Source organism: Hyperolius riggenbachi, chromosome 4, assembly GCF_040937935.1.
Source record: "Hyperolius riggenbachi isolate aHypRig1 chromosome 4, aHypRig1.pri, whole genome shotgun sequence".
NCBI classification, from domain to species: domain Eukaryota; kingdom Metazoa; phylum Chordata; class Amphibia; order Anura; family Hyperoliidae; genus Hyperolius; species Hyperolius riggenbachi.
In genome coordinates this window covers 486,141,197-486,213,285 of record NC_090649.1, presented here as the reverse complement: position 1 = coordinate 486,213,285, position 72,089 = coordinate 486,141,197, and the positions used below count along the sequence as shown (strand labels likewise).

General features: G+C 45.4%; 1 protein-coding gene across 1 annotated transcript; it reads left to right on the top strand.

Moving 5' to 3' along the window:
* The first annotated feature begins 56,342 nt into the window (after positions 1-56,342).
* Positions 56,343-62,241, top strand: ZFP36L2 (ZFP36 ring finger protein like 2). The gene is made up of 2 exons (XM_068233007.1): positions 56,343-56,552; positions 58,739-62,241. The coding sequence occupies exons 1-2, from the start codon at positions 56,502-56,504 to the stop codon at positions 59,807-59,809; spliced, it is 1,122 nt and encodes a 373-aa protein (XP_068089108.1). The 5' UTR covers positions 56,343-56,501; the 3' UTR covers positions 59,810-62,241.
* Positions 62,242-72,089: the final 9,848 nt, after the last annotated feature.

The window sequence follows — 72,089 nt, the reverse complement described above, 5'->3', positions numbered from 1 at the left end:
CTAAAGGCACCTATACCTGGCTAGCTATACTGGGGGCACCTATACCTGGCTAGCTATACTGGGGGCACCTATACCTGGCTACCTATACTGGAGGGGGGGGGGGGGGAGAGAATAAAGCACATCTAGCTACCATACTGGGGGGGGGAGCATATGTGAATGGAAGGGGGTGGGGGAGCCCCGGTCCAAATTCCACCACATCAGGGTCCCGGGGTTTGTAGCTACATCACTGGATTCATTTATGTTGGAGAAGGATCTGAGTGCCCTGGTAGATTGTGGACAGAGGTGCTTCTACGGTTTTTGTTGGCCAAAGTGGTTCCCCTAAACCAATGCCAACATGAGGAGATCATATAAACCTAACGTCGCCCTACTTATACGGTTTCAAAAAGCACAGGTGAAGCTCAAAAAATTAAAATATCATGGTAAAGTCCATTTATTTCAGTAATTCAACTTAACTATTTCACAACAAGATGGCCACAGTCATTTTTTGTGAATGCGTCCTGTAAGCGTAGGAAGGACGCTTACAGGAAGTATAATGAGGCTGGGAAACTTTTTTTTCACAATGATCGAGCAGCTTCTCACGGAAGCATGCCAATCATTGCTGCGGGGAGTTAGATCAACGAACGGGAACAGTTTTCCCGTTCATTAATCTCCAGGCGAGCGGCCGGCGGTGTGCAGGAGTGCGCGCACGAGCGAGTAGGAGCGCGGTCAGCGGCGGGGGTGCGTATATCTACACCACGGGTGGGGAAATTAACCTCCCCAGCGTTCAATTTCCCTAGGATTTCTGTGCAAACAGTGATAAAATTTATTTTTAAAACTTTTTTTTTCCTGTAACTTGCCAAAATGTGTCAAGCAAGGGTCTAGTATACAGTGCAGGAGAGTATTGATGTGTATGCATGTTTATACTGTTCACAGCATGTTTTTTTGAACGGACATTTCTGTCCATACCGCTAGGAAGGTTAAAGAGAATCTGTACTCTAATATTCTTACACTAAAAAGCATACCATTCTATTCAGTGGCATAGCTAAGGAGCTGTGGGCCCCGATGCAAGTTTTACATTGGGGCCCCTCATGCACTCTATACATAACAATTGTTACGGTGCACCAAAATCTGCCAATGGCAACTACAGTGTCAGAGATGCAAGAAGGGGATGGGGAACAGTCTGTTAATGATTACCACTATTCAAAGTATCCATAGAAGTGATTATTATGAGCACAGGACAAATAGAGAGCTAATACTGTAGTTGAGGGAGGGCCCTTTGGGGCCCCTCTGGCCCAAGGGCCCCGATGCGGTCGCAACCTCTGCAACCCCTATTGCTACGCCCCTGATTCTATTCCTTATTTTCTCCTGGGCCCCTCTGTGCTGTTTCTGCCACTCCCTGCTGCAATCCTGGCTTGTAATTAACAGTTTTAGGCAGTGTTTACAAACAAACTAACCAGCTTGTGATAGGCTCACATAAACAGAGTGTGTGAGTCATACAGAGTGTGCAGGGGGCCTGCATAGGGTGTGTATCGCTTCTATCCAATCACAAGCAGCCCTGCACATTCCACACATTCAAGCCTCAGCCCGACAGACACCACAGAGGAAAGGAGATTTATTACAGAGACAGTGCAATTAGGAAAGGCTGCAGTAAGCCAGAGCACATTAGAACAGGCATAGGAACTTATAGGATAGAAGAACAAAGGCTGAAAAATGTGTTACAGAGTCTCTTTAAGTTACAAGGGGCGTAGATATACAGTACCTTGGTGGCAAAGTGGTTAAAGGGGGAAACTAATACATGGAATAGACTCATCACATGCAGAGCGAGATATTCCAAGCCTTTATTTGTTATGTTGGTGATTATGGCTTCCAGCTTATAAGAACCCCAAAATCTCAGCCCATTACTGTGAAAATGTTCAATATTCTCGGCTGAAAGTGTTAGACTCTAATCAGCTCATTCATCCAAAACACCTGCAAAGGGTTCCTATTACATATATTCGTTTGACCTTTTAGATGAATTACTGAAATAAGGACTTTTGCACAGAACAGCAAAGTCCCTGTTATCTGGAAATCAGGCAACTGGAAGTCTCAACTAACCGGCATGCCTGATGGATAATGGGGACCTCCCTTGGGGGCTTTCTGTGGGTGCGGTCAGGCTGTAATATACTCACGGAGGCTCCAGCGATGTCTGGCAGTCTCCCCTCCCTGATGCAGGTCAGCTGACTCTCCGACTTCCCGCATACCTCACAACTTTTTGAGATGAGAAAAAGGGACACTTAAGCCACACTCCTGGCCACACCCCCACCATACCAGTAAAATTTCATAAGAAAAATATGTTGTTTTATAATTTAAACCACACTGGTCCTTTCTATCCTGGTTCATTTTCCTTCATAGTAAAATTTTAAAATTATAATTATATCAATTTAAAGGATGGGAATAAAGTTTAGAGTCAAACACATTTTTACTATATAAATATAAATATTTACATAGAAAGAGCGACAAAGTCCTGAAAGAGGGACAAATGAGGAGGAAAGAGGGACAGGGCTCCCAAAGAGGGACTGTCCCTCCGAAAAAGGGACAGTTGGGGGCTATGTTCCCGTGCACTGGGGAAGCCACTAGGAGCCTGCAGGGGAGATTGAGGGAGACTGCCAGTCATCGCTGGAGCCTCGGTTAGTATTCAGGGGAGAGGTTTGTCCCATTTCGGCTGGTTGCTGAAGCAACTGGCAAGAACATGTATTTGGCATCAGGTGATCCCCGCCGGTGCCAGATACTGGGGACTTTGAAGAACTCAGATTTACAGGTGAAACTTGAAAATTAGAATACAGCAAAGATTCTTCATGACAACTGGAAACGCTTTTTTTTAATTTTTTTCAATCCTTGATGTCTGATATGACCCAGGTGAAGATTGCAAACTATTAGAGAATTTTTGGTAAATTCCCGCCAGGTTTAGTGGATCACTTTAGGCTCCTCAGATATCTCCCAGCACTCAGCATGTCCGGCACAAGTACTCAGCCTTCTCCCTGCTAAGCACCGTCTGACACTTCTGCGTAGAAAATGCAGTTCCACTTTAAGAAGGGACGGCCTCACCTCCATTTCTGTACATGTCTTCCGAGTAAAGAGACATTGACGTGGAGGTGACATTTCTCAAAAAAGTACGGCTAATCCTCCGGCTTTTAGCAAAACCACTCCCAGGTTCTGTTATTCTTATTCGTTTGCACTGAAGACTGTATCGCTAGACAGCGATGATTGATTCCTGCAGCAAAGCCTGAAGCAACGTCAGCCAGAGACTCGCAGACTGCCACAGTCAGGGGACATGCATGGGGGGAGGGGGCACGGTAGCACCCTGTCATGCACATACTAAGGCCCAGTGCACTCCAAAAACCTCTAGCACATCTGCAAAATGCTAGCGCGTTTTAAAAGCGCTAGTGTAATGAAACCCTATGGGCCTGTTCTTACTTGGGCGAGTTGCACAAATCCCCCCAAAAACGACCAAACACGCGAAACGCAAATGCGTCACCTGCACCATTTTCAGGCTATTTCCCGGCGATCGCGTTTCAGTGCTATAGAAGCGCTAAAGGCAATCGCGGCAAAATCGCTGCAGTGTTCAGTGATTTTTGACGCGTGAAATCGCAGAAAAATCACTTCTGCAAAACGCCTGCATTTTGTGTTTCTAAGTGTAAAAGGGGCCTTAGAGAGGTTTTCTAAACATGCCTAGCCTATTTTTGGAGCATTTTTGTGCAGCAGATTACAAATGTTACAGTAAAGCTGTTACTGAACAGCCTCTGTAACAAAAACGCCTGGAAAACCTCTGATCTAGCGTTTTTCCACTTTCCTATACTTTAACATTGAGGCAGAAACGCCTCACAAATCTAAAAAATGCTGCAGCCCCCGAGTTTGCGTTTGTGGAAAAAACGACCCTCTCTGGTGTGCACCATCCCATTCACTTTCATTAGCCAAGCGGTTTTCCCCCTGCAAGCGTTTTAAAAAACACTCCAGAACCGCTCCGGTGTGTACCAGCCCTAAGACATAACTAGGGGTGATCATGAACTTTCACCAAAAGTCATTTTCATGATTAAAATCTAGTTTCCAATAGTGGATGTACATAGTACAGACACAGAACATTTATATCGCGCTTTTCTCCTGGTGGACTCAAAGCACAAGAGCTGCAGCCACTAGGGGGCGCTCCATAGGCAATGCAGTGTAAAAGAGTCTTGCCCAAGTTCTCCTACTGAATAAGTGCTAGCTTACTGAACAGGTAGAGCCGAGATTTGAACCCTGGTCCCTTAACCAGTACAGGTGCGGAAAAAATGCTGTAAAGAATGCTTTCAAAGTGTTAATTATTTATTTTCATCAATCAGCAAAATGCAGTGAACAAACATAAGAAAAATGTAAATCAAATCAATATTTGGTGTGACCACCCTTTGCCTTAAAAACAGCAAAAACAAATTCTTCTAGGTACATGCACACAGTTTTTGAAGGAACTCGGCTGGCAGGTTGTTCCAAACATCTTGGAGAATTAACCAGAGATCTTCTGTGGCTGTAGGCTTCCTGACATCCTTCTGTCTGTCCATGTATGTGATCACAGACACACTCGATGTTGAGATCAGAGCTCTGTGGGGGCCATACCATCACTTCCAGGACTTCTGTACACTGAAGATAGTTCTTAACAACTTTGGCTGTATGTTTGGGGTTGTTGTCCCGCTGCAGAATAATTGTGGGGCCAGTCATAGGCCTCCCTGATGGTATTGCATGATGGATAAGTATCTGCCTATGTTTCTCAGCATTGAGAACACCATTAATCCTGACCAAATTTCCCACTCCATTTGCAAAAATGCAGTCCCAAATGTTCGAGGAACCGCCACCATGCTTCACAGTTGTCTCATTATTGTACCACTCTTCAGCCCTTCAAGGCACAAACTGCCTTTTGCTACAGCCAAATATATCATATTTTGACTTATCAGTCCAGAGCACCTGCTGCCACTTTTCTGCTCCCGAGTTCCTATGTTTTTGCGCATACTTTGAATTGTTTGGCCTTTTCACGTCAGAGGTGTGGCTTATTGGCTGCAATTCTTCCATGAAGACCACTTCTGGCTAGACATCTCCAGACAATAGATAGGTACACCTGGGTCCCCCATTTAAGATAATGACACTGCTGGACATCTTCCAGTTTCGAAGGGTAATAAGCTTGATGTGTCTTTCATCTGCTGCACTAAGTTTCCTTGACCGGCCACTAAGTCTACGATCCTCAACCCGTTTAAAAGAGCTTGAAAATCACATCTTGAAAGTCCAGACTGCTTTGAAATCTTTCTAAGAGACCTTGCTGATGTAGTAGAACTACCTTGTGTCTTGTTACCGTGCTCAGTTTTGCCATGGCATAAAACGGTCCTCCACAACCTCACCCTGGTAGCAGAATTTGGCTGTTCTTCACCCAGTTTAAACCTCCTACGCAGCCGTTTCTGTTAATGAATTTGTTTCAACGTACCTGTAACATTGATGATCATTAGCACCTGTTTGGTATAATTGAAGATTTGTCATACACCTGACTATAATCCTACAAAATCCCTGGCTGTGAAAGTGTACCTATAAGGTCTCGTCCACATAGTGTTCCGATCACATTGGCGTTCAATGTTTTTGGAAGCTTTTTTTTTTCCCTTCCCGGCGATTTTGGTGCGTTGGGTGTTTTTGGTAAGCGTTTTTTGTAGGCGTGAGATTCCTTTTTTTCACTTCCTGCCATCAGTCAGGAAGTAAACTCTGGTTCGGAAAAGACTAAATACAATGTATTTATTCTTCAAAAAACGCAATCGCTGCACAAAGCGATTTTGTGAGCATTTTGCATTTCTCCTATACTTTCCATTATAGCAAAATCGCCCCAAAAATGGTCCATGCAGTGCTTCTCATAGCGGAAAGCGAACGGAATGCTCCGATCTGAACTAGCGCAGAGGATAGCATAGTGTAAGCGCTTTCAGGGCGATTTTGAAAAATGCCTCCAGTGTGAACAAACTCTAAGAGTTGCTGGTTTGAAGGCAAAAAGTAGTAACAGGAAAAAAAAATGTGTAAAAGAGGAAATGACATCAAGATTGGCTCCAGTCAGAGGCAATTAAAGGGAACCAGAGGCCCCAGAAAAAAGATTTTATACATACCTGGGGCTTCCTCCAGCCCCATACGCACGGATCGCTCCCATGCCACCGTCCTCTGCTGCCTGGATCCGCCGGTACCGGGTCCCATCATGGCCGCCAGTCGGCCGGCTGACGCGGCCAATAGTCCGCATCACACCGAGCTCCCTCCATGTATGTACGCGTGAGGCTGCCTACTGCGCAGCCGCATGCGTACGGGTAAGGAAGGAGCCGCTGTGATGCGGACAATTGGCCGCGTCCGCCGGAAGTGACGGGACCCGGTACCGCCGATCCAGGAAGCGGAGGATGGCGGCCTGGGAGCGATGCAGGCTTATGGGGCTGGAAGAAGCCCCAGGTATGTATAAAAGCTTCTTTTTTTTTTTTTATCACGTTCCTCTCTGGTTCCCTTTAAGATGGAAAATGATGCCTAGAACAGTTTTCTCTTTATTTACTATATAAAATTCACTGAGATCAAACTGTGGACAGTACAATATATGTGTTATATAAGTAGACAATTACTTGTTCTACTTAACATGTGTTTTTTTTCCTGGGATAGTATGGCTGACCCTGCTGCTTTAACTACTTCTTTCACCACTACAGTATATCTACATCCTCCGTAACTTCATGTAAGCCACAAGGACATAGATATAGGACTTGTAGCAGAAGCACAGATGTGCACAATTGGACTTACTCCTGTGCAAAACCTCTGGCACTATCTGCTGCAGCACTAATTGGTGAACGGGAATATATGTTCCTCGAGCCAATAAGATTGATTTTTACCAAAAACACTTATTTTCTCAGTTCATAGTAAAAAAAAAAATACACACTGTAGCATTATTAGAATTGAATCAAATATCTTCACCAAAAATTGTGACAGGAACGTAATTTAAGTTTTGTGATAAAAGGAGAATATAGCCAAACAAAATGTGTTTTTTTTATTTTTATCTAAAATAGCACTTTTTATTTTTAAACTGGAATTGGTAAAACTGAGAAATGTGTTTTTTTCTATTTTTTTTCTTATTAAAATGCATAGAAAACAAAATGGCTCAAGGGGAAAAAATGCCATACAATGAAAGCCAAGTTAGTCTTGAAAAAAATGATATATAATTTATTTAGGTGTCATAAGTAAGGATAATGTTATTGCTGATTAAATCGGAACATAGCTAAACCGTCAGAAGTGCTCTGGTCCATAAGGGGGAAACAAGGTCTGGAGGCGGAGTGGTTAAGCAGCTGGTCACTTTTCTCTCCCCTGTGTGATAATAATAATAATGTTCTCCAGTCGTCGTCCTCATTGTGCGGACCTTGCCTGGCCTCTCATCTAGAGTCACCCTCATTACCCGTCAGCGCTGCATCCTCAGAGAGGCGCCGTCCTGCTACCCCGGAACCTCCTGAAGGCCTCACATCACTGCAGTCATTAGGGAAGGTGGAAAACACAAGTGACGCTTCTATTAGGGATCCCATTTGTCTTCAGTAATGTGTTTCCTGGTCAGAGAACACCTTTTATTAGAGGCTCTGTGTTTGTGACAGAGGACAGCCCCGCCCCTAACACAGGGCACCGGGTCAAAGGTCACTTAGGGTTTACTGACGGATATTACTCAGCCTCCTCCGTACAAGCTGTGCGAACAGAGAAAGGATAAGAAAACTACTAAAATATACCAGTGCATCCATACAGATGGTTCTTCCGTGTATTTTATATTAAACGGAATATAAAGTGGAAGGGAGGCTGCCACATTCATTTCCTTTTAAACAATACCAGTTGCCTGGCAGCCCTGCTGATCTATTTGGCTGTTATTAGTTATTGGATTTATTTAGCACCGACATATTACGCAGCGCTAGACAATAAATAAGGTTACAGACAAGGATTATGGGGGTGACAGACGGGATCCGTTGAAAAGGGCTCCTGAGCTGCCTGTATGAAAAGGGCACCTCCATAGACATCAATGTTATTTCTGAAAATATGGGCTACAAGGTGGTAAAAAGAGCTCCAGAGTTTTGATATAGGCTACAAGCGGGCGCCCTTTTGTAGCCCATATTTTTATTCAGCTACAAGGTTTTTGGCTACAAGGTTTTTAATTCTGCTACAAAAGGGAACCCTTTTATAGCCGATATTTTTGATTCGAGGGTGCAGGGGAGGTTAGGATTAGGCATCACAAGGGGGGGGGGGGGGGGTCTTAGGGTTAGGCACCTCCTAGGGGATTAGGCGCCATCGGGGGAGGGTTCTGTGTGAGAGTAGGGAGAAGTTATGTCATAATAATCACTTTTCTTAGCTATATCTAGAGCCCTTTTATAACCCAACAAATTTTGCCTAATAAACTAAAACTAGCTTTTTCGGCTACACCAGGTGCCCTTTGTAGCCGAATTAGGCATATATGGGCTACATCAGGCGCCCTTTGTAGCCAAAGTTGGCATATATGGGCTACACCATGTGCCCTTTGTAGCCGAATTTGGCATGTATGGGCTACACCAGGCGCCCTTTGTAGCCGAAGTTGGCATATATGGGCTACACTAGGCGCCCTTTGTAGCCGAATAAGGCATATATGGGCTACATCAGGTGCCCTATTTGTAGCCGAATTTGGTATATATGGGCTACACCAGGAGCCCTTTTTTACAGGAGCCCTTTTCAAGTAGACCCTGACAGACAACACAATACAGGTAACAAGCAATAAGGTCATACCTCCCAACATTTTGAGATAAGAAAGAGAGGCACTTAGGCCACACCCCTGACACACCCCTAGCCACGCAAACCATAAATTTTTCATTGGAAAAATGTGTTGTATATTTCAAACCACACTGGTCCTTTCTACCATGTTTCATTTTCCTTCATATTAACATTTGAAAATAAGAAATATATCAATTTAAAGTGAACCAGAGATGAAGCACCCTCATGTATTTTACCCTATATATCAGTGGGAACATTAGAGAAAACACCTACCCTGCTCTCTGTTTCATTCTTCTTTGCTCAGCCTGCTTCTTTTTAGCCCTGATAAAATCCCGACTGAGCATTCAGTCTGGCTTTGCTCAGGAATCTTTATAGCCGAGTCATTATAGCAGAGCCAGAAGGGGGCAGGCTTGGGCTTGAAAAGACATCAGAGAAGACACTCAGCTGTAATGATTCCTGAGCAAAGCCAGACTGAATGCTCAGTTGGGGATTTTATCAGGGCTGATAACAAGCAGGCTGAGCAGTGAAGAATGAAACAGAGAGCAGGGTAGGTGTTTTCTCTAATGTTCCCACTGATATATATGGTAAATACATGAGGGTGCTTCGTCTCTGGTTCCCTTTAAAGAGACTATGAAGTCTCTAAAAAAAAAAAAAAATTTTATTTAATAAATATGTTTAATACTTTATCCCTAACTAAACCGCAGCATCCCCGCCGCAGTACGCTATCTAAATCCACCCAAACTCCCTGGGCAGCGCTTCCGTGTGAGGCAGGGCTAATGGCTGCAGCTCTGCCTCACAAGCGTCTCAGTTGCGGATCTCCGCCTCTCCCCTGCCCCTCTCAGTCTTCCTTCGCTGAGAGGGGCGGGGGAGAGGCGGAGATCTACCGCTGACAGACGCGTGTGAGGCAGGGCTGCAGTCCATAGCCCCGCCTCACACAGAAGCGCTGCCCGGATTGCCCCCTGGGGAGTTTGGGGGGATTTAGATAGCGTACTGCGGCGGGGATGCGGCGGTTTAGTTATGGATAAAGTATTAAACATATTTATTAAATTTAAAAAAAAATTTTTTTAGAGACTTCAGAGTCTCTTTAAAAAGATATAAATAACAGTAAGAGTATATTAAACACATTTTTTTTCAGTAGAAAATACATATATTTACACTGATCTGTACATCAGTCATGAAAGAAGGACAAATGAGGAGGAAAGAGGGACAGTTGGGAACTATGAATAAGGTACAGAATGCCAGTACACTGGAGTAGTAGTCCCAATAACACACGTTCACATTATTCTTTGGGCAGAGTGCAAGATCAGGTAGGATACACAATGAAGGAAGGCACTGCCAAAGGCTTAAGCTCAATACCCGCCTCCTATTGTTGGGTATAAGCAACAGCACACGACGGGTGCGAGCTCAATACCCGCCTCCTATCGTTGGGTATAAGCAACAGCACACGACGGGTGCAAGCTCAATACCCACCTCCTATCGTTGGGTATAAGCAACAGCACACGATGGGTGCGAACGAGAGTTTAAGTGATCACGGTACTTTGCGCAGTAGTCATCAGGGTTCTTAAAGATCCGATCTGCCGTCACAGTCATTGTCGCCACACATTGCCAAATGTCGTTCGTGTAATTGTGCTCCTGCACTCACGTTGCGATATCGCAGAAACAATCGCTCAAAAACAAGTTACCGGTCGATGGAAAAATGGGTGAGTATGGGTCTTTACAATTTAAAGCTGCAGTAGTGTAAAACGCACACCTGAAACAAGCATGCAACTAGGGATGATCACAGATATGCATGTTTTTCCGAGTTGATGCAATTTTATGCAAATTCTTATGCAAATATATGCAGCTTGAAAACAAACCAATCAATTTAAACCTGTGCAGCAGAAAGCTAAGCGGAGGCTGGACCACCTACTGTGAAACAGAAAGTTAAGCGGAGACTGGACCGCCTACTGTGAAGCAGAAAGCTAAGCAAAGGCTGGAACGCCTACTGTGCAGCAGAAAGCTAAGCGGAGGCTGGACCGCCTACTGTGCATCAGAAAGCTAAGCGGAGGCTGGACCGCCTACTGTGCATCAGAAAGCTAAGCGGAGACTGGACCGCCCACTGTGAAGCAGAAAGCTAAGCAAAGGCTGGAACGCCTACTGTGCAGCAGAAAGATAAGCGGAGGCTGGACCGCCTACTGTGCATCAGAAAGCTAAGCGGAGACTGGACCGCCTACTGTGAAGCAGAAAGCTAAGCGGAGGCTGGACCGCCTACTGTGCATCAGAAAGCTAAGCGGAGACTGGACCGCCTACTGTGCAGCAGAAAGCTAAGCGGAGGCTGGACCGCCTACTGTGCATCAGAAAGCTAAGCGGAGGCTGGACCGCCTACTGTGCATCAGAAAGCTAAGCAAAGGCTGGACTGCCTACTGTGCATCAGAAAGCTAAGCGGAGACTGGACCGCCTACTGTGAAGCAGAAAGTTAAGCGGAGACTGGAGCGCCTACTGTGAAGCAGAAAGCTAAGCAAAGGCTGGACCGCCTACTGTGAAGCAGAAAGCTAAGCGTAGGCTGGACCGCCTACTGTGAAGCAGAAAGCTAAGCGGAGACTGGACCGCCTACTGTGCAGCAGAAAGCTAAGCGGAGGCTGGACCGCCTACTGTGCAGCAGAAAGCTAAGCGGAGGCTGGACCGCCTACTGTGCATCAGAAAGCTAAGCGGAGACTGGACCGCCTACTGTGCAGCAGAAAGCTAAGCGGAGGCTGGACCGCCTACTGTGCATCAGAAAGCTAAGCGGAGGCTGGACCGCCTACTGTGCATCAGAAAGCTAAGCGGAGACTGGACCGCCTACTGTGCAGCAGAAAGCTAAGTGGAGGCTGGACCGCCTACTGCTACCACTGCCTGTGGCCACACCATATAGCACCTCTCATACAGGCACCACCAAATCTTACATGTACAGCTGCAACCCTCCATATATAAATCCCTCCCTCCTTTCCCCTTATGTTCAACACCTCCCACATCTGATGTAGACCATAACTTCCATGTACATTGGTCCACAACTATGGGAGAAATTAGATTGCGAGCTGCATTGATGGACAGATAGTGACATGACTATGTACTCTATACAGCACTAGCATCTTCTGCAGCACTTTACAAATACATAATAATAATATGGTAGGACATGAGACTATGACTATGGTAGGATTAGATTGTAAGCTCCTCTGAGGACAGTCAGTGACATGACTATGTACTCTATAAAGTGCTGTAGAAGACATCAGTGCTATATGTATACATAATAATTATATTAATATGGAAGGACATTAGACTGAGTATGGTAGGGATTAGATTGTGAGCTCTGAGGACAGTCAGTGACATGACTATGTACTCTGTACAGTGCTGCAGAAGGTATCAGCGCTAGATAAATACATAATAATAATAATAATAATATGGTAGGACATGAGACTATGACAATGGTAGGATTCGTTTTTGAGCTCCTCTGAGGACAGTCAGTGACATGACTATGTACTCTGTAATGTGCTGCAGAAGATGTCACTGCTAGATATATAATAATAATAATATGGTAGGACATGAGACTGATTATGGTAGGATTAGAGTGTGAGCTCCTCTGAGGACAGTCAGTGACATGACTATGTACTCTGTAATGTGCTGCAGGAGATGTCAGTGCTATATAAATACATAATAATAATAATATGGTAGGACATTAGACTATGACTATGGGAGGATTAGAGTGTGAGCTCCTCTGAGGACAGTCAGTGACATGACTATGTACTCTGTAATGTGCTGCAGGAGATGTCAGTGCTATATAAATACATAATAATAATATGGTAGGACATTAGACTATGACTATGGTAGGATTAGAGTGTGAGCTCCTCTGAGGACAGTCAGTGACATGACTATGTACTCTGTAAAGTGCAGCAGAAGATGTCAGTGCTATATAAATACATAATAATATGGTAGGCCATTACACTATGACTATGGTTGGATTAGATTGTGAGCTCCTATGAGGACAGTCAGTGACATGACTATGTACTCTGTAAAGTGTTACAGAAGATGTCAGTGCTATATAAATACATAATAATATGGTAGGACATTAGACTATGATAGGATTCGTTTTTGAGCTCCTCTGAGGACAGTAAGTGACATGACTATGTACTCTGTAAAGTGTTGCGGAAGTGAAAAAAAGATATTGATAATCACTGTATGCCTGTGTGTCCATCTACCCCACACACCCCCCTCCTGCTGGTCGTGCCATCCAAACTTTCCACACTTCATCGGCCCATAGTGGTGTAGGTTGCTTGCAATAAGAAAATGATTAGACTTCACTCCCCCCCTCTTACATTTACAACATGGCAACAGATTCCCACTTTCATATACAATCTTCTCTACATCTGCAGCACGCCAATCATTTGCACCTCAGCCCCTCCCCCTTCAGCAATGTATACACACAGACTTTTCTAGACCAAAGCCTATATGGCCGGCACAGAACAAAGTGTCCCAGTGGTCAGCAAACAGCTGCTGGGGGTGCATTTATCACACAGGTCCGGAGATCTATGCATATTATGGAGCAGCAGCAGTACGGAGGTGTACTGTATCAGTTATCAGTATAAAAGCAGGAAGTTTCCAATCAGGCTGATCCTATTTATTGCCCAACTTGCTACGGCCTCCAGAAATAGAGTCTGAGGAAGGCATATTACCCAAAAGCCAAAAACTCCCTCTATATAATTTTAAACAAACCTGGGGCAAAAATAAACTTGTGAGATAAATGTATGTGTAGTACAGCTGAGAAATAGAACATTAGTAGCAAAGAAAAGAGTCTCAATGTTTTTTTCCAGTACAGGAAAAGTTAAAAAACTTCAGTTATCTATGCAAAAGAGCTTCTCTGAGCTATTCCACACACTGGGTGGAATACAGTCCTGTTTTCTGAAGCACTTAAATAGCCACAAAAACAGCGAGAGACAGCTTGAGATAAGGTTTTACTGCAGGAAAGTTCAAAGGGTCATTAGCTCTGCTTTGCTTTATAGGTTAAAATATAAAACAGAATGTTGTTCTAAAACTGCCACTGTGACAGAATGATCCAATGTTATAAAAAAAAAAAAAGCTAAACAACAACGAGACCTTTCTTTGGTACTAATGTGCTATTCATTATCCGTACTACACATACAATTCATTATGTAAGTATTTTTTCTACTTCAGGTTTGTTTTAAGTTGGGCAATAAATGTCATCCTGATTCAGAACTTCTGAACGTGCCGCTGCCGGCTGCAAAGCAAATACCAGCCCTACAGCTTCGCCGGGCAGCGTAAGCGTCAGACACGTCTTCAGCTTCTCTTGGGTTTCAACAACATCAGCAATTTCCCCGAGAGCCAGACAAGAGGAATACCGACTAACAGCTTGTACAATTAGCTAGCTGACTTGGGGGTTGATTCACTTTGTAGGACGAGATCCCCGCACTTTGGCCCAATAGGCTGCCTGACAAGTGACAGACAGCCTATTGGGCCAATCAGAGTGCAGAGTTCTCGTCCTACAAGGTCACTGGACCTGACAGGATCCAGAGTGGGACAATTGGAGCAGCCATTAGTTTTGGGGGCAGTGTGAGTAAGTTAGTAGTGCATGCTACAGCAGAAGTGTGCCTACTTTGAAAATTATACTTGCGCTGCCACATTAAGCTGCGCTGCTTGAGCAGTGTAACTTAGTGAATCAACCCCTAAGGGCTCTTTCACATTAGGGCAGATTTTCTGCGTTTCAACGCAAAGGATAAAGTTTGCGTTACCCAAGGTGAAATGAAAGTCCATAGACTTTCATTTTAGCTTTCACATATAACGCAGCCTTTTTGTGCGTTGCGTTACACTGCACCCAGGCGCAGTTTTTCAGCCAACGCTAGCTTTATGCGTTACAATGTTAGTCAATGTAAAACGCACACTATGCGCGTTTTCAATCCGTTAACGCAGGCAATCAGTCCCAGAATGCAACAGAGGAACAATGTAGAAAGTTGAACACTAAAAGAAAAAAAAATTACCTGCGTTTTTCTATGTGCAGTAACGGATTGAAAACGGATTAAAAACGCACACTCACTGCAGTGCAACGCATATCAAAACGCATTAAAAGGCATACAACAAAACGCATGCTTTGAGCGTTCTCCAACGCAAGCTCTGATGTGAAAGAGCCCTAACTGAGCCAGATGTAGTTATCAAAAGAGCCACATCTGGCTCCCGTGCCATAGGTTCCCTACCCCTGCTATAGGGGGTGCAGTGGTTCACTTCTATAGATACTTTGAATAGTGGTAACCATTAACAAGCTGTTCCCCATCCCCTTCTTGTACCTCTGACACTGTAGTTGCCACTGGTAGGTTTTGGTGCGCCGTATCAATTGTTATGTATAGAGAGAGTGTTTAGGGGCTCCCAATGTAAAACTTGCATCAGGGCCCACTGCTCCTTAGCTACGCCACTGATGGACAGCATGTCTGCGGAATTGCCCTAACGAACAAACCCTAGACGTGGCCATACATCAGGCGACTTGTCAGCCGATCGACCATCCAATTCAGATCATCATAAAATGAAAATGCAGTGCTGCCTAATGGGTCGCATTAATCGGATACATGTGCTGCAAGATGTCGTGCTATCGTGGTCGGTCAGGTGCGCGGCAGTTATGGCAAGCAATATTGGGACAAACGATGAAACTTCCGGCGCAGTTCCCCTAATGTATAAATATGTGCATATATACATTACCTGTCTATACTTCATATACAATCAGTATGTATTACTATTTAAATGCTATTGCAAGCTTAGCTACAACTTCCCAGCTTTGCTTGATGAAGATATATCTACTTAAAAGGGAAGGTCCAAGCAAAATAAAAAAATGAGTTTCACTTACCTGGGGCTTCTACCAGCCATCCTGTGCCCTCGTAGTCACTCACTGCTGCTCCAGTCCCCCTCCGCCAGCTAGTTCTGCTTCTACCAGCCCCATGCAGCCATCCTGTGCCCTCGTAGTCACTCACTGCTGCTCCAGTCCCCCGCCACCAGCTAGTTCTGCTTCTACCAGCCCCATGCAGCCATCCTGTGCCCTCGTAGTCACTCACTGCTGCTCCAGTCCCCCGCTGGCAGCTAGTTCTGCTTCTACCAGCCTCATGCAGCCATCCTGTGCCCTCGTAGTCACTCACTGCTGCTCTAGTCCCCCGCCGCCAGCTAGTTCTGCTTCTACCAGCCCCATGCAGCCATCCTGTGCCCTCGTAGTCACTCACTGCTGCTCCAGTCCCCCGCTGGCAGTTTGCCGACCTCAGAGGTCGGCGGGTCGCATTGCGTACATTCTTACGCATTCATGCTAGTGCAGGAACATTAACGCATACATTTTTACGCATTACTGGTTCAATGCATAAAAATGTACGCATTGAACCAGTAACGCGTAAAATGTATGTGTTAATGTTCCTGCACTAGCGGGAATGCGTAAAAATGTATGCAATGCGGCCGCCGCCCCCGAGGTCTGCAAAAACAAAACTAGCTGGCAGAGGGGGACTGGAGCAGCAGTGAGTGACTACGAGGGCACAGGATGGCTGCATGGGGCTGGTAGAAGCAGAACTAGCTGGCGGTGGGGGACTGGAGCAGCAGTGAGTGACTACGAGGGCACAGGATGGCTGCATGGGGCTGGTAGAAGCAGAACTAGCTGGCGGCGGGGGACTGGAGCAGCAGTGAGTGACTACGAGGGCACAGGATGGCTGCATGGGGCTGGTAGAAGCAGAACTAGCTGGCGGCGGGGGACTGGAGCAGCAGTGAGTGACTACGAGGGCACAGGATGGCTGCATGGGGCTGGTAGAGGCAGAACTAGCTGGCAGCAGGGGACTGGAGCTGCAGTGAGTGACTGCGAGGGCACAGGATGGCTGCATGGGGCTGGTAGAGGCAGAACTAGCTGGTGGCGGGGGACTGGAGCAGCAGTGAGTGACTACGAGGGCACAGGATGGCTGCATGGGGCTGGTAGAAGCAGAACTAGCTGCCAGCGGGGGACTGGAGCAGCAGTGAGTGACTACGAGGGCACAGGATGGCTGCATGGGGCTGGTAGAAGCAGAACTAGCTGGTGGCGGGGGACTGGAGCAGCAGTGAGTGACTACGAGAGCACAGGATGGCTGCATGGGGCTGGTAGAAGCAGAACTAGCTGGCGGCGGGGGACTGGAGCAGCAGTGAGTGACTACGACGGCACAGGATGGCTGCATGGGGTTGGTAGAAGCCCCAGGTAAGTGAAACTCTTTATTTTGCTTGAACCTTCCCTTTAAAGTTCTTTATACAACAACAGAACTCTATAAATCATTTTTAAGGATAAAACTATATTTGTGTGCACCATACACTGTCCAATCTCGAGACAATTATCGATGGAAGATAAAATCTACAGCAGAAGAGTTGCTATATCGATATGGACTTGTTTCACTAAAGGAACTTTGAAAATGTATTTTGGATGATGGACAACAACTGGAGAGATGTATATTCCTGTATATATGCGTTATATATATATATAAACATATACAGTATATATCATTTTATAAAATTCAACAGATGAGTGTTGCGTATTTTTTCCAGAGGTAAACCTGTTAACCTATAAATATTCTGTTTATAGTGAGCTACGCGCCCACTACTGGCAAATCTTGATTATGGCGACTTTTAGGCTGGCCCTTTAAGTAGTTGATAATCATTTAAAGAGACTCTGTAACAAAATTTTCAGCCTTAGTTCTTCTATCCTATAAGTTCCTATACCTGTCCGAATGTGCTCTGGCTTACTGCAGCCTTTCCTAGTTATTATTATTATTTATTGTATTTATAAAGCACCAACATATTACGCAGCGCTGTTTAGCACGGGGTTACCGCTTAGGAGGTTAAAGAGAACCCGAGGTGGGTTTTAAGACTCTTATAAGCACACAGAGGCTGGTTGTGCATATAATCACAAGCCTCTGTTACTATACCGTCCCCCCCTCCCCAAAAAATAACGCTAGCAATCCGTTTATATATATACACTATCACTCTTCGCCGCTCCCCCGCCTCCTCTATATCGCCGCTCTCCGCCTGCGTCCCTTCCCTCACCGCCTCTGTAAGCTGAGTGGAGGGAAGGCAGGGAGTAGCGATATAGAGGAGGCGGGGGAGCGGTGGAGAGTGACAGTGTACATGTAAACAGCTTGCTAGTGACACACTGCATGTCGCTAGCACAGCGGTTTTATTTTGGGGGGGGGGGGAACAGCAGAGCGCAGGGGGGTCCTGGGGGGGGGGGGCACGGTATAGTAACAGAGGCTGGTGATTATATGCACAACCAGCCTCTGTATGCTTATAGGAGTCTTAAAAGCCACCTCGGGTTCTCTTTAATGACTAACTGTACAAGATTTCTTTACAAGCTTTCAAAACGAAAAGTTTTGGAAGCAGAGGATCAGCAGGACAGACAGGCAATTTGCATTGTTTAAAAGGATTAAACTATGGCAGCCTCCATATCCCTCTCACTTCAGGGGTTCTTAAAAGTGGACCTGAACTCAGAACCTCCTCTCTGCTGTAAAATATAAGCAGCAGCATAATAACCTTTAAAGAAAAACATTTCTGTTACAGTGGATACAAATCATACAAGAACGCTCGCCTTGCAGCCCTCGGTCTCCGGTTCAAATCCCAGCCAGGTCAACATCTGCAAGGAGTTTGTATGTTCTCCCCGTGTCTGTGTGGGTTTCCTCCGGGCACTCCGGTTTCCGCCCACATCCCCCAAAACATACATACAGATAAGTTAATTGGCTTCCCCCTAAAATTAGCCGTAGACTAGGATACATACACTACATGATGCATATATAGACGGATGACTATGGTAAGGACTAGATTGTGAGCCCCTCTGAGGGACAGTTCGTGACAAGACCATATACTCTGTGCAGCGCTGCGTAATACGTCGGCGCTATATAAATACTTAAAATAAATAAACTCTGCAGTGTGTCTTCTTCCTGCTTTTTGTTAACACAGGATAACATCCTGTGTTTACAAATTAGCTGCTCTGCCAAGGCAGCCCGCTGACACAGCTGAGGGATCAAATTACACTTGTGCTTAGTCATAGATGAGAGGGAATCTAGACAGGCTAAACTCTCTAAATACACACAGGGTGAATTTCTCTCTAGGTTTTCCTTCTGTCCTGTGCAAGAGTTCAGGTCCCCTGTAAGGTGCGTACACACATCCAGTCTTGGCCGGTTTGACCACTTCCGTATAGTATGGGAGCTAACCTACAAAATCTGTTCACAATATGCACAATCTGTACGCCCTCTTACTACATGGGAGTGGTAAAACGGGACAATTAAGATTGAACATGTGTACGTACCTTTAATATTGTCCATTGCAAAATAAAATCACAATTGTGCTGTGTCATCGCATTATTTCCGCTTTACACCATGCGTTTTTTGGTGCGAGTGGCTGTTTTGACGGTGCAATTGTGCTTTCATTTTTCTGACTATTTGCAGCAAAAAATATGGAACCCAAGAAATTGAAAGACAATTAGTATGTGGAGTTTTTTTTTGTTTTTTTTTTGCACATCCATTGACATGAACCCAAATGAAGGTTCAAATACAGCGTGCACTACATTTGTGGCAATATCTTATTGCGTAAGTTGGACAAAATGCCCGAGTTCCGACAGTCGGATCAGAACACTTGCAGTGGGAAAGGACTTTGCGTCTGCCTTTTTAACCACTTGAGGACCGCAGTGTTAAACCCCCCTAAAGACCAGGCCATTTTTTGCTAAATTGGCCACTACAGCTTTAAGGGCTCGCTGCAGGGCCGCACAATGTAGCACACAAGTGATTTCCCCCACCCCTTTTCTCCCCACCAACAGAGCTCTCTGTTGGTGGGGTCTGATCGCTCTCCCAGTGTTTGTTTTTTAATAAATATTTACGTTATTTTGTTAATAAGTTTCACTTAAAAAAAAAAAAAAAAAAACTCCCCCCAGCCAGCCAATCACGGCGATCGGCTGTCATAGGCTTCAGCCTATCACAGCGGATCGCTTCCCTGTGTCCCAGGGGGGCAGCCGTGTCGCAGATCGCAGCGCTGTACTAGGTTAATAGACAGCGGTCTCACCGTCTAACAGTGTCCTAGCAGTATTGAAGCAGGGATGCGCGCACAATCTCCTGCAAAACAAGCCAACAGGACCTTATGCCGATCGGCGTTAGGTGGTCCTGGGGCTGCGGCCACACCCATCAGCATGACGCGGTCGGCAAGTAGTTAAAGGGGAACTGAAGAGGGAAGTATTGGAGGCTGCCATGTTTATTTCCTTTTAAGCAATACCAGTTGCCCGGCTGCCCTGCTGACCCTCTGCCTCTAATACTTTTAGCCACAGCCCCGGAACAAGCATGCAGCAGATTAGTTTCTGACATTGTCAGATCTGACAGATTAGCTGTATGCTTATTTCTGATGTTATTTAGACACTTCTGCAGCCAAACAAACCAGCAGGGCTGCCAGGCAACTGGTATTGCTTAAGGAAATAAACATGGCAGCCTCCATAGTCTTCTCACTTCAGTTGCCCTTTAAAGCAAGCCTGAACTGAAAATTAATAAAGTCAAAACAAACATACGTGGGTCATACTTACCTCCCGTGTAGTCTTCTCCTCAATTCCTTTTGCCTCTCCTGCGTCCTGTTTGTCCTCTGTGATCAATGGAATTCTCCATCCTTCATTCTGAAAATGGCCGTTACCCCATAACAGCTTCCTGGTCAGCACACTGTTAAACTGTAATATCGTCCACTTGAGTCATAGAGAAACATGGACATTACCTTGCACATCAGTTGTCCTTTCAGTTAAAACTGACATCAACTGATATATAACTGAGAGCAGCTGATATATTTCAGTTCAGACAAAATCTTGTCAGAACTGGAAGGAATCGTAAGAAGAACATGGTAAACTTCTGAGAGGAACTGACGGTGAGGTTAGTATGTAATATTAATTTCCAGGTACGTCATGTGATTATTTTAAACAATTTTACTCGGTTCGAGTTCACCTTAAGATCAGCACACATGAGTTGTGCAAAATCGTGAGCGGTTTGCCAAAATTGCATCTCACTGCCTTTGCATTTTCTTCATGTGCGATTTTACATTTCGGAAATGCGTTTGCATGCGTTTCAACAAACTGCATCGAAATACATTGCAATTTGAAATATTTGCGGCTTACGGACAAAACATGGAAACTCGAACAAACGCAAAATAATTCCGGAATGGCAGATGGTCCACAGGAATCCATTGCTTGTGTATCTCATAGCGTTCGACAAAATGCGGCAAAATGGCCGCACTTTGCCCTAACGTGCGCCCACCCTTATCGGCCTTCCCAGTGTGGGGTCGTGAAATCAGCATTTTTCAAAAGCTCTCTACAATGCGATCACTGGTGGTGTCTATATTGCAGGAGTCATGGCTGAGGTGCTGACAGAATCACAGCTACAGCTTCATCTGACAGCAGCTATAGTGACACACATAGGCTGAAAAGTGTTACTACACCCAACCAAGAACAAGGAACTAAACTAACTTCATAAAGCTAAACTTTGCTTGATAAAGTGGCCATACACTTATAGATTTGCAGCAGATTCGACCACCAGATAGATTCCTGTTAGATCGAATCTGACAGGAATCTGATGTGTGCCACACATATTTCCAATAGATTTCAGAATGAAATCATCGAAAATTGATCGAAATGCATTATTGCACCATTCGATCCAATGCGACTCTATGGTCCATCGATCTGCTCCCAGCAGCCGAACGACCTAGATTTTCCATTCGGACCGATCGAGCAAATTGATTGAAATCGGCCGGAAAAATTTATCATGCATCGATTTATAGCCGACTTAAAGGGAACCTTAACTGAAAGTGATATGGATGTTTCCTGTTAAACAATACCAGTTGCCTGGCAGTCCAGCTGATCTCTGTGACTGCAATAGTGGCTGAATCACACCCTGAAACAAACATGCAGCTAATCCAGTCTGACTTCAGTCAGAGCACCTGATCTCAGAGCCGGATTAAGGCTAAATGGGGCCCTAAGCAAAGTAACTGATTTGGGCCCCCCCATCATGTCGTAATAGAATCAGAACATGCAGCTGCACAGCAATATGTCACACACACCGGGCAGCCGAGCTACTGGTTGCTATGGGCAACAGCATGCTTTCCTCTGTGGGTGCACAATGCAGGGAATAGCAGCGGCAAAATGCAGAGTGAGAGATGAATGGCTGGGACATTTGCACTCAGGGGCTGGGGCACCCCTGTGAAGAGGGCGCCAGATATCACAGCAGCAGCACTTTCCCCCTGCATCTCCAGCCTAGGCAATAGCAGAAAGCTCTGGACACCGCCAAACCGGAAGCCGTTCCCCAGACAGAATTACATAACCACTCCCACCAACGAACAACCAATTTCCTCCAAAAATAGACAGCCACCATGCAGCCTCCATCCCAGTGAATACGATAGTCCAGCAGAGAAGGCAGCCGCAGTGGGGGAGAATGACAGCACCAGATGAATCACATTCACCTATTGCGATCCAAGCAATAGAGGTCCCGTCATCCGGAGCCCATCTGTCTCCTCTAGAGTGCTGCCGCTCTGTTACTACTACTATTACTACTTCCTACTTCCTGTCTGATCTGAGAATCAGGAAGTTCAGAGCGAGCGGCTGCACTGTAGAAGAGACAGATGGGTTTCAGATGACGGGATCTCTATTGCTTGGATCATGGATAGGTGAGTGAGCGTTTGCCATCTGCTGCTATCATTCTTGCTGCAGCTGTGGTTCTCTGTGGGAAGGGAGGGTGGAGTGGGCAGCGGCAGAGCGCACAGTAGCAGGAGGGGGACCTAGGAGGAGAGCCTGGCTCTGAAGACAATCAGCAGCGCACGGCATCATTTGACAAGACAAGACAAATAACATTTATATCGCGCTTTTCTCCTGGTGGACTCAAAGCGCCAGAGCTGCAGCCACTAGGACGCGCCCTATAGGCAGTAGCAGTGTTAGAGAGACTTGCCTACGGTCTCCTACTGAATAGGTGCTGGCTTACTGAACAGGCAGAGCTGAGATTCGAACCCTGGTCTCCTGTGTCAGCGGCAGAGCCCTTAAAGGGACTCCAAGCAGTGCCTGTGGATATGCCTTTAAGCATACCCACAACTAATTCATTACATCCTCACACCTACCAGCATGATGTTTGTAATTATATCCCCCTGGGTTCCTTATATTTCATTGCATTGTGCTGAATCGAGCTGCCAACTTTGAAGAAAAGTCGTCCTGTGGCCGTGATTTCGATCGTGAAAATATCAAAAACTAAAAGGCATAGAGCAGCCGTTTGTATATCATTGGAAAGAGGAGAAAAAGAGCTTTAAAATGATATGCATCTTTCCATAGTTACTGCACTGCTCAGAGTCCCTTTAATCATTATACCTTCCAGCCACCGCTGACTTTGGAGAAAAGTCGTCCTGTGGCCGCGAATTCAATCGCGAAAATATCGAAAACTAAAAGGCATAGAGCAGCTGTTTATATATCATTGGAAAGAGGATAAAGAGAGCTTTAAAATGATATGAATCTTTCCATAGTTACTGCACTGCTCAGAGTCTCTTTAACCATTATACCTTCCAGCCACCGCTGACAGGATGGCAAGGGCTGGTTTATGTGCTAATGGGGCCCCTTTGACTCTGAATGGGGCCCCAAGCGACTGCTTTTGTTGCCTGGTCGGTAATCCGGCCCTGCCTGATCTGCATGCTTGTTGAGGGGCTGTGGCTAAAAGTATTAGAGACACAGGATCAGCAGGAGAGTCGGGCAACTGGTATTATTTTAAAAGGAAAAATCTATATCCTTCTCAGTTTAGGTTCCCTTTAATCATAGTAGTCGATTCTGCCGTCAATCGATGGCTGAAATCGACCAGTGTATGGGCCCCTTTAATGTGTCGGGCCCATTGCCATGCTTTGCTGTACTCTACAGTAAAGGGAATTCTAGTTTATTTAAAGATGAATATAAATTGCCATAAACAGGAGCTGCTTCTGCAGAACTGATTTTTTTTATAATGACAAAAAGTCTTTACATTTCAACTTGCAGCCAGATACAAATTTCTAAAACTGACATTTATTGCACGCTGCTTTTCTTTGCAACCATGGCAACAGTCCTCTGCTGTGCCTTCCTTAGAGGAATGGAAATAAGCCAAATCCAAAACAGCATCAGTCTGGCACATTTGCACATTGCTTGTACTTCTACGGAGAAACAACTGGGAGGTTGGCACCTCATGTATCATCATCATTAGTATGCCTGGTACACACCATGGTCCGACATGATTCCTGATCAATTTTGTACAGAGAGGATCAGAAAATCGCACAGGATAGATGGAAAACAAAGAGAAATGCAGCCTGTATGTATTTAGATTCCCCCTCAACTGTGACTAATCACAAGTTGTAATTTCATCTCTCAGCTGCATCAGCTCAGGAATCTCCTCGGCAGAGCTGCTAATTTTTAAACACGGGATGTTAACCCTTTGTCTGCTTCCATGAAAGCAGGAAGTAGATACCCCGCAGATTTGTATCGGCTAAGAAATGTTTTTCTGTAAAGCGTATTATGCTGTTGCTTATCTTTTATGCTATGTACTCACATCAAGATTTTCCAGACGAACGGCGATTTTTTTTTTTCGAGCGCTGAATGGTTGTTTCCACGATATCGCAATGTGGGTACAGGCGCATGACCATGCAAAAAATGAGCCACAATAACGGCTGTCGAATCAGATCGCTAAGATCTGACGACTTCCGTACAAAGTACCGTGATCGCTTGAAGTCTCGTTCGCTCCCAACATGTAACATCGGATGTAGCTGGACCCATTGGGTGGGGAGTATGGAACTGTAGCGCAGAGAGGAAGTTGCGAGTTCAGGAAATACATTTGGCAGTCACCATTAGTGTTGAGCCGAAATTTTCGAAATTTCACGTTACTATAATTACGCATGCGAAATTTGCTATTACGATGCGAAATTATGGTAGCGTAATTGCCATTAAAATCGTAATTGAAAATACCGTAAGCGTAATTTTCAACGCGTAATTTCGCGTTTCGTTCATAACGTAATTTCGCGTTAAACCATAACGTAATTTCGTGTTAAACCATAACTTAATTTCGCATTTCTTCGTAATTTCGCGAATTTCATAATTACTTGTTAGCAGGGTTGCTCGCGAATTTTCGCCAAAGGCATTTTCGTCTGCATGGCGAATTTTGATGCAAAATATCACTACATGGCGAATTTTATATGCGAAATAGCATTCCGTAATGCGAAAACGATGCGAAAATTAACGCTTACAGTAATATGAACTATCGCGAAATTACGTTATGTAACTACGCTTACAAACGGTTGCATGCAAGGCAAACGTAATTTCGCGATACCCACTGTAATGTGAAAATTACGCTTACGCGGAATTTCACGAAATCCTTCATTACGATTATGTACTTACGGCCATAATCGTAATTACACTAATTACGCGAAATTTTGCAAAATCGTAATTACAACAACAACAAATAACATTTGTAGAGCACTTTTCTCCCATAGGACTCAAAACGCATAATTAAGTCATTACGCTCATCTCTAGTCACCATAACCCTCTCAGGTGCATTGTCCTTAAACCCCCCTGGCTCCCCCAGCTCGGGATAACCGCTCCTAGCTTGTTTTTTCCACCCCGAGCTGGTTGTCAGATCGGACAAGATTACCGGCATGCTTGTTTCTGGTGTGATTCAGACACTACTGCAGCCATATCCCTCTCGCCTCAGGTCACACTGTATATGTTGCGAATCTTGAAAAATAAAATGGCAGCACAGTGGTCAAGTCAAGTTACGTCGTAGCCGACTGCTGCAATGCAACCCGTACAGTGCAGCACACAACTGGGAAAAGGAGAAACAATTGGCTAACAGCCTATAATAGTAGTAAATTAAACTAGTTATTTTATAATTACATAAGTAACTGAATCAATCATAGACATCTAGAGATAACTTGCAAAACAGAACACTAAGGCCTAGTGCACACCAGAGCGGTTTGGCTGCGGTTTGCGATCCGCTTGCGGCTGCGGATACGCTTGGGTAATGTATTTCAATGGGCTGGTGCACACCAGAGCGGGAGGCGTTTTGCAGAAACGCATACTCCCGGGCTGCTGCAGATTTTGGATTGCGGAGGCGTTTCTGCCTCCAATGTAAAGTATAGGAAAAACGCAAACCGCTCTGAAAAACGCCTGTTCAGAGCGGTTTTGCCGGCGTTTTTGTTACAGAAGCTGTTCAGTAACAGCTTTACTGTAACAATAGATGAAATCTACTATACCAAAACCGCTACACAAAACCGCAAAACGCTGGCTGAAACGCTACAGAAAAAGAAGAAAAAGCGTTTCAAAATCTGTTCGCATTTTGCGGATATGCTAGCGGTTTTTGGTGTGCACTGGGCCAGAGTGGGGACACCAAGAGCCAAATATAGTGTAGTGTGTACTGGTAGTAGAAATGAAGTATGATAGAGTAATAAGCTATACTCACAAAGCAGAGTTACCTGAAAGGCAACCACTGTATAGGCAGGTGGGGAGATTAGACCTGACCCCACTCAGGATTATGAAGTCGCTCTCCATAGATGAGGAAAAAAGGGGGTAACACCCCTCCACCAAGGGTGGACTTTATATAGTTTAGTATGGATACAGAGGCAGCAAAGGGATAAAAGTATCTAAAAAGTGTAAAACATGAGAAGTCAGTGGTGGACTTCCCTCCTTCAAGCAGACACAAAAATTGCCAATGTGTTTGTCAAATACAAGTTTATTTACATACTCCGGGGGCAATGCAATGCGTTTCGCAGGTTTGATCCCGCTTCATCAGGCAATAACTGAGCAATAGCAGATGTGGTTAGTAGAAGAGACAGGCACCTCTAGAGATACCTGTTTGAATCAGATGTTGTGGCGTAGTTGCAGCATAATGAACGCTTTGTAACGCGGCTTGCCGCACTGCAATGCACCACCTACTCACATCGCGGAGGGCTAGTTGCGGCATCCCTAAAGAAACGCTTTAACAGCGAATCATACTTTTCAATGACTGTACGCAGTGCAGATAACGTGCACCATAACTTTCCAGTTCTGTTGCATTACTGCTGTTCCAGGAACGCAATGCCCACTGTGAACCTGGCCTAGTGGACAGAAAGGGTCACTCAGTGTATGGCAGGCGTAGGCCTGAGAACATGCGGCCCTCTCCACTGGTGACCGGCCAGTCAGGGCTCTGGTATGGGTCACAGAAACATCTTCCTGTGGGTGGACGACAGGTCCCCTTTACAGCTACTACTTGTTTTTATGTATCTTTGGTGACAAAAGCAACTGGCCCAAGGTCACAAGGAGCTGACAACAGGCATTCAGCCGGCCCATCCACAAACCTTTCACAGCCATTGTTACAGAGTCACTCGCCCCCATCCAATCTCCTCCTCCAGCTTGCATTGTTCTGAGGGCTCTCCTGTCTATTGGCAGACAACCCTCTATTATTACACTGGTGTTGGGTGTCATTTTAGCTCAAGGGAGTAGAAAAAAAAACAAAAAACAAAACAAAACTCATCTCTCCCTCCCCCCCCTCCCCCCTTGCCTCAGACTTTACTTGTTGTCTCAGAGTTACAGATTACCCACAAAACTCATGGTGAACCAGAACTCCGACAAGTGTGTAAGGGGCTGCAAAGGACCAAAAACCTCTCTTACTAGAGTATTATGCAAAACAAAAGTTTGTCTTTTTAAAGGACAACCGAGGTGACATGTGACATAATGAGATAGACATGTGTATGTACAGTGCCTAGCACACAAATAACTAGGCTGTGTTCCTTTTTCTCTTTCTCTGCCTGAAAGAGTTAAAAATCAGATATGCAAGTGACAGGTTCTGTCTGGGTCGGGACTGGGTCAGACTATAGCATCAACCTCAGTGATAAGGAATAGCAGCCATAAAATAATTTCCTGGCAGCAAATGGCTTCTAAGAGCAGGAAAGAGATAAAAGGGGTCAATAGTTCATAGATTTTAGCTCTGGCATACTTCAATGAATATCATTGAGAAGAGGTCATGAAACAGTAAAAACTAAAAAGTAGATTCAAATATAAAATAAAACTGTGGGATAACTAAACGTCATTTTTACAAGAAGGAGGATAGATACAATTATTTATCTTAGTTTATTTTCACCTCGGATGTCCTTTAAGGGCTGGTGCACACCAAAACCCGCTAGCAGATCCGCAAAACGCTAGCAGATTTTTAAACGCTTTTTTTTATTTTTATGAGGCGGTTTGCTAGCGTTTTGCGGATTGCTGCTGCGGTTTTCAGTATAGTAGATTTCATATATTGTTACAGTAAAGCTGTTACTGAACAGCTTCTGTAACAAAAACGCCTGCAAAACCGCTCTGAAGTGCCGTTTTTCAGAGCGGTTTGCGTTTTTCCTATACTTAACATTGAGGCAGAAACGCATCCGCAATCCAAAAAATGCCTCACCCAGGCATTTTTCGTTTCTGCAAAACGCCTCCCGCTCTGGTGTGCACCACCCCATTGAGATACATTGACCAAGCAGATCCGCAGCCGCAAGCGGATCTGAAAACGCCCAAAAAGCCGCTCGGTGTGCACCAGCCCTAAAACAGAAGGTATTTGCGATTATTCACATTGGAGTGAGCATATGAGATCTCGCACAATGCATCACTGCTAAATATCCAAAATCATGCCTTTGTAGTCCCTGTAAGCTAGCCACACCTCCAGAACCGCTGGAATTATTATTATTATTATTTATTGTATTTATAAAGCGCCAACATATTACGCAGCGCTGAACATTAATTTAGGTTACAGACAATATTTAGGGGTGACATACAGCAATATGACAATACAGGAATACATGCAAACCAGATCACACAGCACAGTATTAGTACAAGGTAATGCTTAGTCACTGGAGGGGAGCATGGAGATCACACAGCACAGTATGAGTACAAGGTAATGCTTAGTCACTGGATGGAGCATGGAGATCACACAGCACAGTATGAGTACAAGGTAATGCTCAGTCACTGGAGGGGAGCATGGAGATCACACAGCACAGTATGAGTACAAGGTAATGCTTAGTCACTGGAGGGGAGCATGGAGATCACACAGCACAGTATGAGTACCAGGTAATGCTTAGTCACTGGAGGGGAGCATGGAGATCACACAGCACAGTATGAGTACAAGGCAATGCTTAGTCACTGGATGGAGCATGGAGATCACACAGCACAGTATGAGTACAAGGTAATGCTTAGTCACTGGATGGGAGCATGGAGATCACACAGCACAGTATAAGTACAAGGTAATGCTTAGTCACTGGATGAAGCATGGAGATCACACAGCACAGTATGAGTACAAGGTAATGCTTAGTCACTGGATGGAGCATGGAGATCACACAGCACAGTATGAGTACAAGGTAATGCTTAGTCACTGGATGAAGCATGGAGATCACACAGCACAGTATGAGTACAAGGTAATGCTTAGTCACTGGATGGAGCATGGAGATCACACAGCACAGTATGAGTACAAGGTAATGCTTAATCACTGGATGGGAGCATGGAGATCATACAGCACAGTATGAGTACAAGGTAATGCTTAGTCACTGGAGGGGAGCATGGAGATCACACAGCACAGTATGAGTACAAGGTAATGCTCAGTCACTGGATGGGAGCATGGGGATCACACAGCACAGTATGAGTACAAGGTAATGCTTAGTCACTGGATGGAGCATGGAGATCACACAGCACAGTATGAGTACCAGGTAATGCTTAGTCACTGGATGGAGCATGGAGATCACACAGCACAGTATGAGTACCAGGTAATGCTTAGTCAGTCACTGGATGAAGCATGGAGATTAGGCAAGTTAGGTTCACTCAAATGCATGGCATGGGTTCACAGTAATGGAGGTGCCAGATCAGGTAGGACACAAAAGGAGGAGAACCCTGCCCAAAGGCTTACAATCTAGAGGGAGAGGTAAGGACACGAAGGGTAGGGGGACCAGAGTTCAGCTGTAGGTTTAGAGCACTTGTGAGGGGTAGTAGGCCAGAGTGAAAAGGTGAGTTTTGAGGGCTTTCTTAAAGATGTTGAAGGAGGGGGCTGCCCTAATGGGTGGAGGTAGGGAGTTCCATAGTGTTGGAGCAGCTCTTGAGAAGTCCTGGAGGCGTGCATGGGACTGGGTGATGCGGGGGGCGGTTAGGCGAAGTTCATTGGAAGAGCGGAGTGAGCGGCTAGGTGTGTACCTCTGAGTAAGATCGGAAATGTAGGTTGGACAGGTTTTGTGGACAGATTTGTAGGTCAGACACAGTATCTTGAATCTGATTCTGGACTGGATAGGAAGCCAGTGGAGGGATTCTAGGAGGGGATCTGCCGTGGTGGAGCGATGGGAGCAGTGGATAATTCTGGCTGCCGCATTCATGATGGACTGCAGTGGGGCTGTTCGGGTCATAGGGAGACCAGACAGCAGGGAATTGCAGTAGTCAAGGCGGGAAATTATGAGGGCATGGATGAGGAGTTTGGTGGTGGCAGAGGTCAGGAAAGGGCGAATCTTACAGATGTTACGAAGGTGGAAGTTGCAGGACTTTGTGAGGTTTTGGATGTGGGAAGTGAAGGAGAGTGCGGAGTCCAGGGTGACACCCAGACAGCGGGCTTGAGAGGTAGGGCGAATGGTAGTGTGGTTAACAGTGACATGCACATCTGGGAGGTTCGTGGATGGCCGGGGTGGGAAGATCATAAATTCTGTTTTGTCTAGATTTAGGAATGCAATGTTTGTTAATTGTTAATTGTACAGAGCCACAATAATCCAACATGCATACAGACTGTTTCAGATTGGTTGATCCTCATCAAAAGATAAACTGACACATCATTGCATTCCAGCGGATCTGGAGGTGTGGTTAGCTTACAGGAACAACAAAGGGATGATTTGCATATCCAGCAGTACATTGTGGGAGACATATGCTCATTCCAGCCTGAATAATCGCAAATACCTTCTGTTTTATGCTGGGGATACACAAAAGTTTTTTAGGCAGATAGATGGCTCGATAGATAATTTCTGAGTCTCTCTAAGGCTCAACACACACCATACAATCTGGGTTGTTCAATCTTACCACTTTCATGTAGTATAAGAGCTTATCCAATCAATCATTCAAGGTATTTTCAATCTGTTGGCACTTATACTACATAGATTTGCTAAATCTGTACAACCAAGATTGTATGGTGTGTGTTGAGCTTCAGTCAGATCAGAAATTATGTATCGACAATTATGTATTTCAGTGTATTCCATTTATCTGTATTATGTACCCCATGTTTGTTTCTTACTTTGTACAGCGCCACAGAATATGTTGGCACTTTATAAATTAATAATAATCTGCTGAAAAAAAACTCATTGTGTATTCCCAGCATGAAGAAGGCAAACTTTTGTCTATCTCACAGGACATTTCCCAGCAGTAGTAATGGGGCGCAGTACCGCTATCGGCCGCTTGGGGGAGATGTGCCTCTGTCAAAGAAGCTGGCTCAGGCCTCCAGGAAGCTTTTGTGTAAAGGAATCTTTGAAAAAAAAAAAAAAAAAAAAAGGAAAAGAAAAAATATTTTAGCCCTGCTTAGAAGGCTGAGGGAATTATGAAAGTTTGGGTTACACCTCTAAGGTCTTTTATGCACTGAAAACAGTTCTGCCTGAAATAACCACTTTTTTTTTGTTAGGGAAGTGAAATGTTTGAGCTCACACTCTGTGCCAAATAAAGTTTAAACACACTTTTTGCAAAGCTACAGAACTCAAATCAGAAAGAAAAAAACCCCAGTATTTTATCTGGAGTTAAACGCATCCATATTGCAGACTTGGAGCAGTGATGTGTATCTATTGTTGCACTGGGAATACTGGGAAGGCTCTCTGACCCCTCAGGGCCTGTAATTAGTGAATAATAGGGTTTTTTTTCAGCCTTGTCCTACTTGTTACATGGCCAGGCCTCCAAATGCCATCAGAGAGGGGCACAATTAACTCCAGATAACTAGACTTCTGCAGGGCCGGGCGCCCCAGCTGTAAGATCCAGGGGGGCTGCTGCTGGGGGTAAGGCTGGGCTGCACATTTGGGAGATCTTAAAGGGGAAGTGTCTGTTTAGTGAGAAGCCATTTGTCCAGGGCTTTGAAGACAGGAATGACAGCAGTGAGGAGTGAGAGATTTCAGGGGCTGAAGGGACTTGTTTGTTTTTCAGGCCACAGCCTGCTTTTAGGATGTCAGTGACAAGGGACAACTGGTCCAAGCTTTGCACAGGAGCCCCCCCCCCCAAAAAAAAAAAAAAATCCCGAACCTTGCAAGCAGGGCCGGGCCGAGGCAGAGGCTGGAGAGGCTCCAGCCTCAGGGCACAGTGTAGGAGGGGGCGCACAATTCATTCAGCTCATTCCCAATTTGTGTTTGAAGCAGAAAGAAATAAGAAAAGGGGATACATGACAGTGACTGCAAGCCAGATAACTAGAGATTAAGGTGTTGGGGAGGTTGGGGGCCTTGGGGCACCTATTAGTCTAATAGCAATCAGTGTGTGACGGCTGGGGTGGGAGGGATGGGGGGGCGCACTTTGGTGTCTCAGCCTTGGGTGCTGAAGGACCTTGTCCCGCCTCTGCTTGCAAGGGTCTGCAGGCAGAGATCAGAAAATACCATCTGATAAATCTTAAAGGGAACCTGAAGTGAGAGGGATATGGAGGCCTTTAAAAAAATGCACATTACCTGGCTGTCCTGTTGGATCAGCCATACTATGCCAGGGAAAATAAAACACATGTATAAGTAGATAAACACTTGATCTACTTACATAACACATGTATTGTACTGTCCACGTTTTTATTTCAGAGAATGTTATATAGTAAATGAAGAGAATTCTGCTCCTGGTGGGAACCATGTCTTTTGCCCAGTTTAAGGCTAAATCCTGATGTCATTTCTTCCCTTAAGTTTTTTCTTTTCTCCTCCAATCGCTGAGTCACCTCAGCCTTGCTTGTAAACACAAGTGAGCAGAGGATCGTGTTTCAGGTAAGCAGCTAGGCAGGAAAATAAAGGGAAAGGGAAGAATATATTATAGATAAAAAGAACCCCCAGCATGCAACTGTTTGGCACTGACTATTAAAGGGCCAGTGCTCCTAAGGTATGTGATAACTTCAAACCATAACAGCAGAAAAAGCTTTGAAAGTTTTGAATGCAGGATTAGCATCTTTATCACTTAATACACTCAGACCAGTTGCTGTTGAAATTTGATTTTTATGGTGACAATGCCGCTTTAAGCCATAGCCCCTGAACAAGCATGCAGATCAGATGCCTATGACAAAACTGACAAAATTAGCTGCATGCTTGTTTCAGGTGTGCGATTTAGACCCTACTGACCAGAAAGATCAGTAGCACTGCCAGGCAACTGGTATTGTTTAAAAGGAAATAAATATGTCAGCTTCCATAAGTCTCACACCTCAGGTTCCTGTTAAAAGGGAATCCTAGTTGAGAGATCTATGGAGGCTGCCATATTGACTTCCTTTTAAACAATGCACATTGCCTGGCTGTCCTGCTGATTCTCTACGTCGAATACTTTTAGCCGTAGATCCAGAACAAGCATGCAGCAGATCAGATGTTTCTGACTAGATTTGCTGCATGCTTGTTTCAGGTGTGCAATTCAGGTACTACTGACGCCAGAAAGGACTGACAGGTAACTGGTATTGTTTAAAAGCAAATAAATATGGCAGCCTCCATATAAAACGCTTACTTCAGGTTCCCTTTAACCTCCTGAGCGTTTCGCCGCTCAGGAAATGTTAGTTTTTGCCCCCAATATTAAATACTTTGCTCATACCACTAACGAGGTTAAAAGGAACCCAAGGTGTGAGACCTATGGAAGCTGGCATATTTATTTCCCTTTAATCAATACCAGTTACCTGGCAGTGCTGCTGATCTTTCTGGTCAGTAGGGTCTAAATCACAAACCTGAAAACAAGCACTTTGTCATAGACATCTAATCTGCATTCTTGTTCAGGGTCTTTGGCTTAAAGTATTAGGCAGGGGATTGCAGGGCAGCCAGGCAATGCACATTATAAAGGAAACCAACATGTCAGCCTCCATAACCCTGTAATTCACACTCATCTGTGACTACTCACAACTGTAATTTGATTTCTCAGCTGTGTCAGCCACTGCCTCGGCAGAGCAGTTAATTTGTAAACACAGGATGTTAACCCTATGTCTGCTTCCGTGAAAGCAGGAAGTAGACACTGCAGATTTATTTCGGGATTTTGTATCAAAGAAATGTTTTTCTTTACAAGTTGCTTATCTTTTGAGTTCAGGTCTGCTTTACGATCCACAATAAAAGCCCTTCCGCTTTTGTTGAATAAACTATTATAACCGTAAAGTACTTTTCAAATGTTTTATTTACACCAATGCCAATACCACAGGACTAGAATGTAATGACTGGACACGCGATTTCTCAGGGATGTTACAGTGAACCTTATCTGTCCCATAGGCATCGGGAACCCGAGACTGGGAGACCCTGGCAGGGCAGTGACTGGGGGTAGCATGCAAGCTGTCTGCACTTCTGGGACATGTGCAAGTGTCATTAGCGGTTTGGTAAACAGGTTATCTGTCAGTGTAATAGAAAGTACTCACAGCTAGAGGCAGCGAGTACACAGAGCTTCCCTGCTCTCCCCAGCCTCTAGTCTAATGCTAGGCATACACCTAGCCAATTATGCGCTGGCTCGATGCCGGCGCATCCACGCTCGTCCCCGCCGGGGATCGGACCTGTCGGATATTATCAAATCGAGCCATCAACAGCTCGATTGATAAGGGCTGAAAATGCAGTGTATGCCCGGCCTTAAAGAGAGTCTGAAGCGAGAATAAATCTCGCTTCAGACCTCATAGCTAGCAGGGGCATGCGTGCCCCTGCTAAAACACCGCTATAGCGCGGCTTAACGGGGGTCCCTGTCCCCCCAAACCCCCTCCGTGCAGCGGGGGAGCGCTTCCTGGTTGGGGCAGGGCTAACCGCCGCAGCCCTGCCCCACGCGCGTCTGTCAGACGCGTATCTCCGCCTCTCCCCCGCCCCTCTGTCTTCCTTCACTGAGAGGGGCGGGGGAGAGGCGGCGATGCGCGTCTGATAGACGCGCTGGGAGGCAGGGCTGCAGCCGTTAGCCCTGCCTCTAGGAAGAGACAGCCAGCGACCATTTTACGACCAAGTATTGCGGGGGGTGGGTTGGGGGTGAAGGGACCCCCGTTAAGCCGCGGGATATCGGCGTTTTAGCAGGGGCACACGTGCCCCTGCTATATATGAGAGCTGAAGCGAGATTTAGTCTCGCTTCAGTGTCTCTTTAAGCCCCATCTACACCATGCAATTTTTTTGGGACGATTCGATTCAATCCAACATGTCCAATCGGGATTCGATTCAATTCAATTTGCCATTGTTTTGCAACGGCAATTGAATCCCGATCCGACATGTCAGATTGAATCGAATCAAATCGGACAAAAAATTGTAAGGTTGTAGATGGGGCTTTAGGCCTCTTTCCCACTACTGTTGATAGGCAGTGAAATGCCTCTCAAACTCTCACTGCTGCCTGGTAACTGCTCACTGCTGCCTGGCAACTGCTTGCTGAGCACACAGTTCAACAGTCCACGGAAAAGAGGCCTAAGGGCTCATTTCCAGGGGCAGTTGATGTGTGAGCTCAGCAAGCAGTTGCCAGGCAGCAGTGAGCAGTTGCCAGGCAGCAGTGAGCAGTTGTGGGACTTTGAGAGGATTTTTGCTGCCCATCAACTGCTCATGGAAAAGAGGCCTAATGAAGGCATAATGGGATCTCTACAACTAGATTCCTCCTTGCAGGTCATCAGCAGTGTGACACTATCCCTTCCATTAAGCCTCGTTCACACTAAGGACACTGCTGTGTGCTTTGCTAGATACAGCTTGTTACATTGAGTCTAAAGTACCACGTCCATATCTATGCGCTTTGTTACTGTCCCTTTAAGAAACGGTGTTGCAAGCATGTCTGTGCATTGCACTGTGATGCGCACAGTAATCCCAGTGAATTGGTGCGCTTTGTAAGCACATAGAAGCGCAAAGCAGTGCACTTTGGAGATGCGTCATTTACCCCCTAAGCAAAAATGCATGCTGAAGAAAACCGGGTTCAAGCGCATTTAAACACGCATCAACCCATGATTTCATCATGCACTTAAAGAGACTCTGTAACATGAAAAACATCCCCTAGGAGGGTACTCACCTCGGGTGGGGGAAGCCTCCGGATCCTAATGAGGCTTCCCACGCCGTCCTCTGTCCCACGGGGGTCTCGCTGCAGCCCTCCGAACAGCCGGCGACTGTGCCGACTGTCAGTTCAATATTTACCTTTGCTGGCTCCAGCGGGGGCGCTGTGGCTGCTTTCCTCTCCGAACTACACGGAAATACCCGATCTCAGTCGGGTCCGCTCTACTGCGCAGGTGCCGGAAACTTGCGCCTGCGCAGTAGAGCAGACCCGACGGCGATCGGGTATTTCCGTGTAGTTCGGAGCCGACAGCCGTCAGAGCGCCTGCGCAGGAGCCAGGAAGGTAAATATTGCGTCACCGCTGTACGGAGGGCTACAGCGAGACCCCCGAGGGACGCAGGACGGCGTGGGAAGCCTCATTAGGATCTGGAGGCTTCCCCCACCCGAGGTGAGTACCCCCCAGGGGATTTTTTGAGGTTACAGATCCTCTTTAAAGGATACCTGAACTGACATTTGACATGATGAGATAGACATGTGTATGTACAGTGCCTAGCACACTAATAACTATGCTGTGTTCCTTTTTTTCTTTCTCTGCCTGAAAGAGTTAAACATCAGGTATGTAAGTGGCTGACTCAGTCCTGACTCAGACAGGAAGTGAGTACAGTGTGACCCTCAGTGATAAGATGTTCCCCTTTTTATCTCTTTCTTGCTCTCAGAAACCATTTTTCTGCTAGGAAAGTGTTGGAATTTCTTATCAGTGAGGGTCACACTGTAGTCACTTCCTGTCTGAGTCAGGACTGAGTCAGCCACTTACATACCTGATATTTAACGCTTTCAGGCAGAGAAAGAAAAAAAGGAACACAGCATAGTTATTTGTGTGCTAGGCACTGTACATACACATGTCTATCTCATCATGTCACATGTCACTTCGGGTATCCTTTAAATACATTTCTGAATACACCCAATGTAAACTATACCACATCTAGGCAATACAGAGAGTTTACTTGTATAACGCTTCTTCAGTCCCTCCTGCTCTGCAATCTCACTCCTCTGGGCTTGTTGGGGGTTCATCACTTGGAAGGTCAGCGATTGATACTCGACAGCTGATGAATCAGGTGTCCAGTAATAAAATCACCAGCCTGTATTTGATTGGGCACCTTGCAAAGTTACAGCTCAGACCAGGTGAGCTCTACTTTCTGTGGAACAAGAAACTGCTCAAATATAGGTCCTCTGTAAACATCTCTACCTGAACCAAGAGGGACATGGAAGCTGCCATATTTATTTCCTTTTAAGCAATACTAATTTCCTGGTTGTCCTGCTGCTCCTACGCCTCTTACTTTTAGCTATAGCTCCTGAACAAGCATGCAGCAGATCGGGTGTTTCTGACGTTATGGTCAGCTCTGACAAGATTAGCTGCATGCTGGGTTCTGGTGTTAGACAGTACTGCAGCCAAATAGATTTGCAGGACTGCCAGGCAATTGGTATTGTTTAAAAGGAAAACTATGGCAGCCTCCATATACCTCTTGCTTCAGTTGCAGTCAAGTTTTTAAAGTTCTGATAGCAGGAGAAGATAACATATTAATAAACTATACATTTATGTACTGTGTTCCCCAAGTAACTTATGTAAGCAGGAAAAAACAACTTGTAAACAAACAAACAAAAAGCAGTTTAAAACTGAACTGAGGTCTGAGTATGCAATCTTACAGGAAAACCGTCCCCTTCTTTGCTGAGTTTCTCAGATGTAGGAAGTGGACCGGATTCTGCACAAGTTTTTGTTTTGCAAACTTTTTTTCAGCTGTCCTTTACTCTGTTTCTGCTTTCATAAAGTTGTAATACAGCCCTGCATAATATGCTGGCGCTTTATAAATACAATAAATAAATAATATAGTTTTTTTACCCCAAGCTGGGAAGACCTGCAGGAGCAACTAACCAGTACTAAGTCATTGGTCCCTGAAGGAGTTAAAAAATGATCCCATACAGCAGACTCTAGGTTTATTTAGCCTGCAAACCAGCTGCACAAGATCCAGGGCGGAGAGATAGGCCATTCTGCAATTCTGGGGGAGGGGCCTGGCTTGTCACACTGGGTGGGGGAGGGGCCTGGCTTGTCACTCTGGGTGGGGGATGGGTGCTCTGTAGCTGGGTGCGGCAACTCTGGGGAAGAGAGAAGTGTGTAAGCTGTAACTTCTGCAAAAGCAGCAGTCAGGCTCCAAGCAGCCCTGCAGCCAGAGCTCCCTGTGTCTTACTTCAAGGACAGAGGAAAGCATAGGACTGCACAGCTTTCTATAGAAAGTTCTAGGCAACCAAAACAAAGCACTAAAAGTTTTTTGTAAAAGCTGTAACTTTTGTTGATAGCAAAATGCAGATTTGAAAGAATTTGAGTATTTTCCAAGATGTTCCTGATTTATGAATCAACTAGGAATCAACTAATTCCCTTTAGATTGTAAGCTCTCAAGGGCAGGGCACTCTCCCACTTTTGTGTCTTGGAAATCATTATACATTTTATTTTTGTTACTCTTATCACTGTCATTACCAATTCTGTATTTTGTATTCTGTATCATTTTTGTATTTTGTCACCAATTATGTATCTTGTATATTGGTGTACACCATTGTCTGCATTATTATAAGAAAGTAAGAAACTTACTTTGTACAGCGCCATGGAATACGTTGGCACTTTATAAATCAATAATAAATGTCCTTTCCAAAGGTTTTGCACTGTAAACAAACAAACAGAACATTTATATTGCCCTTTTTTCCTGGTGGACTCAAAGCACCAGAGCTGCAGCCACTAGGACGCGCTCTATAGGCAGTAGCAGCATTAGGGAGACTTGCCTAAGGTTGCCTACTGAATAGGTGCTGGCTTACCGAACAGGAAGCGCCGTGATTCAAACCCTGGTTTCCTGTGTCAGAGGCGGAGCCCTGAACCATTACACTATGCTGCCACTCTAAGGCCTCGATAACATTGCACTCCGTTCATGTTGGCCATTTGATGCTTTTTTCCCCCCTTCCCGGCGATTACTGTTCGTGCATAGTATTTGGTAATCGATTTTAGTAAGAGATTTTGCAGAGGGCTTCCGTCTTGATCCGGAAAAGAAATACAATGTATTTATTCTTAAACGCAGTCGCTGCACAAAGATTTTGTGAGGGTTTTTGCGTTTTACCTATGCTTCCATTGAGGCAAAATCGCCTCAAAAATGGTCCTGGCAGCGCTTTGCTGAGCGGATCGGAAATGAAGCGCTCAGATGTGAACTCTCTCAGAGAATCATTGCACAAGCGTTTTGAGGGCGATTTTGAAAATCGCCAGTGCTTAAAAAAAAATGGCAAAAGCGCCTCTAATGTGAACGAGATCTCTTTCACATCCTACGCGCTTCTGTGTGCGTTTGGAAGCGCGTATGAAAGGGTGACGCGCAAGAAGGGCAGAGACAGCCCTTCTGCTGTTCACATCTACTGCGCTGCGCATGCGTTTTGCTCGCAAGCATAGAGCTGACCCATCACTGTCAATGGCACAGTAGCGGTGTCGATGGCCGTGCGATCGTACACGTTGCGTTCTAATCGCACGGCCAACTGCGCTGCATAGATGTGATCAAGGCCTGAAGCCTAGCACAGGCAGGGAACACGACTGCTTTCATGCGCGTTTTCTGCACAGAAAAAAATGAGAACTCCTGTATCATCTTTTTATTTAAACCATCTCTGATTCACTTTAAAGAGGACCTGAACTCAGACCTTCCTTTCTGCTCTAAAAAATAAGCAATAGCATAATAACCTTTAAAGAAAAAAAAACACAAAAAATGTCTTTGTTACAGCTAATACAAATCCTGCAATAAATCTGCAGTCTACTTCCTGCTTTCATGGAAGCAGACATAAGGTTAACATCCTGTGTTTACAAATTAGCTGCTCTGCCGAGGCAGCCAGCTGATACAGCTATGAGATCAAATTACGACTTGTGATTAGTCACAGATGAGGGGGGATTAGACAGGCTAAACTCTCTAAATACATACAGGGTGCATTTATCTATGTTTTCCTTCTGTCCTGTGCAAGAGTTCAGGTCCACTTTAAAGTGTCCCTGTCTGTCCCATCTCTGGGAGGGCTCCCAGCTTGATTTCTGTGCAGGTCAGGATTTGCCCGGCTACCTATAGTTATTGCAAGAAGAAATGGACTACAAGAAACTGTTTTGTCTCTTTTTGTAAATGTGCAGATAACGACTTTGCTATCAGTCTTTGCCTCCCTTGCAACACACAGATATTCTATTAATAAAAAAATAACTTTGATAATAGTTTCTAAGTTCACTTTTTAATGCAGAGTTACTAAAAACGTGTGCTGATTACGAGGCGGCGGTAAGGGCTGGAACCCACAGGAGCGCTTTTGGCAGCGTTTTGGCAGCACTGCGATACGCTAGCAGTTTGCCAAAACGCTGGGCTAATGTTAATGGATGGGGCAACTTCCACAGGAGCGTTTGCGTTTCCCAGAAACGCAAACGCAGGACCTGCAGCATTTTGGGAGCGTTAGCGCTTCAATGTAAAGTATTGAAACGCTAGCGGAAACGCTCAGCAAAACCTAAACTGAGCGGTTTTGCGGTTCAGCACACTAACAAAATGAAAAATAATTCACAGGACCAATCAGGATCAAAATGCAAAACGCTACGCACCCGCTGGGCAAAAAAATACAATGTTGCAAAACACGACCAAAAACGCGCATGAATCCGCTTGCAAACCGCTCAGACAAAACGCTAGCGGTTGCGTTGTGCGTTTGCTGATTTCAGTGGGTTCCAGGCCTGAAGCAGGTGTAGCTAGAAGCAGATCTATTTAAAGTGGACCTGAACTTGCACAGGACAGCAGAAATACCTAGAGAAACGCACCCTGTGTGTATTTAGAGAGTTTAGCCTGTCTAATGCTGGGCATACACGGCCGCTGATGGCTCGATTGATAATATCCGACATGTCCGATCACCGTGCTCGATCCCGGGCGGGCGGACAATGGAAGAAACCAAGCGGAGATAAGGAACTGTCCGCGGGGACGAGCGGGAATCTATCCACGCACCCGCGCGGATGAGCCAGCGGCTCGATTCTGGCGCACAATTGCACCGTGTGTGCCCAGCATTAGGCCTGGAACCCACTACAAATTGCGTGGTTTGTAAGCGATTTCATGAGCGTTTTCGGGAGCAATTTTAAAAAGTGTAATTAATTTGCCAGCAGTTGTGTAGTGATAGCGATTAAAGGGGAACTGAAGTAAGAGGTATACAGAGGCTGCCATATTTATTTCCTTTTAATCAATACCAGTTGCCTGGCAGCCCTGCTGGTCTATTTCTCTGCAGTAGTATCTGAATAACACCAGAAACAAGCATGCAGCTAATCTTGTCAGATCTGACAATGTCAGAAACACCTGATCTGCTGCATGCTTGTTCAGGGGATATGGCTAATAGTATTAGAGGCAGAGGATCAGCAGGACAGCCAGACAACTGGTATTGCTTAGATGGAAATAAATATGGCAGCCTCCATATAACTCTCTCTTCAGTTGTCATTTAACATTTTTAATTCTGATTGGTCCTTTCAATTAATTTTCATTTTGTTACAGTGTGCAGTAATGTAAAACGCTAGAAAAATCGTTCTGTGTAGGTTTTGACGAGCGATTATGCCAGCGTTTATATACTTAACATTGCAGAAACGCTAACGCTAAAAAATGCTGCATGTCCTGAGTTTTGCAATTTCGTAATCACAATCCGTCCAGTGGAATTTGGCCCATCCATTAACATTAGCTGAGCGTTTTGGGAAATCGCTAGCGGTTTGAATCGCTCCCTAAACGCTCCGAAAATCGCTCTATTGGGTTCCAGCCCTAATACCGCCTCATCTAACTAATTACAAGTGTAATTTGATCTTCCAGCTTTGTCAGCTGGCTGCCTCGGCAGAAGAGCTAATCTGTAAACACAGGATGTTAACCCTATGTCTGCTTCGGTAAAAGCAGGAAGTAGACACTGCAGAGTTATTGCAGGATTTGTATCAGCTGTAACAAAGAAATGCAAATACCGCTGATCACAAACAAGCTGCATGCAGCATTTTCCTGGCGATTGCATCGCGATTCTCATTCGCTAGAATGAGTCGCGAAAACGCAATGGCTGAAAAGAGTAACGTGAAATCGCGCTTTTGGTTTAGGAGTGTGACCGAGCTAACTGTTGTGAAGAATGCAGCAGGGATGTCTGTTGGGGAAGCTGCAATATCTCTGTTTGTGTGTTATTCCCTGGTGTAAATGGGCCTGTACCGCGCTATGAGCTCACTATCCCTGGCTTCCTGTCCTGACAGGTCCTCCTCCGCACACACAAGGGTTAACAGCTCACTTCCTGCTACGTGGTCAGCCTGCACATGCTGCCACTTCCACACACAGGGCTCTGTGCAGGCAGCCACATGCTCAATCACCCTATCCCTGCACATGTTGCTCTTGGAAGCAGCTAATGCCTTTTAACCCCTTCCCCTCTGCAGGCAGCAGCAGCCTGACTCCATGCCTTTTAACCCCTTCCCCTCTGCAGGCAGCAGAAGCCTGACTCCATGCCTTTTAACCCCTTCCCCTCTGCAGGCTGCAGCAGCTGACTCCATGCCTTTTAACCCCTTCCCCTCTGCAGGCAGCAACCTGACTCCATGCTTTTTAACCCCTTCCCCTCTGCAGGCTGCAGCAGCCTGACTCGGTCCCTTTTAACCCCTTCCCCTCTGCAGGCAGCAGCAGTCTGACTCCATGCCTTTTAACCCCTTCCCCTCTGCAGGCAGCAGCCTGACTCCATGCTTCTTAACCCCTTCCCCGCCGCAAGCAGCAGCCTGACTTGGTCCCTCTTAACCTCTTCCCCCTCCACAGGCAGCAGCAGTGTGACTTGCACAGAGGGGCCTCTGCTGCTCTGAGATGTGATATACAGGCTGGGACGCTTTCTTGCTTTGCAGTCACATCCTGCAGGAAAAAGACACAGAGTGTGTCCCCCCCCCCCCCCATTTTCCTGTGTAGATGGATAAGAGAAGTTTTTCTTCTTGTATTTTTGTGTAGCAGTATTTCACCTTGTTTTTTTATTTTTGTTCCTCATGCATGGCTGGCACTGCTGTCTGACCCCCAGCTTGAAAAAAAGGAGTACAATGTTTTGGGGCCCTGGGCGAGATAGCAGTTTTTGCCAACCGTTGACAATCACCTAGCTTTATTTTGTTTAGTAAGATTTGGCAGGGGCTAGCATCCACAAGGGCCCCTAGTATCTCTCCAGGCCCTAGGCAGCTGCCTAGGTTTGCCTTGTGGATGAGCCGGCTCTGTCCAGCTCTAATTTCTGGACTTTATGGGGGGGGGGGGGGGGTGCATGCACTAGCACGATCATAGTATAAAGTATGCTGGAGGTGAAAGTTATACTGCAGCTGTATACAGTATATACAGTGGTGCTCATAAGTTTGCATATACTACCAGACTGTATGATTTCTTAACTCTTTCATAGAATATGAGTAATAGCACAAAACCTTTTCTTTCACCCATGGTTAGTGATTGGCTAAAGCTATTTATTGTCAAACAGTACTTATTCCTTCTAAATCATAATCACAACAAAATCTACCCAAATGACCCTGATCAAAAGTGGGCAGCATAGGGGTTAGGCCTCTCGTCTTGCAGTGCTGGGTCCCTGGTTCAAATCCCAGCCAGGGAACTATCTGCAAGGAATTTGTTCTCCCTGGGTCTACGTGGGTTTCCCCAGGTACTCTGGTTTCCTCCCACACTTTCCAAAAATGTACAGATACGTTAATTGGCTTCCCCCTAAATTGGCCCTAGACTACGATACATACGCTACATGATATAGACATAGGACTATAGTAGGGATTAGAGTGTGAGCTCTTCTGAGGGACAGTTAAGTGACAAGACAATATACTCTGTACAGCGCTGAGGAAGATGTTGGCGCTATATAAATACTTGGCTGATGCTGCACTGATGTTTTGGGATTCTACGTCCTAGGAAAAGCAAAAGAAATATGAAAGGATCTACAGGAAAGGGTAGCTGAACTCTATAAAACAAGAAAGGGATACAAGAAAATATCCAAGGAATTGATAATGCCAATCAGCAGTGTTCAAACTAATTAAGAAGTAGAAAATAAACAGCACAGAGACAAGCCTCAAAGTCAGTGGTGAGACTAAAATTGAACTTTTTTGCCATAACCATGAACGCTATCTTTGGCGAGGAGTAAACAAGGCCTAGAATGAAAGGAACACCATGCTTACTGTGAAACATGGTGGTGGATGGATCACTGATGTTTTGGGGATGTGCAAGCTACAAAAGGCACAGTAAATTTGGTCAGAATTGATGGCAATATGAATGCAGTAAGTTTTCAAAAAAATTACTGGAGGAAAATTTGCACTCATCAGCCAGGAAGCTGAGCATGGGACACACTTAGACATTCCAACAGGATGACCCAAAACACAAGGCTACGTCGACCGGTCATTGACTACAGCAACGTAAAGTGAAGGTTCTGGAGTGGCCATCTCAGTCTCCTGACCTCAATATAATTGAGCCACTCTGAGGAGACCTTAAAACTTCCAGTTCATGCAAGACAGCCCAAGAATTTGTGCATAAGCATGGCTCAGATCAGTCGATTAATACATTTTGGTACAGAGGAAGAATTCTGCAAGTCTGCAAATGCCCGGCTAAACAGGTGGCTCTGGATTTGAATAGCTCCAGGGATGGGACTGTCTTTACTGGGAATAGTAGGGAATTCCAAAGGGTAGGAGCAGCATGACAGAAGGCTCTGGCAACAAAGGTTTTGATTTCAAAACACTAAACAATTTAGCATATATGAGAGCGATTTTGCAAGAGCGAAATCGGGCCCTGCTTTCCCTTATGAAATCGCTCTGAAAATGCTGCATGCATTGTGATTTCGGCCAACCGCAACCGCTCCTGTGGGATCACCTCCATCAGCTTTTAGTAGCAAAGCGCCTTTGGAATTGCTGTAGATTTTCAGACCGCATAAATCGCTGCCAAAAAGCGTTCTCGTGGGTGCCAGACCTTGAGGTGTGTTCACAGTATGGGCCGGATGCACACAGAGCTGGTAACTGCTGAGTGCCAATGCCAGGGTGCATTGCAAGAGTAACGGGCGTTGCCCCCTAGGGTAAGATCCGGTGAAATTGCACTGCAGCACCACGGAATAAAAAGAAAAAACCTGTATAAGTGAAAGAATTAATGAAAATATTGTTCTACCATTGCTTACTTGTTATCTCGTTTTTTTCCTACAGATACCGCCGAAAATATATTAATACAGCTGCACTTCCTCTGTTGGGATGACAATGGGAGTTACTGTAATTCTACTTCCTTTATAGTCATGTGATACGGCTGCACTTCCTGTGTTGGGATGACAATGGGAGTTACTGTAATTCTACTTCCTTTATAGTCATGTGATACGGCTGCACTTCCTGTGTTGGGATGACAATGGGAGTTACTGTAATTCTACTTCCTTTATGGTCTAGTGATACGGCTGCACTTCCTGTGTTGGGATGACAATGGGAGTTACTGTAATTCTACTTCCTTTCTGGTCATGTGATACGGCTGCACTTCCTGTGTTGGGATGACAATGGGAGTTACTGTAATTCTACTTACTTTGTCATGTGATATGGCTGCACTTCCTGTGTTGGGATGACAATGGGAGGTACAGTGATTCTACTTCCTTTTTGTTGTTATGTGACATGCAACAGAGCTACAAACTTGACACCAGCCCTCAGGATTCAGTATTGCCTGGCGGGGTATTAGCAGCTAACCATGACTGCTACCAGGCCGGGATTTACCTCACAGGAGCCTATAGGCACAAATGCCCTGGCACCCTAGACTACGCCCTCCATGAGCCTACAAACCCCCGCTGAACCGCATTGCAAGTGCGCTGGCTGGCCCAACGGTCACTCTCCCTCCATCCTCCTGCCCATCATAGGCAGCTATAGGTGTCCCTTAGTATTAGGCAGCCAGAGGTGCCCTCAGTATTAAATTGAATAGGGAAGGAGGGAGGGAGGCACTAGGAGAGGGGAGGGAGGCACTAGGAGAGGGGAGTGAGCCACCTTTCCATCATCAGCCGCCTGTAGGCACGTGCCTACAGTCTTTTGGTAAATCTGGCCCTGACTGCTACGGATCATGGGAAGCGTATTCTGGTATAGGAGCTCTAGCAATCCCTCCTAGCAGCTCTGTTAGGATAGTGCAGTGGGGCTAGAACAAAGCCTGTAGGATATTTAAAGTGGATCTAAACTATTGCACATAAGGAAAACACAGAAAAATCCACTCTGTGTGTATTTAGTGAGAAGAGCCCGTCTAATTCCCCCTCATCTGTAAGTAATCACAAGTGTCATTTGAGCTCTCAGAGGAAGAGGCATTCCGCATGTGTAAACACAGGAGGGTAACCCTTTCTCTGCTTTCATGAGAGCAGGATGTAAACACACTGCAGATTTATTGCAGGAGTTCTGTAAGCTGTAACAAAAAAATGTTTTGCTTTAAAGGTTATTATGCTGTTGCATATCTTTTAGAGCAGAGAGGAAGTTTGGAGTTTGGGCCCACTGTAAAACTATCTTAAAGGATACCCGATATGTGACATGAGATAGACATGGGTATTTACAGTGCCAAGCACACAAATAACTAGGCGGTATTCCGTTTTTTTCTTTCTCTGCCTGAAAGAGTTAAATATCAAGTATGTAAGTGGCTGACTCAGTCCTGACTCAGACAGGAAGTGACTACAGTGTGACCCTCACTGATAAAAAATTCCCCTTTTTACCTCTTTCTTGCTCTCAGAAGCCATTTTCTGCCAGGAAAGTGTTTTATAGTTGGAATTTCTTATCAGTGAGGGTCACACTGTAGTCACTTCCTGTCTGAGTCAGGACTGACTCAGCCACTTACATACCTGATATTTAACTCTTTCAGGCGGAGAAAGAAAAAACAGAACACAGCATAGTTAGTTGTGTGCTTGGCACTGTACATACACATGTCTATCTCATCATGTCACATGTCAGTTCGGGTATCTTTTAAAAGGTATCTGCAATTTTTGTAACGTTCGTAAAAGTAAACCTAATCAAAGTGGGGTCAGGATTGTACATGTGACATTTCAGAGGTGCCCAGAGTCCTTCTAGGATGGCTCTAGAACTGAAGGGGGGGGGGGGGGGGGGGGGAATAGAGAAGTCCAGGAATCCATCATTGCTAGACTTTGTTGGGATTCAACAGGAAGTTTCGGCAGTGTTTGGTGAAACATCTACAGTACATGGAAGACACTTTCACCTGCCCTATCCAGATTTACAGTAAATATGGAAAATTCCCAGGATGTTCTGTACAGCACTGCTGCAGAACATATGGCTTCTACCATAAATCTTTTATAACTTTAACAAGACCTATGGACATTGATCAGCAGCTGCTAGGCATGCTTATTCTGCAGAGACAGTTAGGATTATTAAATCATTAAATAAATCATTACAGTAGGATTTGTTGTCACCTGCACTTAGCTGAACAGCGAGGGTTGCAGGCCTCACTTGTTCCACAGACTCTACATACCTCCTGAGCTCGATCTAGAGACTTGGAGAACTTTACTTTAGTCGCACTTCAACTTTGCGAAGCATTCAGACGAAGTTTCTCCAAAGTTCCCCGGAGAGGTCAAGTCCATAGCTCAAACATAGCATGGCTCAGTGACCTGGTGACTGCTCTGCATGCAGGACTAGACTTCACTAATCATTCACTCTCCTCGGCCATTAATAGTAAACCTCGGCCTGCTGTTACCGAGGAGCCACAAGTCTAAGCACGACCTTCCGGGCATTCTTGTTGCCCATCCCAGATTAACAAGGGCATCTCAATCCCTTGTCTGCAGTCCAGGGGGATTAAAAGATTTTTTTTTTCCAAGTCCTATATTGTTACAGATTATATTTGATAGGTTAGTATTTTGGGAATGAGGTCAGACTGACTGTTGTGGGTCAGCATGTTGATGTTTCCATATCCCGGGAGGAGGAGAAAGAAGACTGGTGTCCCGCAGAGATTGTGCAAGGAACGCAAGATGATGCAACTTGTAAGAACTACTGTATAATGTAATGGCTGTATTATAAGCAGGGGTTTTACTCAGGAGATTACTGGGATCTCCAGCAAGCCTCGACTAGGCCCACCCCAGCCCAAGTCACCAGTATCAGGTGGTCTACAGGACCCCAGAATTTGGTGTTGGAACTGCACTCTCCAGCCTCTTAAAGCAGGAGGCTCAGCCATACTATGCCAGGAAAAAAAAAACATGTAGATAAATACTTGATCTACTTGCATAACACATGTATTGTACGGTCCACAATTTGATTTCAGTGAATTTTATACGGTAGACAAAGAGAATTCTGTTCCTGGTGGAAACCATGTCTTTTGCCCACAGTTTGAGGCTAAATACTGATGTAATTTCTTCCCTTTACTTTTTTTCTTTTCTCCTCCAATCGCTGAGTCACCTCAGCCTTGCTTGTAAACACAAGTGAGCAGAGGATCATGTTGCAGATGCCTAGCTAGGCAGGGAAATAAAGGGAAGAGAAGGAATATATTCTAGATAAAAAGAACCCCCAGCATGCAACTGTTTGGCAATGGTACTTAAAGGGCCAGTGCTCCTAAGGTATATGATAACTCCAAAACACAACAGCAGAAAAAGTTCGGAATGCAGGATTAGCATCTCTATCACTTAATACACTCAGACCAGTAGATGTAGAAATTGTATTTTTATGGTGACAATCCCGCTTTAAGGTGGCCACTAACAATAGAATTTGCCAAATGATCATTTACAACTGATTCTTCGTATAAAAGATCAGAAATGATCATTTGTGACCACCAATTGGAAAACAATCTCCTAATCTGATTGGTTTGCAGATTTTTGTTTGTTAGTAGACCCAAGAAGAATAGTACGTAACAGTCGTTCAGCAAATTGTATCATTAGCGGACCTGAACTCAGAACTTCTTCTCAGCTCTAAAAGATAAGAAACAGCATAACTTTTAAAGAAAAACACAAATCTGCAGTGTGTCCACTTCCTGTTTTTATGGACGCAGGGATAGGGTTAACGTATGACGCATGCCCCGCCCACTTTCCACTATAGCTGGATACAGAATACCGTAGGGCCAATAAACAGGTTTACTATAACAGAAGTTCAAATATATCAGTTTACTCCCAATAGACTTATAATGGCGCTTGGCTGAGAACTGGACATTTAGTTTACTATACAGAGTTAAGACTATAGTATGCCATCTTACCGACACAACCTGTTCATAGTATTCAAATTCTGTTGGCCCTCCTACTGCACGGAGGTGGTAAAATTGGTCAGTGATTGGCGAATGAAAATTGGAAGCGTGTATGAACCCTTCCATCCACTCGCTCGTTCTACATTACAGCTCCGCCCCCTCTGACAGGCTTGTCACTCTGGGCCTTCCCAAGGCTGCAGAAGTCACAAGGGCTTTTACACCCCTTATTATAAGTGTATAGCAATAATAATATATATTTGCATGTTCAGATTCATGTAAATCTTCTCAGTGTGTAATCTATATAGTGCTGATACAGAGCCCGATTTACTAAGGTATGTCCAGGGACCATCAAGCAACAGCAACGGGGGTCTCAAATGATCCTGCTCTAAAAAAATAAGCAACAGCATATGAAGCTTTAAAGAGGAGCTGTCAGCCATACTATCTCAGGAAAAAAAACAAATATATAAGTAGATAAATACTTGCTCTACTTACATAACAGATGTATTGCACTGTCCACGTTATGATTCCTGTGAATTTTATAAAGGAAAAGTAGAGAATCCTATTCTAGACGGTTTCCATATTTACTGTGGTTATTTTGAAGCCAGTCGTGATGTAATATCCGCCCTTAGTCTCCTCTGCCTGATTTGCCCGCCCTTCACTATAGATAGCGCATTGTTTCAGCCTGAGAAATTTTGGCCAATCAGAGAGGAACAGAGGTGTGGGAGGGGAAAACAGGAGGGAAAGAGGCTTCAGCCAATCAGGTTACATGTTAAGTCTGAGGGGAAAGTAGAGAAGGAAAAAAAAAAAAAAAAAAAAAAGGACAACCCAGCATGCCCTGCAACTTCTCTTTTGTGTACCAAATTTTCTGTGTACCAAATAAAGAGTCAGGTGAACTGGGGAACGATCATTTATCAACAAGAAAAGGAATAGTGATTTTAACTTTTGGATTGCCCGATTAGCATCCTTATTACTTGGTTACCAAATAGAAAATAAAGAATCGATTTTTGATTTTATGCCCGACAGTTACTCTTTAAAGAAAAAAACATTTGCTACAGCGGATACAAATCCTGCAATAAATCTGCAGTGTGTCTATTTCCTGCTTTCATGGCAGCAGACATAGGGTTAACACCCTGTGTTTACAAACTTGCTGCTCTGCTGAGATAGCCAACTGACATCAAATCACAGTTGTGATCAGTTGCAGATTTGGGGGGGGGCTTCGGGGCGGAATTAGACAAGCTAAACTCCCTAAATACATTTCTCTGTTTCCCTTCTTTCTTGTGCAAAAGTTCAGGTCCACTTTAAAAGGAAAGAAAATGACAGCCTCCATAATCCTTCTCAGTTCGTCTGTCCTTTAAAGTTAATCTGAGTTAGGAGTGATATGGAGGCTGCCATATTTGTTTCCTTTTAAACAATACCAGTTGCCTGGCAACCCTGCTGATCTATTTGGCTGCAGTTGTGTCTGGATCACACCAGGAACAAGCATGCAGCTAATCTTGTCGGATCTGACAATAATGTCAGAAACACTGCTGCATACTTGTTCAGGGGCTACGGCTAAAAGTATTAAAGCAGGGGACTCAAATTCAATTTACCTGGGGGGGGCCGCAGGAGGCAAAGTCAGGATGAGGCTGGGCCGCATAAGGAATTTCACAATCACGGCGCATCACCGCCTCTGCCCGCCCCTCTCACTCTTCCTTCACAGAGAGGGGCGGGGAGAGGGGGCGATTGACGTCAGGAGGGGCAGAGCTGAAGCTGAAAGCTCTGCCCCTTCCAGGAAATGCCGGCAGATTGCCCCCCGGGCGATTTGGGAGCTCTGCAGCCCTCGATGCAGCGGATTACTTGGGAGCACTGAAGCGAACTATAAGGAAGCTTTTGCCGGCGAGGGCCACAAAATATTGTATCGAGGGCCGCAAATGGCCCGCGGGCCGCGAGTTTGAGACCCCTGTATTAGAGGCAGAGAATCAGCAGGACAGCCAGGCAACTGGTATTGCTTAAAAGGAAATAAATATGGCAGCCTCCATGTAACTCACCTCGGGATCACTTTAAAAAAAAAGTTAACTCAGCCATTCCTTTTAAAATCCCTTTTGTCAGGTTGACTGATGCTCACACCACAGTTCGAGCAACACTTTGTACTTTTCTGGCAATTGGACAACGCAAAGCATTGCGCTCTAACAAAAAAAATAAAAAATTAATCAGTATTTAATAGAGACTATAAAACATGTACCACAGACTGCAGAACATGCCCGGCTATCTTTCATATTTGAAAGTTTTGCAATACTTGGCTGCAGCCAGCAATAATAAATGAGATCTGCTCGCCCTTGCCAGCTGCGTTTATCGTTGAAACAAGAGCCTTGCGAGCAAACTTTCCCTACCGAGAAGGAAAAAAGAAAGCTTTAGGGCCTAGCTGTAACCTGTACGTACGGGCCCCTCACCGCCGCCTCCTCGCCCGCCGCTCTGCCAGACTTCACTCTTGCCTTCGCTCAGTTTTTTTTTTTTTTTATCGCAATGTGGCTGCGCTGACTCGTTCCCAGGGTGTTGGCAGACTTTCAAGGTCTTGTGATGAGATTAACAAACCAGCTTCTTGTCCTTTGACACGGGAGCCCTAAGCTAGCAGCACAGCCATATTTACCAGCGGCAAACAGCAGCCGATCGCCCTGCGTCCAAGCCCTGGGGTGCTGCCTCTGCCACCTACTCACCCCCCTTTCCTCCCTTCCAGGCTTACATTTTTAACACTTGCCCTCTGTCTTAAAAAAGATATTTAACTTTGCATCAGTCAATAAGTCACATTCTGAAAAATCCAGCAGATAGGTAATCGCCTGATGTACAAAAAAAGAAAAAAAAAAAAACTCTGCAGGGCTGTCATGGCCAGAAGTTTGAGGGTCAGATTGCAGAAAACAAGGAAGAGAAAAAAAAAAAGTTTGCAGCAGCCATTTGCAAGGCAGACATGGGAGGAGGAGGAGGGGGTAGAGGAAATCAACAAGGAAATGTGAGAGCGGAGGGGAGGGGGCTAAGCTGGATTTCCCCTGTCCCCTTTCTTGATTCATTGAGACACCCTGCTGTCAGGGGCCCAGTACCCAGTGATCTAGGAGAGCCATTGGACCAGCAGCCAAATCATGTATGAACAAAAACAAAACAAAAAAAAAGGGCCATGTGACTGCCTGTGAGCGCGCTACATACTAATAAAGAATGATTTGCCTCCACAAAAGCCAGCCCTGGTCACCTGACACTGCTTCATAACTTTACAGTGCAAGAAAACGAATCGCTTAACGGCCAGTTCACAAGTACAGACTGAACTGTTTTTAGCATGTCATGCTACTTTTTTGCTTGGAGGTATATACACAATATTTATATTTGTGAAAAAAAGGACTTTTGCGGTGGGGGAAGGATAGAATTGAGTCAGCCTATTGAGGAACTGCCAATACCAGTAGCTAGCAGTAAACATGAGTATTTTATGACTATTGTACTGTTAAAAACACACAGAAAAGAGGGGGGGGGGGGGGGGGGGTTGAGTTTTAAGACTTTTTGTTGTTTAGCAGTGAACAGATTGTATTTAGATCATGATAATATATATATTAGAGAAATGAGAATAGTCACACTGGTTTTTCCAGTTGCACTATAGGTTTGACAAGTGCAGTAAACAAATATTATGGATTGCTGTCCCAATGCCTGATCTCTCATTGATGAATGCAGATTTTTTTTTTGTAGTTGTAGTTCCATTACTAGCAAGGTTCATAGAAATTTAGGATTTTGGGTTGTTTATTTTTAGCACAAGACTTGCAGGTCTACAACAGTGAAAGCCAGCTATGCAAATATTGTATTTGGTACTTTGATTTGTTTGCTGGGATTTTAATTGTTCCCTAATGGGAGTGCTGCAAAGATGTGCATGGTTGTGAACAGGGGACAGACAAGGAATGGTACTATAGAAAACATGCTGTGATTTGCAGTTCCACAGATTGCCTGTTTATGCCATCCAATCACCTCTCATGTTACATTAAAGGGAAAAACATACAGGGAGGGGGGGGAGGGGGGCAGTTTGAATGTTGTTTTTGAACAGCTAGTGGGAGAATGTTTTATAAACAACCCCCACAACTTATATTTTTGGGTCTCTAACCTTACTTCTGACTTTACATTTAATCCCAGATGCTTGTGCAATTGTCACACTAACTTTTACAGCAATCTGTAAATCACTCTGCAGACAGTGGGTCCCCCCAAGTTTCTGGGTCCAATAGCAGTTGCATGGTGTGTAACAGGCAATACACCACAGCATAAATAACAGACTCCAGAAAGAGGAAGCCTTTTCCCCGCCCACAGCACAAACAGAGCCGCTTGAGGTATGCTAAAGCACATTTGGACAAGCCAGCTTCATTTTGGAATAAGGTGCTATTAACTGATGAAACTAAAATTGAGTTATTTGGGCATAACAAGGGTCGTTATGCATGGAGGAAAAACAACCCAGCATTCCAAGAAAAACACCTGCTACCAACAGTAAAATATGGCGGGGGTTCCATCATGCTGTGGGGCTGTGTGGCCAGTGCAGGGACTGGGAATCTTGTCAAAGCTGAGGGACTCCGATTACATTCAGTATCAGCAGATTCTGGAGACCGATGTCCAGGAATCAGTGAGAAAGCTGAAGCTGCGCTAGGGCTGGATCTTTTAACAAGACAACAACCCTAAATACTGCTCAAAATCCACTAAGGCATTCATGCAGAGGAACAAGTACAACGTTCTGGAATGGCCATCTCAGTCCCCAGACCTGAATATAATTGAAAATCTGTGGTGTGAGGTAAAGAGAGCTGTCCATGCTCAGAAGCCATCAAACCTGAATGAACTAGAGATGTTTTGTAAAGAGGAATGGTCCAAAATACCTTCAACCAGAATCCAGACTCTCACTGGAACCTACAGGAAGTGTTTAGAGGCTGTAATTTCTGCAAAAGGAGGATCTACTAAATATTGATTTCATTTCTTTTTTGTGGTGCCCAAATTTATGCACCTGCCTAATTTTGTTTTAACAATTACTGCACACTTTCTGTAAATCCAATAAACTTCATTTCACTTCTCAAATATCACTGTGTGTGTGTGTGATATATTTAACTGACATTCTTTATTGGAACAACCAAGGATTTATACAGGAATATCATGACGATTAACAAGGTTGCCCAAACTTTTGCATCCCTCTGTATTTTAGAATAGCAAGCGTATGCCTACTGGGACATGTAGTTCAACATCTACAGAGCCACAGATAGTATAAAGGAATCACATGCCACATGTAGTTCTATAAATATCTGCATATATGTAAATACCTCAGGACTCTTCAAAACAAGCCTTGAAGAATAACAAGCTCAGGCATGCTGGGACGTGTAGTTGCACAACATACATATAATTAAAAAGCTTAGGGCTGCAAATCTGAGACTTGCAGAACAAGCCAGGCATGCTGGCACATGTAGTTCCATTCCATAACAACTGTAAAAGCAGGACGTTTTAAATCCGGTTGAGACCCTTTAACCTCTAGCCAGATAAGGCATGTCATTTAAAAAACACCAGCCTCTCAGAATAATGCTGGGACATGTAGTTCCAGCCACAGCATGCATAAATAAAAAGATAAAAATTATAGAAAGCCTGGCAGAGTAATAAAATAAGAAAAGCTGACAAGTAGTTCCATTAAAAAGCAGGCATGCTGGGAGATGTAGTTCTATGATAAAGGTTGGAAATCTGAAGAGCAAGAAAACAGGCATGCTGGGAGATGTAGTTCTATGATAAAGGTTGGGAATCTGAAGAGCAAGAAAACAGGCATGCTGGGAGATGTAGTTTCAATTCTCTGCATCCACAGCATGCCTCTGTGCTTAAGACTCAATTTTGGATTTAAAAATCAAACAGGGAGATGAACTTTCACAGATCAATGTTAGAGGTTAGGATTCTGAAGAGAGAGAAGACAGGCATGCTGGGAGATGTAGTGCAGCTCTAGAGGTTGGGGTTCAAAAGAGAAGGAACCAGGCATGCTGGGAGATGTAGTTACACAGCTCTAGGTTAAAGGTTGGTATTCTGAATAGAAGGAATCAGGCATGCTGTGAGATTTAATCCTACAGATGGGATTCTGAAGAGAATGAATTGGGCATGCAGGGAGATGTAGTTCCACAGCTGCATGTTAGAGGCTGGGACTCTGAAGAGAAGGCATGCTGGGATATGTAGTCCCACAGATGGAATTCTGAAAAGAAGGCATGCTGGGAGATGTCACACAGATGGGGTTCTGAATAGAAGGAATCAGGCATGCTGGGAGATTTAGTCCCACAGAAAGGATTCTGAATAGAAGGAATCAGGCATGCTGGGAGATGTAGTCCCACAGATGGGATTCTGGAGAGAAGGCATGCTGGAAGATGTAGTGCAGCTCTAGAGGTGGAGATTCTGAATAGAAGAAATCAGGCATGCTATGCTGGGAGATGTAGTCCCACAGATGGGATTCTGAAGATAAGGCATGCTGGGAGATGTAGTGCAGCTCTAGAAGTGGGGATTCTGAATAGAAGGAATCAGGCATGCTGAGAGATGTAGTCCCACAGATGGGATTCTGTAGAGAATGCATGCTGGGAGATGTAGTGCAGCTCTAGAGGTTGAGATTCTGAATAGAAGGAATCAGGCATGCTGGGAGATGTAGTCCCACAGATGGGATTCTGGAGAGAAGGCATGCTGGGAGATGTAGTGCCACAGCTGTAGGTTAGAGGCTGGGAGATGTAGTGCCACAGCTGTAGGTTAGAGGCTGGGAAATGTAGTGCCACAGCTGTAGGTTAGAGGCTGGGATGCATGCTGGGAGATGTAGTGCCACAGCTGTAGGTTAGAGGCTGGGATGCATGCTGGGAGATGTAGTGCCACAGCTGTAGGTTAGAGGCTGGCAGGCATGCTGGGAGATGTAGTGCAGCGTGTCTCTGTGTGGAGCTCAGCAGATTAGTTCCATATGAAGGAGGAGGGGGGGGGGGTCTGAGGCTCTCTGTGGCGCCGCAGCCATGAGGCAGGTCCCCGGCAGGCACACAGTACAGCAGAGCCGCCTACACGCTGCAGCAGCTGCCGCCTCCTCCCGTCTCTCTCTGCAGCGACTGAAGCCGCCCGCGTGCGCGTCTGCGAGCTTCTAGCCGAGCGAACCAGCGGCAGCCAATAGGAAGCCGGCAGCCTGACGTCACAGTGGCAGTGGAGGCGCGGCCTGAGGGACCCCGGCTGGGTCAGCGCTCGGCCCCGCCCACCCCGCGCGCCCTAGCAGCGTTTATATAGTTGTGCCGCACGCGGGCTGGGGAGTCAGCTCTCTGCACTGTCCCCAGCTCGTCCTGCCGGGCCCGCCAATCCCCTCCGCCTCCCTCGGAGCTCCTAGTCGTGGCTATTCCTTCTAGTAACGCGGGATCCTCACGGTCCTCTGAACTCTGTTCAAGCTGGAGCTGGAAATGTCTGCAACACTTTTATCCGCCATCTACGACATCGACTTGTTCTGCAAGGTGTGTATCCTCCTGTGCATCGCCTGCAAGACTGGGGGGCTCACAGTTGCAGATCCATGGATGGTGCTGGGGGGCTCAGTGCTGCAGATCCCTGGAAGGTGCTGGGGGGCGCAGAGCTGCAGATCCCTGGAAGGTGCTGGGGGGCGCAGAGCTGCAGATCCCTGGAAGGTGCTGGGGGGCTCAGAGCTGCAGATCCCTGGAAGGTGCTGGGGGGCGCAGAGCTGCAAATCTGGAAGGTGCTAGGGGGCTCAGAGCTGCAGATCCCTGGAAGGTGCTGGGGGGCTCAGAGCTGCAGATTCCTGGAAGGTGCTGGGGGGCTCAGAGCTGCAGATTCCTGGAAGGTGCTGGGGGACTCAGAGCTGCAGATTCCTGGAAGGTGCTGGGGGTCTCAGTGCTGCAGACTCCTGGAAGGTGCTGGGGGTCTCAGTGCTGCAGATTCCTGGAAGGTGCTGGGGGGCTCAGTGCTGCAGATCCCTGGAAGGTGCTGGGGGGCTCAGAGCTGCAGATCCCTGGAAGGTGCTGGGGGGCTCAGTGCTGCAGATCTGGAAGGTGCTGGGGGGCTCAGTGCTGCAGATCTGGAAGGTGCTGGGGGGCTCAGAGCTGCAGATCCCTGGAAGGTGCTGGGGGGCTCAGAGCTGCAGATCCCTGGAAGGTGCTGGGGTGGGGGGGCTCAGAGCTGCAGATCCCTGGAAGGGGGGGGGGGCTCAGAGCTGCAGATCTGGAAGGTGCTGGGGGGCTCAGAGCTGCAGATCTGGAAGGTGCTGGGGGGCTCAGAGCTGCAGATCTGGAAGGTGCAGTAGGGCTCAGAGCTACAGATCTGGAAGGTGCTGGGGGGCTCAGAGCTACAGATCTGGAAGGTGCTGGGGGGCTCAGAGCTGCAGATCCATGGAAGGTGCTGGGGGGCTCAGAGCTGCAGATCCATTGAAGGTGCAGGGAGGCTCAGAGCTGCAGATCCCTGGAAGGAGTTAGGGGACTCAGAGCTGCAGATCCATGCAAAGAGCTGGGGGGCTCAGCTGCAGGTCATCCATGGAAAGAGTTGGGTTGCAAGGGGGGTTTAGAGCTGCAGATGCCTGGAGAGGCTCTCTTATGGAAGCCTGGGGTGCAGAAAGGGAGGTAGGGGGCTCAGAGGAAGCCTGGGGTGCAGAGAGGGAGTCAGGGGGGCTCAGAGGAAGCCTGGGGTGCAGAGAGGGAGGTAGGGGGCTCAGAGGAAGCCTGTGGTGCAGAGAGGGAGGTAGGGGGCTCAGAGGAAGCCTGTGGTGCAGAGAGGGAGTCAGGGAGGCTCAGAGCTGTAGATCCCTGGAAAGAGTGTGTGATGATGGAGGGGTGGGTGAGGAGAGCTTCTGAAGTCCACAGTTGTTGGTGTGCAGAGGCAGCACCCACAAGATCTGCAGAAGTTGCTGGATGTTTTGTAGTCAGTATAAAATGCACAAAGAGGTTGATTGATCAAGACAGGTGCAAAGAAAACTTGACCATTCACAACATTTTTTTTCTTTTTAACCTGTCTCAACTTTTGTTCTTTGTAAAGTTTAAGTTGTAGCTACAGAACTTCTGCAGTCCTTATGCACAAAGTAACATTGCCTGGTTTGCTAATGTAGTTCTTTTTTGCTTTATGCAGTTTCACTGTCAATTTCAAACGAGAATGGCTTGATTTTTTTTAATTCATTGAAGCCTTGTTTAATGTTTTTAAAGTGACTTGGTGAGAGTTTAAGTAGGCAGCACCCTTAGGAGGAGTAAAAGCTGCTCATATATGTATGCCATTTTTTTTTCACTTCTTGATGGAGTAACTGGTTCTTGTAACACAATTCAGGGTACGCTTAAAGTAAAGTGTTAGTAGATTTAGTATTGTGGAAAGCAAAGGCTGAAACTAAAACTTGTGCGGTAATTTATGTGACTGTTGAAGTGTTAGGACTGTTCTTTGTAGCAGTGGAATCTGGCATGTGCATGGTAACCAGGCGAGAGGGGCTTAAACTCTGTGCAGACGTGGTGGTGCACATTCTCATGTGTGCTCTGAGAGTGGGGAAAGCAGTTAAGGGGGGGACCTACAAAGTGAATGAGAGGCTGCAAGTTTGTAAGAACGCTAGAGAGAGCACTTGGGTAACTTTTTACAAACTTTTGCAGAGTCAAAGTTTACAACTGATTCTGATCCATGTTTTTTTTCTTTTGTTTCCTTTCTGTCCTTTTTTTAGAACGAGAAAGTCCTGAACAATCTGAATCTAAGCAGCATGCTGGATAAGAAGGCAGTGGGCAGCCCTGTGACCGCTCCCAACTCTAACCTGTTCCCAGGGTTTCTACGTAGACACTCAGCCAGTAACTTGCAGGCTCTGACAAACAACAACAACTCCCCCAAGTTCTGCAACAACAACCTCAAGGAATCGGTGGTGAACAGCACTGCCTTGCTGAACAAAGAGAATAAATTCCGGGACCGCTCTTTCAGCGAGAATGGCGAGCGCAGCCAGCACCTCTTGCACCTCCAGCAGCAGCAACAGCAGCAGAAGTCCGGTGCTCAAATCAACTCCACCCGCTATAAGACTGAGCTGTGCCGGCCCTTCGAGGAGAGCGGCACATGCAAGTATGGTGAGAAGTGCCAGTTTGCCCATGGCTTCCATGAGCTACGTAGCCTAACCCGGCACCCCAAGTACAAGACGGAGCTGTGCCGTACCTTTCACACCATCGGCTTCTGCCCTTACGGTCCCCGCTGTCACTTCATCCACAATGCTGAGGAGAGGAGGCAGGCGCCGGGAGGGGGCTCGCCAACAGACTGCTTCAATGGCCAGCGCCCCAAACTGCACCACAGCCTCAGCTTCTCTGGCTTCCCCAACCACGGCATGGACTCTCCTCTACTGGAGAGCCCGACTTCTCGCACGCCTCCCCCGCAGCCCTCCAACTCCCTCTACTGCGATGAGAATGTGTCTTGTGCCAATAATGCCTTCACCTTCTCGGGCCAGGAGCTCAGCCTGATTACGCCTCTGGCCATCCAGACCCACAATCTGTCCAGCTACAACCCTGCAGCCTACTGTCGCCAGCAGCAGCAGCCACCTGCTTCCTCCAATACATCACCACCGCCCCTCAACTTCCAGCCTCTGAGACGTCTCTCTGAGTCCCCAGTGTTTGATGCCCCACCAAGTCCCCCCGATTCCCTCTCTGATCGGGAGAGCTATCTGAGCAGCTCTGGCAGCCTGAGTGGATCGGATTCTCCCACCCTGGACTCTAACAGGCGACTGCCCATCTTCAGCAGGCTGTCCATCTCTGATGACTGAGCCAGCACCCCAACTTTTTTTTTCCCCCCTTTTTGGGGCAGTCTGGACTGGGAGGCAAGTTGCTACCTGGGCTGGTATACTTTTTTTCAATTTATTTTTTTTTTTAGATGATCTGGGCTGCATAGCCACCTGTCTAAGAGCAGAGGACAGTGCTGTAAAGCCCACAGCTGCTGCAGAACCTCTTTCTCTAGAGCGGAGCTGCCCCTGGTGGTCATGTTGTTGGTTGCAGGGCTCCCCATCAAAATTCAGGACAGTCAAGGCTCTGCTTTGCTGAGGTTATGTGGCAGCTGAGGTCTTTGTTTTCCACAAGCTGTCCTGGTGATTGGACTAGAGGGTTTCTTTGCCCACCCTGCCTTTAAATACAGTGGAAGCGTCGGGGTCAAGTTTTGCCCCCCTTTTTCTGTCACAAAAGCTGCCAGTCTATCACTGCACCTCTCGCTCCGTATGCTACAGAGACTCAGAAGCGTGAAAGACCATAGAGAATGACTTAAGCCTTACACCTATGTAATCACGGCAAGGACTAAAAACACTTGAACTGTATGAAGCTGGCACTCATGACGATCCCTGTATTATTAATATTATTGTTGTCGTTATATATATTTTTTTTTTCGCCTTTGTGCCTCTGCCAATTTTTATTTAATGTAAAGAAGAGTCAGAAAATGACTCCTGGAAAAAAAATCCTGAAAGCTGAACAAAAAAAAAACCTTACTCAAAAGGGCAAACTTAATAGAACAAAACTATTTTTATAGAACTGTGGGGGTTAGTGGGTGGGATGTCTTTTTTGGGGGGCGGGGGTTAGTTTTAAGCACCAGCAGGCATTCCATCTCTTGAAGCATTAGCACAGCGAACCTGGGGAATTACACTTCAGCTCTTTCCCAGGTGTTTAATAATAAAAAAAAAAAAAACTAGTTGAAAAAAAATAAGCTTTTTTTTTTTTAAAAAAGAAAAGAAAATCACCATCCTGCCAAGAATATGCCTTAACAACAAGCAACCCTCTTAAGATTTTTTTTTTCTTTAGCTTGTACTAAAAACAAAAATGAAAAACAAAAAAAAAAAAAAAACTTTCATTCCAAAGTTAACATCAGTTCCATTTCCATTTGCTTAGTGGGCTGTTAGCTTAGAACAATGTTTCTCGGAAGCACTCAGTTAGTTTATAATTGTTGAATAACTGCTGATTATTTTTTTTTTATTATTATTATATTATTTTTAGCTGTCTGAGTTGCTTGCCTGTCACTGCACACAACTCAATATGAAACTATTTAACTTATTTATTATCTTGTGAAAAATATACATTGAATAATTTGTTCATACTGTATTTATCGGGTATGATGAAAAAAAACAATAGATATATATTCTTTTATTACGTTTAAATTATGATTGCCATTATTAATCTGCAAAAATGTTGAGTGTATGTTCTTTTCACAGTAATATATGCCTTTTTGTAACTTCACCTGTTTTATTTTATTGTAAATGAGTAAAATCTTAATTTAAGAGATTGTATGTAATATTTATTTCATTAATTCCTTTCCTTGTTTACGTTAATAAAAATTTTTGAAAAAAAAGATGAAATGGGTTTCTGTAAAGAAATCTCAGTGCTGTGGAAGAAGTTTGAGGCGTTATGTATGTATTTTTCCACATTGGTTCCTCCTACATCCCCCTCCTATTTTCAGTTTTTTTTTTTTTTGTTTGTTTTTTTTCCCCCTCCAAAAGTAATTTTGAAAAGCAGAAACTTTATAATTTGACTTGAGTGACTCGCTCAGATGCTCTGTTCAAAAGATTAATTTACTTTTTTTTATTTATTTTTTTTGTTCTCTCTCTCTCTTTATTTCCACCGTAATCACTGTGATGGTATGTAGCAATAATTGGGGTCCCAGTATTATATTTCACAGTGCCTTTTTTGAAGAGTTCACACTTGCCTTAAATGTTTCTCAACCAAAAAAGTATTGTGTAAAGGTGTGATTATTTGAATGTAGGGATGGGGTTTTTTGTAATTCCTTACCACTTTTTATTTAAAAAATGGGCCAGAGACCTGAAACTTCATGCAGTACTAGAGAAGTACTTAAGTGAATTCCTTAAAATTTCCTTGCCTAGAAAGCCAAACCTTTATTTTACTCTAGAATTTGCCTAGATGGTAAATGACCGTTGTTTTTTTTTTTTATTTTCATTTTCCCTCCTTTTTGTACATAGTAGGTACAGATTAAGCACTATGTACTCTCTGAACTACTTTAACAGAGTTGTTTTTTTTTTTTTTTTTTCCTCCTGAATGTAACGAAAGGATGAGTTGACTTTAATTATATGTATATATAATTAGTCGGTTCGCTAAGAATTGTGAGACTGTATTCTTTGTACTGTACATGTTTTGTAGTTCTCCCAATAAATTTTTGGAAATGAAAAAAAAATAAATTAAAGCATACCTGGATGTTTTGTCTGAATGGTGGGCTGTTTGTCTTTGCCTGCAAGTTAGTGTTTGAACTGAAGGGGGGGGGGGACTCTTGCAAAAAAAAAATGTATGGCAATGAGCCAAGTTAAATACACAAGTATTGTAGAAGGTTCCAAAGTACTGGCTCACTGGGAAGGCTGGATTGTTAACCCTTTACGATTGCACAATGGCTGTAGATGACCATGTGACTGATATAATTTACTGTGGACTAAATCAACCATCTGTCTTATTTTGACTAAAAAAAAAAAAAATTACATTCAGAGGGCGTTTATGCCTTTTTCTATTAAAATGTGCGTCTTATTTACGAGACACTAAAACCCTATTTTGCGCTTGAAAGGAAATTATTTTCTTAATTTGTATGCTGTGCAGCTTGGGGAGTTCTCACTGAAAAAAGGCCTTCCACTGTTGCTGAACAGTTGGGTTTGTTCAGTCCCCATGGCATTCTAATTACAGGTATCTCAAGTTAATTAATTTAACAGAAGTAAATCTAGCTTTAGCTGGTGTTATTGTGCTGCAGTTTGTGTGTGTGTTGTGTGCATTTTTTTCCCTTGTTTTTGAATTTTTGGTGTCTAGAATGCAACATGTATGTCCTTCAAAACAAAAAATAAGTGACTTGGTATGGTGGTGTTTTTATATAAGGGCAAATATAAATAAAAAAACAAAAACCACATTTTTAATCAGCGACTTGAAGGAATGCACGCCCAAGTCTTTGATTAAACGCCATGTGGGCGGTGGCAGACATGCTGGATCATGTATTATCCAGATAATTGGTGCCTGTGCCATGGGGCAGAATTTTAACACCCGTTTTCAATTAATGTGTTGTGCATTTTGTTAAAGGGCAACTGTACCGAGTGATATGGAGGCTTCCATATTTTTATTTTTTTTAAGCAATAACAGTTGCCTGGCTGTCCTGCCGATCCTCTAAAGTCTCTACTTTAAGCCATAGACCCTGAACAAGCATGCAGCATACCTGGTATTTCTGACATTATTGTCAGATCTGGCTAGATTAGCTGCATGCTTGTTTCAAGTGTGTGATTCAGACACTACTGCAGCCAAGTAGACCAGCAGTACTGCCAGGCAACTGCTATTGTATAAAAAGAAATCAGTATGGCAGCCTCCATATACAAGACAAATAACATTTATATCGCGCTTTTCTCCTGGCGGACTCAAAGCGCCAGAGCTGCAGCCACTAGGGCACACTATAGGCAGTAGCAGTGTTAGGGAAACTTGCCTAAGGTTTCCTACTGAATAGGTGCATCTTACTGAACAGGCAGAGCCGAGATTCGAACCCTGGTCTCCCATGTCAGAGGCAGAGCCCTTAACCATTACACCATCCAGCCACTATACCTCTCGCTTGATACCGTTGTTCTTTAAATTTCATGTTGTTTTGCCTTAAGACTTGTAGCGGGAAAAGACCATAAACTTTCAAAAGTAAACTTGAAAATCAGATGGGTGTGTGTACAATAGTATAACCAGTAAGGTGTTACTGTATGCTTTCATCTAGACAAATTAAGTTTCTCTATACAAAGTGGACCTGAACTCTTGCACAGGACAGAAGGAAAATATAGAGAAATTCACCCTGTATGTATTTAGAGAGTTAAGCCTGTCTAATTCCCCATTGTCTGTGACTGATTACAAGTGGTAATCTTCTCTGTCACCTGACTGCCACAGCAGTGCAGCTAATTTTGTAAACACAGGATATTAACCCTATGTCTGCTTCCATGAAAGCAGGAAGAAGTCGCGCTGCAGGTTTATTGCAGGATTTGCATCAGCTGTAACAATGAAATGTTTTTCTTTGAATGTGATTTATTGTATTTATAAAGCGCCAACAAATTATGCAGCGCTGTACATTAGATGCTGTTGCATATCTTTTAAGCCCAATCTACACTACGATTCGATTATGATTCTATTTACGATCCGATTAAATCCAACATGTCCGATTGGGATTCGATTCAATTCGATTTGCCATGGTTTTGCAATAGCAAATCGAATTGAATCGAATCTCGATCGGACATGTTGGGTTTAACCGGATCGTATTTGAATCGTTTAAAGAATCGCATCGTGTAGATTGGGCTTAAAGGGAACCAGAGAGGAACGGGGGGTTGAAAAAAGAAAATGATTTTATACATACCTGGGGCTTCTTCCAGCTCCATAAGCCTGAATCGCTTCCACGCCGCCGTCCTCAGCTTCCTGGATCCGCCGGTACCGGGCCCGTCACTTCCGGCGGACGCGGCCAATTGTCCGCATCACAGGGGCTCCCTCCATACATGTACGCATGCGGCAGCGCAGTAAGCAGCCACATGCGTATCTGTATGGAGAGAGAGCACCCTGTAATGCGGAGAATTGGCCGCGTCCACCGGCCGACTTGCCGACTCACGGCAATGACGGGACCCGGTGGCGGCGGATCCAGGCAGCGGAGGACGGCGGCGTGGGAGCGATCCGTGCGTATGGGGCTGGAGGAAGCCCCAGGTATGTATATTGAATCCTCTCTGGTTCCCTTTAAGAGCAGAGAGGAAGTTCTGAGTTCAGAACTGAGTTTAAATCACTTTTTCATTGAGATTGCTGCTTTCAGACTGTTACAGTTCATGTTTCATATTTGATGCTTAAAAAAAAAAAAATACAATTATTTTCACCATAAGTCAATGTGTACAGTGCCTCCATGATATAAAGTTAGCGTGCACTTCCATGTGCTGCAGCTAAAGACATGTAGTTAAAATTGTAACCACTAGGGGCAGTGCATCATCATTTTAAATAATTGTATTTTCCACAGAAATGTAGTCAGTTCCTCTTTGGACTTAGCTGTGTAAGGCCTGGTGCACACCAAAAAGCAGATCCGCAAAATGCTAGCTGATTTTGAAACGCTTTTTCTTATTTTTCTGTAGCGTTTCAGCTAGCATTTTGCGGTTTTGTGATGCGTTTTTGGTGTAGTAGATTTCATGTATTGTTACAGTAAAGCTGTTACTGAACAGCTACTGTAACAAAAAACGCCTGGCAAACCGCTCTGAAGTGCTGTTTTTCAAAGCGGTTTGCGTTTTTCCTATACTTAACATTGAGGCAGAAACGCATCCGCAATCCAAAATCTGCAGCAGCCCGGGAGTATGCGTTTCTGCAAAACGTCTCCCGCTCTGGTATGCACCAGCCCATTGAAATACATTACCCTAGCGGATCCGCACCCGCAAGCGGATCGCAAACCACAGCTGAACCGCTCTGGTGTGCACTAGGCCTGTGTGTGTATATATTTCCTGGTCCCTCTGAGTTTACTATAAAGGGATTCTACTGTGTATATCTGTGTTTTATTCACTTTGGATATGCTGCTCACGATTCAATTCACTTTTTCTCCCAGTTGATATTTTCATACTTAATCAACAAATTGCCTGTTAAGCCACTGGCACAATACTCAGTATAACTTTGATAGTACCTTTTCCCTAACTTTTTGGTACTTTATCAATTGCAAAGTGCTGCAAAGTTATTTTAAACAGAAGATGAAACATTCCCCTAAGAGAAAACTGAGGAAAAACTGAATTGAATAGAGCTCAGTACACACATCCAATGTTAATCTGCAGATGGTGAACTTATTTTACCACTACTTTGCAGTAGGAGGGCCGAGGCATAGGCTGGAGAGGCTCCAGCCTCAGGGCGCAATGTAGGAGGGGGCGCACAATTCATTCAGCTGTCATTCCTAATTGTGTATGAAGCAGAAAGAAATAAGAAAAGGGGATACATGGCAGTGACTGCAAGCCAGATAACTAGATATTAAGGTGTTGGGGAGGTTGTGGCACCTCTTATTCTAATAGCAATCAGTGTGTGACAGCTGGGGTGGGAGGGATGGAGGGGCGCACTTTGGTGTCTCAGCCTTGGTTGCTGGAGGACTTTTTCCCGCCTCTGGGAGGGCCAACAGATTTTGAATACTATGAACAGACTGTTGGTATGCTCTCACTTGGCAAACCCATACACCTGTATTATTTCCAATACAATTTCTCGCCCAGCAACTGTGAGAAAGGCCTAGGGCACACCGAGCGGTTTTGGTAGCGTTTTTAGAACCGCTTCCGGATGTGGAAACGCTTGGGTAATGTATTTCAATGGGCTGGTGCACACCACAGCGGGAGGCGTTTTGCAGAAATGCATGCTCCAGGGCTGCAGCATTTTTTGGATTTCGGAGGCGTTTCTGCCTCCAATGTTAAATATAGGAAAAACGCAAAACGCTTGATAAAACGCCAGGTCAGAGTGGTTTTGCAGGCGTTTTTGTTACAGAAGCTGTTCAGTAACAGCTTTACTGTAACAATATCTGTAATCCTGCTACACAAAACCGCAAAACGCTTCATAATAAGAAAAAAACGCTTCAAAAACCGCTAGCGGTTTGCGGATCTGCTAGCGGTTTTTGGTGTACCAGACCAAACAGTAATATTGTAGTGCTGCGTATCACACAACACTCCCTGCATTTTAACTTTGCACTGATCGAGACGGCTAGCTGCACCCCACCTTTTGGCTGGATAGTGTATTGGTTAAGGGCACTTGCCTTTGACATGGGGGACCAGGGTTTGAATCCTGGCTAGGGTCGGTACCTATTCAGTAAGGGCCCAGTCACACTTAAAAGTTCAAAAGCAGGAGTGATTTTTCCAGGATTACACGCGGAAAAATCACTGGCCACTGCGGCGATTTTTCCGTGATCGCGTTTAGCGCTTCTATAGCACTGAAATGCGATCGCCGGGAAATAGCCTGAAAATGGTGCAGGCTACGCGTTTGCATTTGGCAATTTCCGTTAATCGCCGGTGATCAATGCAAAAGGCCCAAGTAAGAACTGGCCAATGGGGTTTTATAGCACTAGTGCTTTAAAAAGCGCTAGGGCTTCAGCGGTTTGCCAAAATCGCCGGTAACTCTTTAATGCTTTGAGTCCAACAGGAGAAACACACTATACAAATGTTCCGATTATTCTTGTTGTTATTCTTTATATTAGATGGGGGGGGGGGGGGGGGGGGGAGACAAGCAAGCAACCATTCTCGCCCTCTATGTTTTTAAAGAGACCCCAACCAGCGGCAACTCAAAACTCATGAGTTTGTATTTCCTATTTGTCCTTCCTGACATAATCCGGTACTCGTAGGGCTTCTGTCCTCAGGATCAAGTGTTGCATCTAATTATTCCCTGTACCTAAACGTTCGGAGTGTGTGCCCTCATGCTACACGGAAGTGGTTATATTGGCCAGTCATCTGCAGATAAAAATTGGATGTGTGTACGGACAGTACACTAGCCATAGAGCTATAGAGTTCGCGGTTATATCACTAAGGCTAAGTTCACACTGTTCATTTCTTATCACCTGCACAACGACGCATGTATTGCACGTTAAAATGTTTTCCATAGCATGATTACAGCGCCATGGAATATGTTGGCGCTTTATAAATTATTAATGAAGAATTGCTCTCAAGTGGGAGGGGGGAGCTTCTGAATCCTAAAGAGGCTTGGCTGAAGAATGGCCTCCATGTGCGCTCTACCACCGTCCCGTCCAGGCTCCGGCAGGTGCAAACAGCCTGTGCAGTAGACTGGATCCGGCCCGGCTATTGCCAAAGAGGGACTTGAGTGGGGCGGAGCTAGAGTGCATGCGGGTGGTGGCGACAAGCGTTGACATGGAGACTTTTGGCGATATTTATTTTTGTAATATTTTAAAAAAAAAATTTCATTTCCTATTTCCCCCTCTCTCCCCAAGTCAGCCAATCATAGCGATCGGCTGTGATAGGCTTCAGCCTATCACTGCCAATCGCTCCTGTGTGGCACAGGGGGACAGCTGTACTATGTAAATAGACGACGGTTACGCCGTCTAACAGTCTCCAGGAGACTGAAGGCAAGCAGGAGATGCATGCGCAGCCTGCACGCGATCTCCGGCCCCAGGACTTGACGCCAATTGGCATTAGGCGTTCCTGGGGCTGCCGCCGCGGTCACGCCCATTGGCGTGACGCGGTCGTTAGGTAGTTAAACACATTTTTTATTCAGTAGAGTAATCTAAACATTTACACAGATCTGTACATCAGTCCTTAAAGACAGAGGAGGAAGACAGAAGGAGAGAGGGATTAGGTTCCCAAAGAGGGACTGTCCTCTGAAAAAGCGACAGTTGGGAGCCCTGCTGAAGAGTCACACTTTTAAACTTCAGCAAAGTAGAGTTACTCTTCAACCTTTTCTTTTAGCTGCCTCAGTTTTCCCTGTAATTTTCTACATGCAGAAAAGGGGGATTTTTGAATCCTGGGAGGGAATTTCCTGCCCTCAAGGCCTGTTTACAGGCAGAGATTAGAACACCTCTTAATCAGCCTGTGTGTACACTTGTCATACCTTTACTTTTAGTTTAGCCTTTATGTGGTCCTGGTAGCTGCAGTAGCTCTGTATGTCTATTACTTCATTCAGTGGCCTGGTAACTGCAGTCTCAGTAAGTCTGTTACTTCATTCAGTGGCCTGGTAACTGCAGTCTCAGTAAGTCTGTTACTTCATTCAGTGGCCTGGTAACTGCAGTCTCAGTAAGTCCCTGCACACTGCATGCGATTACGATTTTTAATCGTTTTTTACATCCGATTCTGATTTTTAATCTTTACTGCATGCTGCATTTTTTCCTCTGTTTTTCTGTTGATTGCATTCAGGAAAAATCAGATTTGCAAATTGGAAACGGAACTGGAATTGGAATCGCAAAACAGATTTGCAGTGTGCAGGGAGCCTTAAAGCGGATCTGAAATGAAAAACTAACTTTAACAAGTAACTTGTCTATATATCTTATCTAAAGTTTAGATAGTTTACACAGCAAATCTAGCTGCAAACAGCTTCAATAGAATATGATTATTTCTTCCTGTGATACAATGACAGCAGCCATGTTGTTTGTAAACATTACAAACAGGCAAACTTACCTGCATCTTCTGTGAAAAAAACCTAACCCCCCCTTCTCCTCCCTGCTCCCCTCTACCTCTGAAATATCTGGCTAGTAATACCCCCCCTCCCCTTCCTCCTGCCCAGACTGAGCTCCCATGAGCCCTTGCTACTGCCAAGGCTCTCTGAAAAACTGTGGGCGAGGCTTGTTTAGTTTATAAGAAATTAGAGTATTAAAACAAAAGCAAAAAACTATTTGGCTTGAGGAATGCCCTATAAACAATAGGAAAGGAACACAATTATGCAATGAGTAGAAGTTCATCTCGGATCCACTTTAACCTAATGCCTTTGATAGAGGATCGCCATAATTGGCTGACGGGAAGGGGAGCAAAATGAATAAATTAAAAATAGTAATTTTTAATAAAAAATAAAAAAGTAAAGCCTGCACAGCGATCAGAGCCGGCCCGTGTCATCGGAAGCGTACTGCGTAGGCGCAGTACACGAAAACTTCGTACAGCGTCTGCGCAGTAAGCTTCTGATGACGCGAGCGGCAGTGCACATTATTCGTCTTTGTCAGATGAATAATTGCCCGGTGCCGGCGACTGGAAACGGCGGATTGGAGGAGGAGGGCGTGGGACTTTACTACTACATGGGGCTGATCGAAACCCTAGGTAAATGGCGGTTTTTATCCTCAGCCCCCCCCCCCCCCCCACCCCTATAGAAGCCCTTCAAGACTGCTAGTACCGTAAAACGCCACCTCCCGACGATACGCCGCACATACCCGCCACTCTTGCCGGTCACGACGCTGTCCTATCGCTGCAGGCTCCTCTCTCTGCCGTCTCTATGACGGCAGAGCGCTCTCAATGTGAGCCAATGTGATTGGCTCACAGTGATCACGTGGTCAGAAGCCAATGAAAGCGGCTCCTGACTTGCTCACAGAGCTCTGCCACCTTATAGATAGACGGCAGAGCGAGTGAATTGCGGCGGGTGCAGAGCGGCGAGATCTGAGGTAACGGCGGTAGCGCTGAGTGCCGATGCAGTAGAATCTAAGTCTAGTCAGAGCCGCAGCACCACCTGCTGGACGTAGATTCGTATTGCTTCAGTCCGGAAGCAGTTAAAGTGACCATGAGACGAGGGAACATAACATTTTTATATATACCTGGGGTTTCCTCTAGCCCCCTCTGCGCAGATCAATCCCACGCCACAGTCTAATGGCTCCTAGATTCCCCCATAGCAGCCCCGCTCTCCACGCTCTCAGTCGGGGCCAATCAGTGCAAGCACAGTGCAGCCAAGCGCACTCCCCCGTCTCGATCCCGTGGCTGGGAGCGTTCTGCGCCTGCGCAGTATGCCCGACTGCCGGCGAAGAAAGGGGACTGCTACGGGAGAATCTAGGAGCATTTAGACCGTGGCATGGGAGCGATCTGCGCAGAGGACGCTGGAGGATCAATATCTACCGCTGCACCCGGACCTTTAATAGTGCTCCCATGGCCGGATTTGAGGCAAGGCCACAAAGGCCATTGCCTAGAGCGCCAGAAAGCAAGGGGTGGGAAGTGGGGTCGCACACTTAGGCAGTCAAACTGCCAACCATGTAAATCAAAGTGGTTACAGATCCGGTCCCAGGGCCAGTTCTAGTAACAATGGGGGGCCCGGGCAAAATTACCCTGGGCGCCCCCGACAGACTCCCCCTTTCAACCAAAAAGTGGTATTAGGGGCTCGTTGTTGCAGCCAAATTTAACCCCAGGGCCCCTGAGCTGGCCACCGCCCCTCCCCCCAGATTACCCGCCAAATTAACTGTGCTCCAGTCCCCAGGCAATGTGTGCTCCTGCAAAGTTTTTGGCAGACTCAGAGTAGTGTGTCTCACCTGTACTGGTGAGACCTTCTGTCAATCCTTTGGCTTTATTTTGGGGGCCCCTACAGGCTCTGAGGCCCTGGGGCAATTGCCCCCTTTGCTTCTATGGAAGCCCCGGCCCTTCCTGGTCTGTGGCCTTCCTGCTTCCACAGGGCAGAGCAGTCGAGCACAGCACAGGATGGAGGAAGCACAGGACAGGGGAGCATAGGAAGGAGGTACTCAAGACCAGCGGAGAAACAGTGGGCTGGGTGGGGTTGACAGTGGGCCTTGGGTGATAAAATGTACAATATCCAGCCCTGTGTGCTCCCCCTGACCTTGTCCAGTACATCGGTACTGAAATGGTGCTGAACAGCGGTAATCAAGACTAGAGTAGTCAGAGGTTCTGAATTCCCTGTGCTGCATCCGAACACCAACACTATCCTTCAACAGTGAGGAAACTTGCTCGGTCCTGATTGGTTGTTAGAAGATCATCTGTCGGTAGAAGAAGTATCCCCAATTAATGGTCAGTCTGATGATTTCTTTTTTGTTCATCATTCAGGAAGAGATATTGCTCTGCCTGACAGGCCCCGTCTTGTGGCTCTTGTAGGCCTGTTGTGGTTTCCTACAGTGAGCAGACAATAGACGGTGGAATTCCGATCGTTTTTTTACAAGAATTCCCCATTTTTTGTAAATGAACGTACACAATGCTCCTGCTATGAATGCAGGTTGTCAAAAGCCCCCTTTTTTATTGGGATGCATCATAGGACTGCCTGTAGACGGGTAACTTAAAACCTCTTCGCCTGAAAACAACAGATCTCTTACTTCGGCCGTGCTTCCCGCAACAGGCTTGTACTGGAGGTAGAGCTGTGGTGAGCCTTGACACCCCGCCGTTCAGATGCCTATCTCCACTGTGGCCCCCGGGCTACACAAAACAGCCGGCTATCCCTGAATGTGTGTGTGGAAGAAAGATATATGGCCGGTTCTCCAAATCAAAACACTGCTGTCCTCTCCATAGATTCCACCACTGGAGAGTATCAGAATTGAGGGACTCTTTTGTGACGTATCAAAGTAGAAATTTCAAAGAGAAGTTGTTATTCTTAATGCAGGGTGGCAATAGCATGCTCACCTTGCAGCGCTGGGTCCCTGGTTTGAATATGGGCCAGATCTAGGGACGT

Bases quoted from the DNA above. Each gene is read 5' to 3' on its own strand.
- ZFP36L2 (XM_068233007.1), top strand. From the start codon at position 56,502: ATGTCTGCAACACTTTTATCCGCCATCTACGACATCGACTTGTTCTGC. The intron at 56,553-58,738 runs GTGTGTATCCTC...TCCTTTTTTTAG, and splicing joins ACATCGACTTGTTCTGCAAG to AACGAGAAAGTCCTGAACAA.